General features: G+C 60.2%; 4 protein-coding genes across 5 annotated transcripts in view; all 4 read left to right on the top strand.

Annotated features, from left to right (window-relative positions):
- GNA11 (G protein subunit alpha 11) overlaps positions 1-3,757 on the top strand; it is an 18,914-nt gene extending 15,157 nt beyond the window's left edge. The window contains exons 5-7 of the mRNA XM_032883518.1: positions 1,897-2,026; positions 2,109-2,262; positions 3,361-3,757. Coding sequence (XP_032739409.1) covers positions 1,897-2,026; positions 2,109-2,262; positions 3,361-3,551 — 475 coding nt within the window. The 3' untranslated portion in view covers positions 3,552-3,757. The remainder of the gene's footprint in view (positions 1-1,896; positions 2,027-2,108; positions 2,263-3,360) is intronic.
- Positions 3,758-12,306: 8,549 nt separating this feature from the next.
- Positions 12,307-30,681, top strand: GNA15 (G protein subunit alpha 15). Its single transcript, XM_032883517.1, has 7 exons — positions 12,307-12,550; positions 18,747-18,931; positions 23,232-23,386; positions 23,982-24,110; positions 26,064-26,193; positions 27,258-27,411; positions 30,274-30,681. The coding sequence occupies exons 1-7, from the start codon at positions 12,406-12,408 to the stop codon at positions 30,498-30,500; spliced, it is 1,125 nt and encodes a 374-aa protein (XP_032739408.1). The 5' UTR covers positions 12,307-12,405; the 3' UTR covers positions 30,501-30,681.
- An 8,744-nt stretch (positions 30,682-39,425) lies between these two features.
- On the top strand, positions 39,426-41,053 carry S1PR4 (sphingosine-1-phosphate receptor 4). Its single transcript, XM_032883522.1, has 2 exons — positions 39,426-40,751; positions 40,962-41,053. Exon 1 carries the CDS (start codon positions 39,593-39,595, stop codon positions 40,748-40,750), a length of 1,158 nt encoding a protein of 385 aa, XP_032739413.1. The 5' UTR covers positions 39,426-39,592; the 3' UTR covers position 40,751; positions 40,962-41,053.
- Positions 41,054-45,140: 4,087 nt separating this feature from the next.
- NCLN (nicalin) lies at positions 45,141-60,703 on the top strand. 2 transcript variants are annotated; one of them, XM_032883519.1, is made up of 15 exons: positions 45,141-45,388; positions 49,631-49,821; positions 50,631-50,775; positions 51,547-51,641; positions 54,217-54,297; positions 56,177-56,280; positions 56,664-56,752; positions 56,836-56,975; positions 57,126-57,304; positions 58,644-58,731; positions 58,814-58,852; positions 58,932-59,095; positions 60,118-60,171; positions 60,258-60,336; positions 60,513-60,703. In XM_032883519.1, exons 1-15 carry the CDS (start codon positions 45,205-45,207, stop codon positions 60,570-60,572), a joined length of 1,692 nt encoding a protein of 563 aa, XP_032739410.1. In that variant the 5' UTR covers positions 45,141-45,204; the 3' UTR covers positions 60,573-60,703. The 2 variants fall into 2 exon arrangements, with proteins under 2 accessions (XP_032739410.1, XP_032739411.1); XM_032883520.1 differs by having other exon boundaries at positions 58,935-59,095.
- Positions 60,704-61,063: the final 360 nt, after the last annotated feature.

The raw sequence follows: 61,063 nt of genomic DNA on the forward strand, positions 1-61,063 counted from the left end.
CCCACTCTAACATGGTGTCATTTAACTGATGACATCTGCAGGGACTCGGCTCCCAAGTCAGTCCCGGCCCCGGGTTTTGGGGACACTGAGTTTGGAGGAAATGTTTCAGCCCGGTTCCCCGAGGCCCAGGCGGGGCAGGTCCTGTCTGCCCGCCGGGAGGGCCCCGCAGCACCCCATCATGGTGCCCCCGCTTCCCTGGTTAGGCTCCCACTGGGGAAGGAGTTGGTGCTCCTGGAGCAGGGGGTCACAGAGGGGTGGGCAGCTGTGGCAGCTGTTGTTGGCCATGGCCTTCTGCCCTGTGGCCTCGGAGCTCCTGCTCTGGGGAGCACTGAGGAACCTTTGGCCTGAGACACCCCCCCACGACAGGTGCCCCTTTGGCCCTCTGCACCCTCCCTCACTGGCTGGGCCTCTGCCAGAGCCCTGTGTGGGTCCCTGGAGCCTTGGAAGCCCTAAGCCCCTGCCCTATGCGGGTCTGATGCACGTTTTCCTGGTGAGGATTCAGGGTTTGGGTTTTCTTTCTTGTCTAATCGGGTCTTTGGTGGGGCTGCCACCTCTGAATTCGGAGCTGAGGCCTGTGGGGAATTTCTGTGGAATTTCTGCCGCACGCCCCCGGCCCCCATGTGGGCTCTCCCCCGGCCTCACCCCGACTGCGGCGCCGCCTCTGCCTGCTGGTCCTCTGCCCCGAGTGCCCGGCCCCCGCCCTTCCCCTCTGTGAGCTCAGGCTGTGCGTGTCACCGCCTCCCGGCGGGATTTCCCTGCTGCCCCTCCCCGGTCTGCACTTGGCTCTGTCGTGGGCCCACACCCTCTGCCACTGCCAGTCCCTTGCCGGCCCTTCCTTAGCTGGGCGCCCATGGGGTCCCCGGACCAGAGCGGGATTGGGTCATGGCCCAGCTGCCCTGGCCATGTGAGGAGATGAACCTGGTCCTGGACAGGGGACCTTAATTGGGGAGACATGTGGTCCAGACCCAGTGCCTGTCTGCCCCCGTGGCATTCCCCAGACCGGCCGCAGCTGCTGCGGTCCTTGTGGCCTCACACGGGGCCCTTGGCCCGTCACCACCCTCTCCTGTCACCACCCTGCTGTCCCTTCGGTGTCATCCTGGCTCATCCACCATCCACCTGTGCTTGGTGCAGTCTCCTCGGGACAAGCTCCGCCAGGCGGCCGCGCTTCTGTCGGCCGTGCCCCGGGCGACCCTCATGTCCACCAACCCACCACCCTTGGCATGGCCTCGCCTGGGGGGACCCCTGCCTCCTGTGGGCCACTCTGCTTGCCTGCTCTTGGGTTCTTTTAAAAAGTAGCGTCTTTCCTCATCGTAGAAAGCCGAGGACCTCCCCGGTAGCAGGCGGCAAGCCCCTGCCCCGAGTCTGTGCGGCTCCCGTGCTCCGGCTGCCCCCTCTGCCCGGGAGCCCAGCCTCTGGACTGTCCGGTGGCACGTGCTTTTCGAGCCAGCGGGAGCTGCGACCTGCTGTTGCCCCTGGCAGCAGGGAAGCGTGTCGCTCTGTGGGCCACCCCCTCAGTGGTGAGGCGGGTCCGGCGTGCGGGCATCCACGGTTTGTCGTTCTGCCGCGTTCCACGGACGGTGCTTTGCGGACGGTCGTGCACGTAGCCCAGGCGAGGGGTTGGGTCTCTAGATGGGGGACCTGAGGTCCAGGGTCGGCCTGTATCTGGTCCCCGTAAGCGTCGGGTTCCCGGGCTCCCCGTCCTGTGACTCTTCCGGCAGGCGCAGCTGCTGGGGGCGGCGCGTCCTCCTGGCTCTGGCACATGCGGGCACGGGGGCTCTCCTGGGGGCTCTGCTGGCTCTCACAGACTCGGGGGCCCTCCAGGCTCTAGCAGACGCTGGCCTCGTCGGTGGCAGGGGTTGGGGGGACAGCGGCGCTGAGCCCCCCCGTTTCCTGCAGGATGGTGGACGTGGGGGGACAGCGGTCTGAGCGGAGGAAGTGGATCCACTGCTTCGAGAATGTGACGTCCATCATGTTCCTCGTGGCCCTGAGTGAATACGACCAGGTGCTGGTGGAGTCGGACAATGAGGTGAGACCCCTGTCCCCGCCGTCCCCGCCATCCCCACCCTGCGGCCCAGGCGCCCGTCGTACTCACGCCTTCCCTCCCGCAGAACCGCATGGAGGAGAGTAAAGCCCTGTTTCGGACCATCATCACCTACCCCTGGTTCCAGAACTCCTCGGTCATCCTGTTCCTCAACAAGAAGGACCTGCTGGAGGACAAGATCCTGCACTCCCACCTGGTCGACTACTTCCCCGAGTTCGACGGTGAGCGGCGCGCCGCAGGGGCCGGGGTGGGGCCGGGCTCGCCGCCCCCTGTGCTCTGTGCTGCTGGTGGAGGGAGCGGGAGCCTCCAGTGCGTCCTGTTTGCTCTCTGGGCCTCGTGTCCTGGTGATTTGGGGATGCGGGCCCTGGCGGAGGCTGGTGGCATGGCCGGTGGGAGCCGGGGAGCCTCCGTGTTCTCCGCACCTCAGTGCCGCCCCCCACCCAGCCTTGGTGAGCAGAAGGTCTTTGTGTTCCCAGGGTGTAGTTTCGTGGACACAGCCGCAGGAGGGGTACACGGGGCCACTCTGCTCCCAGGTCTCTGCTTACCCGGAGCCTGAGTGGGGAGGAATGAGGCCCTGGGAATGAGGGGGTGACCCAGGACCCTCTTCCCCTCCGAGTTAGCCTGAGCTCTAACAGAAGCCAGAACAGCAGGGACCATCCCCAGCTCCCTCTCCAGCACCCTTGCTGTGTGGGCCTCGCCGCAGCTGCCTCCCCGCACGCAGGGCGGGGAAATGACACAGGGCTCTAGGGCAGTCCAGGCCTGGCCAGTCCAGAGCTTCAGGGACAGGCCCGTGGCCCGATGGCCATGTGCGCAAGGCCAGGGCGCAGGGGCACTTGGCTCTGTGTGTGCCCGTGTGTGGACACCTGTGCGTGTTTAGGTGTGGGTGTGGGGGGGCAGCAGTGGGGGGACAGGGGGCTGGGCAGGAAGCTCGCGGCAGTTTGGAGGTGGTAAGGGGTGTCTGTGGGCGGCTGCCGGCTGAGAGGCTGAGGGGCCCCGGGCGGAGGCTGGCCGGTGGTGGCAGAGCAGCTGCCTCGGGAGACAGCAGCTCCCCTCTGGGCCTGGCCATCAGCCCTGGGGCTCCCATGGGGGGGCAGGAGGCGATGTCCCTGCTTGGCCAGTGCCCTGTCCGTGCTTGGCGAGTGTCAGTCCACAGACCGTGGGTGTCAGTCCTCGCGCTGCAAGCATCTGTCCCTGTGTCTGTCCTTGTCCGGCGGGTGTCTCTGCACGCCCCCCAGCCAGTCTGCGCCCTGTGGGTGTCTGCGACTCCCCGGCGGGTACAGGCCGGCCTTGCTCACCCGCCCCTGCCTCCGCTTCCCCAGGGCCACAGCGGGACGCACAGGCCGCCCGGGAGTTCATCCTGAAGATGTTTGTGGACCTGAATCCCGACAGTGACAAGATCATTTACTCCCACTTCACCTGTGCCACCGACACGGAGAACATCCGCTTCGTGTTCGCGGCCGTCAAGGACACCATCCTGCAGCTCAACCTGAAGGAGTACAACCTGGTCTGAGCCGCCGTGGGGGCCGCCGGCTCCGCTCGCGGAAGAGTTGATTTTGTTTGCGTATTTTTAACAAAGGGTTTTTATTTCACAGTTATCAGGGGACCTACGTCTTTCTTTCTATACACCTCGTGCACCTTCTCACCTGTGTCAGCGGCGAGGCCGCCTTTTCCTGGCCTTGACTCGTGGCTCGCTTTTTTCTATTAAAAAAAAAAAAAGAAAAAAAGAAAAAGAAGGAAAAGAAAGAGACAAGACCAGCGGAGAAGAGACCCACGAGCGCCCTGCCCCCACTGCAGGCCGTGCCCCGGGCCGGCGCTCCTTCCCCCACCCCCCCCGCCCCCTGGCGCTCAGCGGGGACAGAGCCTCCCGCCAGCCCGCCCTCCCCTCGCTCCTGGCCCTCACCCCGAGGTCCCAGGGCTGTGACTTCTCTTTCTCTCGCTCCCTAAGTTATTGATGTCCTGGACTCCAAGAAGTGGGGGTGGGCGGCGCCCTCTGCTGCCCGCCCTGGGAAGTGCCTAACCTTTTTTTTTGGGTGAGGAAATGAAGGCAGTGTGTAGGCTCCGTGGTTAAGGAGACATCCTGGGGCCTGGGGGCCTCCCCTGGGGCCCCAAAGGCTGCTGTCCAGACACCGCCGAGGGGCCGTGGGCACCCCGCTGCGCCCAGGGAGCCGGACTGGGAGTCGGTTTCGATGTGTTCTGTTTTGAAACCAACTTGGAAGCAGTGGGGGCCGGGGGCTCTTTCAGAATATTCTCAGGTCAGTCCCCGAGCGGCAGAGAAGGGACTTGCCCACGGCGGTTCCCAGGCGCGGCCTCCGGCACAAGCCCTTGCTCCCACTTCTGCCCCCCGAGCCCCCCGCCCCCGGGAGGCGAGCACGCAGCACGACGCGCACTTTGCCCGGAGCCATGGAGGGCCGGTGGCTGCCGGTGCCACGGCCCCGCGTGGTTTCCAGGCCTGGCCACGGCCACGGCCACGCACTGAGCCAGAGCCACGGGCCGCCTTGCCTGGGCCCCCTCCTTCTGAGGGGCTCGGAGGGTGGGAACAAGCGGGCTGTGTTTGGGGGGGGCGGCGTTTTTATCCGACGCAGACTGAGCACTACAGTGTTTTTTGTGGGTTTTGTTTTGTTTTGATTTGCACAACGTAGCGGGAACGAGCTGCCAGTGATGCCTTGCCCCCCCCCCCATCTGGTCCGGGCCGCCCGCCCACAGGAGAAGCAGCTCGGACAGCAAGCCGGACACCAGGACACCAGGCCTGGCCTCGCTCCCTGCGCTCTCCTGACGCTGTCACAGGAAGGAGGGGGCTGGCGGTGACCGCGGGCAGTTTCAGCAGGGTGGGACGGCGACATTCCTAGTGATCAGCCCTCTCTGGGGACAGTCCTGCACGGGAAGGGGCGTGCCAAACTCCGCAGCGTGTGCCCTGGGTGCTGCTGGGGGGGCCTGCCCAGGGACTTCGGAGGCCTTGCAGGGTGGGCGTCTCGAGGTCTCAGCGCCTCTCAGGCCCAGATCACGAGGTGGATTGGGCCTCGAGGGCACAGGGTGTGACTGGGCCAAAGTATTCATTCTTCCCGGAGGGAGCAGTGTGCCAAGCACCCCAGAGCCAAAGCCTGGCTGGACCGCCACGCCACCCCCGCCTGGCGCTTCTGGAACCCCGAGGGCCCTGGGCTGGAGGACAGGGACACTGCTGTGTGCCATAGAGGGTCGGAGACCCACTCTGTGCCAGTGCCAGTGGGGCCTGGGTGGCCCGGGCCCCTCCCTCGCCCATTGTGTGGGATTTGTTTTTCTTGTTTTCCATCTGGGGAGCTCCATTCCCCCCCCCCACTGTGTCAGGTCCCCAGCAGAGGGGCCCTGGTCCCCCATCTCCCGCTCGCCCGAGAGACAGCCGGGTGCCAGCGCCCCCGAGCGACCGCCACTGGCCCCCTCTGGTTATACTTGTATATTATAGTCCTGATTTCAGACGGTTTCAACCTTAACCTATTTTAAAGAAGAATATTATATAAAAATACTGTTTTTAAACCTTTTGTCATTTGAAATGCATGTATTGTTGTGCGCGCTGGCGGACAGGCCCATTAGCTCAGTGCCAACCTCCCGGGGCCAAGGCTGCCATGTGGGGGCGGGGGGGGGGCGGGGCAGTAGGCTCTGCTCAGCGTGTCGGGGCCCTGACCCCTTAATCCAGAGAGAGCTGATGGAAATGGACTTTTCATATCTTTCTCCTGAAATGAATTCTGTTTTAAATTGGAATAAATTTTGTTCCTAAATGCTGTGGCCCCTCTGGCTTATTTCCCCTCACTGGCCATAGCAGGTGGGTGGTGAGCACTGCAGGGGCGCCCGAGCTCTGGAAGGTCTTGCCTGATCCCCGCGCAGCCGGCTGCTGTGTGAGCTCCCGGGCGCGGCGGCCACAGCGGCCCTGGGATGTGCCTCCTGCCCTGGGCTCTGGCTCGGGCTCCAGGCCCCCTGCTCTGAGGTTCTGTGACTTGGCCCCGACTTCAGGTTCATTCGTCTGGACGGCGGGGCTGGAGCATCTGGCCAGACGAGCCTCCTGACTGGGGGTCGGGGACAGAGGAGCCCGCGTCCTGGACATTCTGTATTTACTTCTGTAAACTGAGGAGGTTGGGTCCGTCTCGGCGGTCTTCTCTCGGGCCCTTTTCCTTCTCAAAAAATGGTGAGTATGCATGACACAGAATTCACCACCTCAGCCGTCTCTAAGTGCAGTGCCCAGCGGTGTGAAGCACTCCCACACCCACACCCTCCGTCTCCAGAACCTTCCATCTCCCCTCACGGAGACTCTGCCCCCACGAAGCCCAGACTCCCCACCCGTCTCTCAGTCCCGGCTCCCACCATCTCCTCTCTGTGCGAGTGGGACTCCTCCGGGGCCCTCCTGGGAGTGGGGTCCCGCGGGATGTGTCCTGTGTCCGGGTCCTCTCACTCAACAGTGTCCTCGGGTCCCTTCGTGTCGTGGCAGGTGCTTATCACCAGGGCTTAATCTATGAAGAAAAGTAGAGTAGGAGGGCAGGATGGGCAACAATAGTGACATGAGGACAGGGCATTCCAGGTAGAGGGCATAACCTGCAAAGGTCCTGGGGCAACATTGGGCTTACACAGCCAGGGGGCCTGTGTGTCTGGAGCAGAGTGAGCGAGGGGTAGAGAGGGAGGAGGGGAGGGCGGGTGGAGAGGGCAGGAGCAGGTCGTGCAGAGCCTAGGGGACCACAGCGGGAGGACTTGGGCCCCAGGAGGTGGGAGCCTTGGAGGGGTGTGGGCAGAGCAGGCGTGGGGGAACCTGACTCGGGAGCTCGTGGGCGCCCTCTGGTGGTCGCTGCGGGGAAGCCGGACCGGGGGCGAGGGCGGGAGCCGGGGATCCCGGGCGGAGAGTACCGCGCTGGTCCTGGAGGGCGCGGTGGGGGCTGACCCGGTGCAGGCAGAGGAGGGGGCAGGATCCGGGCAGTGGGCGGAGGGAAGGCGGAGGAGGCCCTGCCACGGCGTCCGCGCACCTGGACGTCATGCCCCCCGCGGCCGGCAGGCGCCGCTCGCCAGCCTCTGGCCTTCCCCGCCCACCTGCAGCCTGACCGCGTCTTTCCGGGCAGGGCCTCTCCTCCGCTCCAGCGGGGAAACCGAGGCACGGAGGGGCCAGTCGCCTGCCCTGACGGCGGGCCCGCGGTTGCGGGACTTGCGCACCAGCCGTGGCTGTCCCGCCCGGCGCAGGTAGGGGTCCAAGGGCCGCGCAGGGCCTTTGTCAAGCCATCAGGAGAATTTCAAGGCGGGAGGCCTGCAGAGCCGCGTTCCCACGCCCACGAAGCCTGCGCTGCCGGCCCGGGGACGGACACCTGGGCTGCTGGGAAGGATGCTTCCAGGAACACAGGTGTGCGAGAACCTGTCCTTGGGGTGTAAAACTAGCAGTGGGGCCCCTGGATGAAGACTTCTTGTCTCATCCAAAGAAATGATTCATCCACTAAAAACCTGGTATCCCAACGTTGCCTCTGGGCCACCGGGCGGGGCATGACCTCAGCTGTGGCCAAGGGCAGGGTCCAGGGACGGACAGCCATGGCCCTCAGGGGCCATACACCCAGCATCGGAGGAGTGAGAGGTACTTGGAAATGATGTAAATATCTCATTCCTCATTAAGCAGAAAAGACTCTTTTTTTTTTTTTAAGATTTTATTTATTTATTTGACACGGAATCAGAGATCACAAGCAGGCAGAGGCAGGCAGAGAGAGAAGGGGAAGCATGCTCCCTGCTGAGCAGAGAGCCGGATGCGGGGCTCGCTCCCAGGACCCTGAGATCATGTCCTGAGCTGAAGGCAGAGGCTTAACCCACTGAGCCACCCAGGCACCCCCAGAAAAGACATTTTTAAAAGATTATTTATTTGAGAGGGAGCACAAGGTGGGGGGAGGGGCAGAAGGAGAGGGAGAGAGAATCCCAAGCGGACTCCCTACTGAGTACAGAGTCCCATGTGGGCCTCCATTCCAGGACCCCGATATCATGACCTGAGCCGAAACCAAGAGTTGGCCACCCAACCGAGCCACCCACGTACCCCAAGCAGAAAGGACATTTTTAATACCAGAGAAGCAGCAAGGAGTATGTCGTCTATGAATAAAGGAGAGAGGGAGGGAGGAAGTACAGCCCACGAAAGCTCACCAGAGCCGGTGGGAGTGCAAATCGGTGCATGCACTTTGGCAAAAGATAGTATCTGGGAGGGGCGCCTGGGGGGCTCAGTTGGTTGAGCAGCTGCCTTTGGCTCGGGTCATGATCCCAGCGTTCTGGGATCGAGTCTCACATGGAGCTCCTTGCTCGGCAGGGAGCCTGCTTCTCCCTCTGCCTCTGCCTACCACTCTGCCTGCCTGTGCTTGCTCTCTATATATCTGACAAATAAATTTAAAAAAAATCTTAAAAAAAAAAAGATAGTATCTGGGAAATATCTCATAACCTAGCCCTGCCACACATAGATATTTACCCCCAGAAAGTCAGATGGAGGACGGTCATCAGATGGTGTGTGCCAAGTGCCCACTGCTGGTTACTCAGGGCAGCCCCGAGCTGGAATTTAACCAGGAGGAAGGGGAGGAGGAGGAGGAAAAGAAGAAGTAGTATAGAAAGAGGTGGCGGGGGAGGAGAAGAGGAGGAAGAGGAGGAGGGAGAGGAAGAGGGGAAGGAGGAGGGAGAGGGAGGGGGAGAGAAGAGGGAGAGGAGAGGGAAGGGAGGGTGGAGGAGGGACAACAGGCAGGGCAGGGAGGAGGGGGAGGGGGTGTGGGAGGAAGGAGAGGAGGGGAGCAGGAGGAGGGAGGAGAAGAGGAAGAACCTTGACCTACACAAAAATGAGCAGGTGGATCATAGATCCAAATGTCACATGTAGGGGCGCCTGGGTGGCTCAGTGGGTCAAGTGACTGCCTTCAGCCTTAGGTCATGATTCCCGGGTCCTGGGGTCATGTCCCGCACTGGGCTCCTGCACTGGGAACCTGCTTTTCCCTCTCTTCCCTGCTCATGCTCTCTCTCAAATAAATAAAATATTAAAAATTAATTAATTAATTTCATGTGTAAAATGGTAAAACTCCCAGAAGAAAAGAACAGAGACCATCTTAATGGCCTCGGGTTTGGGGAAGAGTTCTCAGAAAAAACACCAAAGGCATGACCCATAGAGTTTGAAAAATGGGTACATTGAGCAGCATCGAAATAGAAAATTTTGCTCCACTAAAGACACGGTTAAGGGGATGAAAAGCCCACCCGCAGACCGGAGGAAATATTTGCCGGCCGCATACCCAATTAAAGGACTCGTATCCAGACCATACGAAAACTCTCCAGACACAGTCACAAGACAACAACGCACAAAAGAAACAGTACATTACACGACTAGATCCTTCCCCGAGGAGGATACACGGATGGGGCCTACACACCGTTAGCTGGTCGGGTAGATGAACTCCCCAAGGAGACGCCATCGCGCATGTATTAGAAGCGCTAGAATGAAACGTGCGCGCCCCACCGCCTGTTGGAGAGGACGCCCAGCAACCAGGTGTGTCCTCCCTCCCAGCGGGCCGCGCGCAGTGGTGCGGCGGCTTTGGGAAGCCCTGAGCGGTGCGGTGCAGACCCTGGGCCCCCAAATCCCACCTCGAGGGATTTATCCTGGAGAAACAAGCACAGTGTTTGTCATAGCCGTCTTCATCACTCCGCACGGGAGACATTGCGCCGCCTTCTGAGCGTAAATCTCGCTGGGCGGTACCCCACGCCCCGCTTGCAGAAGCTGGGGGTCCTAGACTGTCGGAATCTCAAACGCTAAGGGAGAGAACCCAACCTGAAGAGCTACCTAAGTCTAGGCTTGCCTTGATACGACAGACTGAAAAATATTTTAAACATCACGGACACGAAGATCAGTGGTTTCGGGGGGCTGGGGCCCAGAGTCGGGGTCTGACGACCCAGGAGGGGGTACCCGGAGGGAGATTTTCAGGGGCTGGAACCACATGCTGGCCACTGTGCAGGTGATAATTTCCATGACTCTGACCTTAGTTGAAACTCCTAGGGCCGCACACCCAAGAAAGTGAATACAGTGCCACGTCGATTTTAGAAATGAAGGACAAGAGAAATCTTATTACCAAAAAGTCTTCCCTGGCCACAGAGCGCCATGGAAGTCGGAGCCGTGGGGGCCGTTGGGCAGAAGGAAGGAACATCTGGGCGCCCTCCTGGGGCTGACGACATCCTTCACCTTCTCCTGGGTGCTGATCACGTGGCTGTCGGTTTCACAACAGTTTATTAGATGGTACATTCATGTTTTATGCATTGCGAGTGTCTGTGTGTGTCTTAAAAACATGCACACAATTCCCGAATGAACCAGAACGTGACAGACACCCTGAACGGCGGCCTGCGTGGGGGAAAGGAAGCAGCTCGCCTGTGTTAAGGGACCGGAAGGGAGATTTCTTTTCAAGCTGGAGAGATTCACAGAGGCCGGGCCTCTGGCTGGCAGAGGGGCTGGGGGGGTTGGAGGAGTTGGGTCGTTTCCTCTGAAGCCCCTGGGAGCCACGGAGGATGGTAAGCCAAGGCCCCACAGCCTGGTCCTGTTGTGACATGTGGGGGACTGGTGTCCCTTTGGGAAACACTCAGTGGGGGGCCGGGGGGCCCTCCGTGTCCTGCGCCTGGCACTTGCCTCCATTCCTGCTCCCGTGTCCGTGACTCAGCCGGGCCTCCCAGTTTTGCCAAGCTGGTTCTTTCTGTTCCGCGGCCCTCCCAGCTCTGCCTGGCTCAGACTTATTTCTGCTTTTCTTCATCTGCCACAAGACTGGGAAATCAGTTGCTCAGGCCTCCTGCCTCAAGGAGCACCTCTCCTCACAGCCATCCGGTTGTGGGCGGGAGGGCGGGTGAGCAGGGCAGCGCCTAGCACCCCGGTGACCCATTGGGGGGCCCCTATCGAACTTCCCATCTGCCATTCGTTATGAATCAACAGCAAAGAAAACCGCATGATCTCGCCGGCCAGGCGTGGGGGAGGGCTGTCGGGAGGCTGCTGTGTGATCCTGGCACTTGGCTCACCCTCTCTGAGCCTTGCTACCGACATCTGAGAGGTGTCCAGAGGCTCCCGATATCTCCAGGGGCAGGGGTTTTCACGAACGTTCTAGAGCTTTCTAGAACTTCTCAAAGGGGATTCTGCACCCAAACAGGGCAAAGATTTCTGGGATTGGAGACAACCCAAGACCTCCCCTTTTGCTGTGAGTGTCTGTCCAGGAAGCAGCTGTGTACTCCCCCCTCCCCCTGTGTCACTGTCCTGCTTCTAGTGGCCCCGTGACCTTGTCGGGAGAATCCCTGAACTCTCCCCGCATGGCTTAGACTCCCAAGGTCTCCCGTGCCCAGGCTGCCTGTCCAGCTCCTTCTCCTAGTGCCTGAGGTCATTCGGTCAAGGTGACCCTCCTTGACCCCCTATTTAAAGCCCCCAGCCCCAGCACCCCAACATCCCCTACCCCGTGCCTGCTCTGCTTTATTTCTTGTTCAGAGCCTAGCACCATCCAACAGGCTAGAGTATGTCTGAGAACTGGGTTGGGTTTCGTCTGGGTCTCTATCTAGGATGTTAGGCGGGGAGGCCGCAGATTCTGTCCTTTTGTTCCCTGTCATGCATACAACGGTGCCTGGCACACAGTAGGTGCTCAATAAATGTCCACAGGAAGAAGGAAGGGCCCCTCCCCAGGGCTGCTTGGTCAGCGTCTAGAGCCTGGGGCCTCACCAGCTCCCAGGCCCGGTCGTCCTTCCGCCGCTGCCACGGGGGCTGCCCCAGCAGGTCACTTCCTGACCTCGCGCCCCAGTTCACTCATCCGCACACGGTGCCAGGAACAGGAACCCCCGCACATGGGAGCCCCCGGCCTTCACTGCTTTTCGAAAAAGATCGTTATTGGCGTTCTGATGATCTCTCCTAATTGGCTCGGAGGAGGGGAAGAAGGGGCGGGCCTGGGGCCAGCCTGGAGGCGGCGTCAGAGGCTCCGGGGAGGATGGAGTCCACGCCTTCTCCAGAATGAGGAAGGAGGACCCAGCGGGCGCTGCGGGAGGCAGACTGCGGTCCGGGCCTTTCCTCGCAGGCAGCCCGCCCTCCCTGGGGGCACCCACCCTCAACCAGTTTGGCAGGGCTGGGCAGGCAGGTCTGGAGATGGGCGGGGAGCCCTGAGCCTCCACACCTTCCCGGGCTCCTCCTCCTGTCCCCACCCGCCTGTGCCGGGCACTCAGGCCTTGCCGCTCCGGGCGCCCGGTGCCTGAGGCCGGGACGTCAGGGGTCCCTAGCGGTGCCCCCCAGAAGAGTGCGGTCCCCCCCCACCCCAGCAGGCCACTGCCAAGAGCCCTCTCCAGGGCCGGCCGGGCGGGGTGCCCTCCCCGGGGGGCCGGGGCCATGCGGCCTCGTGCCTGCTGAGACCCCCGCCATGGCCCGCTCGCTGACCTGGTGCTGCTGCCCGTGGTGCCTGACAGAGGAGGAGAAGGCGGCCGCCCGCATCGACCAGGAGATCAACAGGATCCTCCTGGAGCAGAAGAAACGGGACCGTGGGGAGCTGAAGCTGCTGCTGCTGGGTGAGCAGGGCGGGGACCGGGGCCGGGACCTGGACAGGGACGGGGACAGGGACACGGCGCGGACCAGACCCCCCACCAGGCCGGGAGAGTCTGGGTCCGATTCTGGGTGAGGAGACTGAGGCACAGAGACATCCGGGTCCGGCCACCTCGAGGGGCAGGTGCTGCAGTGGAGGTGGCCCCCGGGGCAGCAGGCCCAGCCCGCCCTACCGGCTCTGGCTACACTGGCCTCAGGGGGGGAGGGAGCCACGAGCTCCGCGCTGCAGCCCGCCCAGGCCCTCCCGACTGCGTCTACACAGGCCCTCCCACCCTCTCCCCGGCCACGGGCCTGCCCCACGGAGGGCTTGACTATCCACAGAGTGCCCTGGGCCCAGCATTGCCAGTGGGCTCTGACTGACGGACAGACTGATTGACTCATTCATTCGTTCATTCAAGAGACAGTGAGTGACTCTTGGGGCACAGCAGCCACGGGCAGGGGCAACGTCCCAGCTGCCGTGGACCTCATCTCTTGCCACAAGGGAGACCGATGTTAGCCCAGACAGCAACAAACAGATAAAATAATTTCCGGCAGCAAGAAGAGCGAGGAGGAGAAGAAAACAGGGTAGAAGGGAGGAGTGACGGGGCTGGTGGGTTGGAAGGGTGGCCCGGGAGAGCTCGAGGTCTTGTCCCGCTCACGTGTCCACTCCCCACAGGCCTAACCCTGCACGGGACATCTTGAGCTCTAGCAGGGATGGGAGGGGGGTGGGCTGGGCAGGTGTGGGGTGTCCCGGAGTCACGGGGGCTGGCCGGCCGGCCCTGGGCCAGGAGCCTGGCCATCTGTGCGGTGGCCTTGATCTTTCCTGGCTCAGTGGGCGGGGCCCCGAGGAGTAGAGACATGGGAACCCTGGGACCGCACCTGCATCAGGTCCCTTCTCAGTCTAGTCTTATACGTAGTTCTGGTAAAAGATAATTTAGTTTTCCAAGGCAGCTGGCCTGGGGATGGCCATCCAGGTCCAGCCTCCGGCCCCATGGCCTCTCGGACCCCAGCTCCTGCTTCTCCCTCCTGTAACCCTTGGGCGGCCACTTGGGTTCTTTGCTTTTTTTCATGGACTTGTTTTCCTTCAATGTTGGTAAAATCGCCCATGAGGCTGTCTGAGCCTGGAAGCTTTTAATTAGGAATTTAATTGCTTTAATAGCTGTCTCGGATTTCTTCAGCCCGGGTAGGCTGTTATAGTAATGGTAGGTATGGTACGTGATGTGTGATTGATTACCTTTTAATAATAATATGATTAGGGCTAGCTAGACTATTTCTTCTCGAGTGAGTTTTGGTTGTCGGTGCCTTTCAAAGCACTTGCCTGTTTCTTCGAAGCTGTCGAAGTTATGGGCGTTCAGTTGTCCACCAAACCCGTCATCATCCCTTCCAGGCCTCAAGCATTTGGGGCGGTGCCCTCTCTTTGGTGCCGTCTGTCTGCTTTTCCTCCGTCCATCAGGCTTGGGCTTATCAGCGTCGGGGAGCTTGTCTTGCACACCTGAAGTTCACATACCCGAACCTCAGGGCCTTTGCACATGCTGTTCTTCTAGGAGCAGAACACCTCTGCACGGCTGGTGCGCTCACTTCAGGCAGCATGGCCCATGTGTCGCCTCCTCGGGGAAGTCTTCCCGGACTCACCCGCTACAAAGGCCCCCCACCCTTCTCTTTCCTCCACTTGATCCATGTGATCTTTCTTCCCAGCACTCGCTCACTGACCCTCTCTTAGACTGGTTCACTGTTTTCCATGGTCTGTCTCACCAGGGACATAGCAAACAGCACGAAGGTGGGGACCGTGTCTCTCTCATTCATTCCCTGGTCCCCACCTTCTGGCCCAGGAGCACGGTGACCCCAACAGAGAGCGGACGCCCAGAGCAAACTTTATAAATGAATAAGGGAATGAGTGAGTCCTGTTTCAGGGCGATGTTCCCTGGACCTGTGCCAGAGCTGGGGAGGGGAGGTCCCCGGCCCCACATGGCTCAGACTGCTGCCCAGCCAGCCCCACTCAGGAAGCCCCTTCTGCTGGTGTCAGGTGGGGGGAGGGGAGGTTGTCGGCGTCCCATGCGCTGCTTGTGGCCCTGTGGTCTGTGATCCTGACCTCCCCACCATCCCCAGCCCTGAGGGTGGCCTCCACACCACCCTCCTTTCTTGAAAACAGGAATTGAATCCAAAAGTTATTTTTTCCTGGAGGTGGTTGATCTTTTTGAGGAAGCAGGCTGAGGGGCCAGGAGCCTGTCCCTGACAGGAAGCCATTGGCGTGTTGGGGAGTGGGGCATATCAGAGCGAAGCCATCAGAGGAGCTGGCTGTGTCTGCAGTGCCGGAGGTAGATAAGTTGGGGAAACTGAGGCTCAGAGAGGTGACGCGGAGAGCCCAAGGTCACACAGCCCGGATCAGAACCTAGAATTCTGGGTCCAAAGCCCATGCACTTGACCTCCCTGTGAACGTGCCCCCTGGAGAGAAAAGCCCCGATTCCTCAGTGACAGATGGGGAAACCGAGGCCCAGGGAGATGACAGGATTGGTCTGGGATCGGCAGCCAGCCTGAGCCTGAGCTGGACATGGACGCTGAGCCGCCGACCCTCCAGCCGCCCAGGCCTGGCTCCCCGAGCCCTCGAGGCCCTGTTTCCTGGAGCTGCCACCCCCTAGGGAAGGAGCCGCACGGGTGTCTCGTGATGCCCAGGGTTGGCACAGCTCTTCCCGGTGTCTGTGAGGTTCCACTTCCTCATCCATCCCCAGAAGGAAGCAGCCACTTCCCTTCTGGCCCGCCAGGTGGGCAGAGCTGTCCCTTCGAGCCCCCCTGCCCCACCGGGGGGCTTTCCCGAAGCCACCCGGGAGCCTGGGGCTGAGCAGTCCCAGCACCCTTCGTGGCTTCAGGACGGTCCTGGGCTGCAAAGAGGGGTTTCCACCCGCTGGAGTTTTCCGCCTGTGACCCATTCATGAGTCACAGGATCTGTGGTGCTGGTGGTGACCGGGATTTTTTTTTTCCTTTAACAAATCAGAGGAGAAGAGAGAAACATCAAGTAAGCTGTTGCTTTGTGAGGCCTGGGATTGCTCTCCGCACTCCCGGGGGAGACCGAGGCCCCCCAAGCCAGATGACATCACCTGATACTCGGATGACATCATCTGATACTCAGATGATGTCGTCTGATACTCGGATGACATCATCTGATACTCAGATGATGTCGTCTGATACTTGGGTGACGCCTCACCTGGCTGGCGGGCCGCATCCCATTTTGTTGGTTTAAGAGCTGTAAGGGCTTGAGTTTGCTGCTGGCTGTGTGGCCCTAGGAAAATCACCTCACCTCTCTGACCCTTGGGCGTCTTCTGCAGATGGTAAGCCAGTGAGGTCGTGAGAGGACTGACTGAGGACGGGCACAGGTGGCTTTGGCCCAGGGCCGGGCAGATGCCGAGCGTTGATCACGCTCGCCGTGATTATCGTGATGGGGAACTTCCCGGTGTCCCACTTAAAACCCAGGAGCTCTGGGCTCAGACGGAGTGAGGTTTGCATCCCAGCTCGGCCACTCATCTGCTGCATGGCCCACAGCAGGCCCATGAGCCCACCTGGGACTCAGTTTCCCCACACGAAGAGTGAGCCAAGAGCCGTCCTCCTGTCGAGGCTCTGGTGCGACGGCGCCTGCCGGGCTCAGGGCTGTGATACTCCCACGCTGCCCTGCAGGGACATTGGCTGAGCTGGACGCCTCCCTTCCTAGAACCCAAGACATCCCGTGATCTCAGACACGTGCGGCTCCGCACTGGGCAGTTTCAGCCCGTGGACCCGTGGCGTGGGCTGTTCAGGTGCTTGGGGGAAAACGGCTTATTTCGGAATAATTTTAGAGGTACAGAAAAATGGCAAAGGTAGTGCAGAGAGTTTCTGTTGACTCCTAAACGGCTTCTCCTCGCGCTCGCGTAGCGGAGAGGGCAGCACGCTTGTCACGGCCGAGAACGTCACTGGTTTTCCGATGGGGCCATTTTCCTGCTCCCCTGTCGCCTCCGGCACCTCACGCTGCGGGAGAGCTTCCCACCCCCTTCACTTTTCAATTTGAGACACTTTCAAACCTTGCGGAAAAGGGGCGCCCGATTCTTCTGCAAATGTTGGCCTTTTGCCGTATGGCCTCGGTCCTCCCTCTGTCTGTGCACACACTCTGCGTAACCAGATATGTGTGTATAGTCATCATTTAGATAATGCATTATTATGTCTACAAATTGTTTTATTATGTATTCGCGTATTTAATAATACATACTCATCTCTCCCCCGGAACTGCTTGCAAGTAAGTTGCAGGCCTGATGGCTTTTTACCCCTAAATACTTGAGGGGCTTGGGTCCCCCCGCCAAGCAGCGAAGACCAGGAGCAGGTGATGGTAGAAGCTGGCACCAGCCCAGCCCGCACACCTGACTCACAGCGCGGCTGCTCTCCCCTTTCCCTGCTGGTGTCCCTCAGGGCAAGAGAAAAGCTGGTCTTTCTCTTGGACCTCGAGTCCCGTGGACTTAACAGATACTAGTGTCTCCTGGCCTGCCCTTGTTGCCCTCAGATATGTGGGGGTACAGAGCTTCTGGGGGGCTGATGCGAGGCAACACCTCCCCCCCCCCACCTCCCTCTGCTCCCTCTGCCCTGTTTCCTCTTTCTGGGCTCCAACCAGATCACCTCTTCCTTTTCTGCTGCTTCCTGTTCCTCCTTCCAGTCTGCCATCCTGTCCCTGGAAGGACCCACCGCCAGTGTTCCCCAGGAGCTGGGCAGGGCAGGAAGGTGTTGGCGGGACCTCCTGGTACCACATGCCCTGCCTGGCTGTCACACTTACTGGACAAAAGAGGAAACAGAGGCACACCGGGAGGGAGGGTCCAGAGCTTGGAGAGCGGCGGGGTTGAGCCTTGGTCTCTGACTTTCCAGCCCAGGCTATTGGAGATCCTAGTGATATTGTCGCAAGCCCAGGGCTGGCTTCCTGGGTGTGGGACCAGGGTGGACCCACAGCGCCCTGGGCTCAGAAAGGCCTCATCTCACACTTGGCCTGTAAATCGTGTAGTTGGCCCTGCAAGGACCCCTGAATGTCCCCTTCTCTCCACCTGGGTCCAGCCTGCCCTTGCCTGCCACAGTCTATCCTTGCTACAGTAGCCGCTAGAGGATACCTGCGAGGACCTGGATCAGGTGTTCCACTCCCCACCACCCTCCAGGGCTCCCACTTCCCTGGGGTCAAAGTCCAAGTCCTCTCCTGGTCCCCAGGCCCTGCACCAACAGTCCCCTTCCCTCCCTGCCCTCCCCCTCTCCCTCTTTCTCCCTCCCCCATTCTGCCCCAGCCAAATGATCTCTTCTCTGTCCTCCAAAATACCAGGCCTGATTCTGCCCCAGGGCCTTTGCATGGGCTGTGCCCTCTGCATGTTGTGCCTTTCCTCCACATTTTGGCACAAGAGCAAGCTTCCCAGACTTCAGATCTCAATTCTACAAATTATCTCCCCTGAGAGGCCTTCTCTGACATTCAGCTAGAGTCAGCTAAACACTATTTATTCTATTCTATTTCCTTCATTAAAGTTTCTCCACCTGGAATTACAGCAAATAGTAATAATAGTGATTCTTACTATAGTCAAGGCTATGACTGCTGTTAACAGTGAACCCTAGCTGACGTAGCTCGTACTGTCTAGGCATCATGTAAGCCAGGGCTCCACGAATTTTTGTGTACAAGCAGACAGTAAATGTTCTCAGTCCCAGGGGCCGGATGGCCCATCTACCTGTATCGAGGACACAGCCATAGATCGTTAGTATGCACACGGGCACGACTGTGAGCCAATAAAACTTTATTTGTGGACACTGACCCACGAATTTCACATCCTTTCTGTATGTGACAAAATAGCCTTTTTCAAAAAAATTCCTTTCCATCATTTAAAAATTTAAAAACTACAACCGTAAAAAGCGTCCAAGGTTTCAAAGCCGGCCACACAGAAACAGACGGCCCGAAGGATAGTTTGCTGCCCCCTCCCCACACCCGGGAGCCCCTCACAGTGAACTCCTTTCCTGGGAGCTGGCGGGCAGGGTCTGTTGCAAACCCCATCTTACAGCGGGGAGAGCCCGAGGCCCGGAAGGTGAAGGCAATGGTCCCGGGTCTCAGAGCACGGCCCTGACCAAGCCAGGATTGGGGCCGTGAAGGCATGGGGGGGTGGGGCATGGCGGGAGCCCCAGGACTGAGCTGCCCATCTGCCTCCCCAGGGCCCGGCGAGAGCGGGAAGAGCACGTTCATCAAGCAGATGCGGATCATTCACGGGGCGGGCTACTCGGAGGACGACCGCAAGGGCTTCCGGCCCCTCGTCTACCAGAACATCTTCGTCTCCATGCGGGCCATGATCGAGGCCATGGACCGGCTGCAGATCCCTTTCAGCAGGCCTGAGAGCAGCGTGAGCATCCTGGGGCCTCCCCTCTTGGGTTTCAAGCTGGGGGGGGGGGCGCTCTGGACCTCAGAATGGGACCATGTCCCTGGAGACTCCCAAACCCAGGCTGTATCCACTAGGACCCCCAGGGCAGGAGTGCACCCTCAGACCCCAAAGTCCAGGACCGTGTCCCCTCAGACTCCTCAGGTCAGGACTGTGTCCCCTTGGACCCCCCAGGTCATGGCCATGTCCTCTCAGACTGCCAGAGGTCAGGGCCCTGTTCCCTCAGATGCCCCAGGTCAAGACCGTGTCCCCTCAGACCCCCCCAGGTCAGGACCTTATCCCCTCAGATGCCCCAGGTCATGACCATGTCCCCTCTGACCCCCCCAGGTCACGACCACATCCCCTCAGATCCCCAGGTCAGCACGTGGGGCATGGCCGAGTCCTTTGGGCCCCCAGATCATGTTAGGTTCACCCAGCGCTTTCCTGGGGGTCTTCCGTGCATCCCAGGCGACTTGGCAGCAGCTCCCCTCTCCTGCCTCCCCTGTGGACCTCCCAGCTCGGTCATCTCTCCCTGGACCCCGTGATGGCGAGGGCGGGAGTCCTGAACCAGCCCCTATTTCGCCAGGGGAATGTTTGACTGAGTCCTGCCCATCCTGCTGCGGGAGGGCCGCTGCGCACGCGCACGTCACATCCCTTTCTCATTAAATTTTATTCGGTAACGCCTCCCACAAGCTCTGCCCTTGTAACCGATCTCCAGGTGCAGCAGGCAGGGCTGGTGACAGCAGATCCCTGGGACATACTCACCTTGCCTGACTACAGCTCCGTGTCCCTTGGACGGAAGCTCCCAAATCCCCCCTCCGCGGCCCCATTCCGCTCTCTGCATCCATGGGGTTGCCTTTTCTAGACGCCTCGTGTGAGTGGGACCCTGCAGTGTTTGACCTTTTGTGACCAACTTATTTCCCTTACCGTGATGCCCCCATGTTCATTCGACCAGTTACCTATCGCAGAATCCCCTCCTTTTGTAAAGCCGTGTAATATTCCCACACGTGTGTGTGTGTGTGTGTGGGTGTGCGCGCACGCGCAAGTGCATGTGTGTGGGTGCGCGCACCATTTCCGTTATCCATTCACCTGCTGGTGGACACTTAGGTCATTTCTACACCTTGGCTGCTGGGAATGGTGCTACAGGAAACACGGGGGATGTTCATATCTTTCCAAGGTCCTGATTTCAATTCTTTTGGTTAAACACTCGGAAGTGGAATTGCGGGATCCCGGGGTAGTTCTATTTTAATTTTTCAGAGGAACCTCCGTGCTGTTTTCTGCAGCGGCTCCGCTAGTTTGCATTTCCCCCAATGGGGCACAAGGGCTCCAGCTTCTCCACATCCCAACCAGCACCTGTCCTTTGTTTGCTTTTTATAATAGCCATCCTGACAGGTGTGACATGACCTCACCTTTCTCGAACCAGAGAGCTTCTGATTTTGAATTTGAGCTGGTCCAAGGACCTTGGGAGACCAAATGGGGCTGGTAGCACCTTCCTCACAGGGCTGGTAAAAGAATGTGGTCTACTAAAAGTGATAAAAGCTCTCAAAATGTGCCTGGGATGTCATAGGGCACAGTAAGCACGAAACCCCTTCCAGCTGGGAGCCGTCGTCCCCATCTCCTAGATGCAAAACAGGAGGCTCAAGGAGGGGAGACACTTGGCTAAATTTTCACAGTCCACCAGTGGAAGACCAAAGATAAGCACCTGCTATCCACCCCACCACCTTTGGTTACACAGCTTTGCTTTACAGAATAACGTTTTTATTGATATATAACACACGTGCCAGAGAAGCCCGATGGCGAGCTCAGTGAATCATCACAAAGCAAAGACACGTGTGTAACCACTGCCTGGGACGAGAAGGAGAAGAGAGGCCCCTTCCCAACATTGCTACCCAATCGCCCTCCTAGGGCTAACCACTATCCCGTCTTCCATCAGCATCTCACCTATTTTTGAACTTCTCCTACATGGAATTAGATGGAAGGTTCTGTCATGTCTGGCTTCTGGCACTGCACAGCGCAGCGTGTCTGTAATTCTTCCATCGTTGGGGGTATACTTGTGTTTTTTTCCTTTCCACCATATACATTTTATGAAAACCTGTGCATTTCTGTTGGGTTTCTGCATAGAAGTCGATGTGGATCAGAAAGTGGATTAGATCAGGAGGAGACACCAAACTGTCTCCAAGCAGGAGTGTGTGAAGAGTTCTACTTGCCCCAAATCCTAGCCAACACCTGATGCTGTCCCCTCGTTGTAGCCATTCTGGTGCATTCTTGGTCACGTTTGATTGTGGTTCTGATTCGCATGTACCTGGTTAATAAGGAGGTTGCACACCTTTTCATATGTGTGTTGGACATTTGGATATTCCATTTTTGTGAAGCACCTGTTCAAAACTTTTGCCCATTTTTGTTTTTGTTTTTAGTTTTGCCGATTTTTTTCTTTCTTTCTTTCTTTTTTTTTTTAAGTATCAGTGTTTTTCTTATTGATTTGTAGCAGATTCTTTGTATGTTCTGGATATGAGCACTTTGTTATGTATTTTGCAAATATTTTCTGCCCATCCGTTCCTTGCATTTTCATGAATAGCTCTTAGTTTGAATGGAGCGTGTCAGTCTTCTGGTTAATAACGTGTTGTTGGTGGGGGAGGGAGGTTGGAACCAGATTGAGATGTTTTTCCACCCCAAGGTCATGATAAAACTCTCTATTGTTGTCTTTTAAAGGGAGCTTTGTTGTTTCATATCTAGATTTACATTCTACCTGGATTGATTTTTGAGTAGGGTGTGAGGCAGGGATTATGTTGCTTTTCTTTCACGCCCCCTTGCCCTGCTTCCCCCAGGACAGATATTCAATCATGCTAATGCCTCTTATGCTTTTCCCACTGTACCACAGTCTCATCTTTGTGATGAATCAGGTGTTCAAATGTGCCTGGACCCACTAATGCTCACTGTTCTGTTCCATTGGTCATTTTATCTACCTTTGAGTGACTATCACTTCATGTTAACAATTGTAGCTTCCTAATATCTAGGTTTCAAGCCTGCTAGTGTAAATCCTGCCACTTTGTTCTTCTTCAGAATTGTGTGGGCTACTCCAGGCCCTTTTGCATTTCTACATAAGGTTTAGAATTACCTTTTCAACTTTTACAAACACACACACACATGCACACACACACACCCCTTCACACCTTTCTGGGGTTTTAGTAGAATTGCATGGAATCTGTAGATTAATCTGGGAAGAACTGGAAGCTTAAAAAAATGCTGAGTCTTTCAATCCATGAACATGGCTCAGTCCTTCGATTATTTAGCTCTCTTAAATTTTTCATAGCCATGTTTTCTACATTTCAGTGCAGAGGGCTTTCACATCTGTTGTTAGATTTATTCCTCAGTATTTGATATCTTTCAGAACTACTGTAAATGAGATTTACATTTTAAAAAATGTCCACTGGTTCATGGTTAATATACAGCCACCTGTTTGATTTTTGTTTATTGATCTCAAATTCAGGGACCTTGCTAAGTTAACTTGTTCATTCTGACAGCTCATCTCTAGGCTGTTTGGGATTTTCTACCTATAGTCATGTTACCTGTGAATAACCATAGCATAACATATTCCTTCCCAAACCTGACACCTTTCCTTTCTTTTTCCTGTTGTATAGCACTGGCAAGGACCTCAATATGGTGTTAATTAGAGATCATGGAAATCTTAGTTACATTCCCAGTCTCAGAGGAACACACAGTTCACATGCACATGTCCAGATGCACAACCACACACATGCGGATTCACAGGCATCTACAAGCCCACATGCACACACACCCATGTGTGTGCGCACACCAGCACACACACCTGCACATGCACAGGCCAACACAGGAAGTCTGAGAGGCACGGATGCCCTCCTGCTGGAAAGAAAGGAGGAGAGATGGAGCAGAGGTTGCTGGGAGGAAGAAGGGGAAACACGAGGGGCTGCTGGGCAGGTGGCTCAGGCTGCGCATGCCTCTATCTCCCCGAGAGGCCTGGCCACAGGGCTTCATTGCACTACCTGGTCTGTGGTGGGAGCTCCCGTAGCGACTTGCCCCCTAGGTGTCCAAGAACCAGAACTGATGTCCCCACTGTGTTCTCTGCTGCCCCTCTGCCCTCTGTCTGGGGACACACAGGTGCAGAGTAGAGCAGAGGGGTGGAGCAGGACTGCAGTGTGGGGGTGCTGTGTGGGGGGGCTCCCTAGCAGAGAGAGGCAGTGACTTGCAGGGATGTGTGTGGTCCTGCCCTGCCAGGCTGCCCTGAAGTTCCCTGTGCTTCCCTCCCCAGCACTATGCCAGTGTGGTCATGAGCCAGGACCCCTACAAGGTGACCACTTTCGAGAAGCACTACGCCGTGGCCATACAGTGGCTGTGGAGGGACGCCGGCGTCCGGGCCTGCTATGAGCGCCGCCGAGAGTTCCACCTGCTTGATTCAGCTGTGTAGTGAGTGTGGGGGCCTGCAGGCGGCAGGTGTGGGGTGCAGGGCACAGCTGAGATGCAGCCAGGGATGAGCTCCTCCCGGGGATCCCTCTTGGGCAGTCAGGGTCCAGGCTGGTGGGCTCCGGCTGTGGGACATGCTGTGGGGTGGGCTGGCTATGGACGGTCTTCCTCCAGAGTGATGTTGTTCATGGGGGCACTGAACAGCCGTGTTATCATTCCTGGGGTGACACTGCTCATCATCACACAGTGACACTGTCCTGAGTACGATGTTGGGCATCTAGGGTGATTTGACAGTTGAGACTTTTCTTGGGACAGATTCACTGGGTGACAGCCCCCCGAAGGTGACTTCCCCTCCCCCCGCCAAGTGAGACTGTTCTTGAGTTCATACTGTCCTTGAGGTCATGCTGCTTTTCAGCTTGAGGGTAAAACTGCTTCTTCCTGATGCTCCCCCAGCTCAGGGTGATGCTCTGGGCCACCTGCGGAGCCAGAGATCCTGGCCCCTCCCTGAGCAGGGGCCTCACTGGGCTTTGGGTGGGTGGGGGGTCTGAGAAACAAACTAAGGCTGGAAGACTGGGCCTCAGGGCTCCTCCCTCCACAGCTACCTGTCCCACCTGGAGCGCATCACTGAGGAGGGCTACATCCCCACGGCCCAGGACGTGCTCCGAAGCCGCATGCCTACCACTGGCATCAATGAGTACTGCTTCTCCGTGCAGAAGACCAACCTGCGGTGAGCTCACTGCCCAGAGTTGGGAAAAGTTTCCTATGGGAGGGCAAAGGAACTGGGGCCCTGAAGGATGAGGAGGAGTTTCCCGGTCCCAGTACTCAAGGGGCTTCCAGGCTGAAAGGGGCAGAGCCATATCTAGCCACCCTCAGCCCCTTTACAGCCAGATCTGAGGCTGGAAGATCCCAGAGTGGGGCAACCAGAGCTCTCAGAGGGCAGGTTTTCCTAAGGATAGGACATTGGTATTAGGGCATTGGAGGATGAGTAGGAGTTCATTAGGATAAATCTTGAAGGGCTGCTGGCTAGGGGGAGCAGAGACTTTGTGGTCAGTGATATTCCAGAGGGATTGATTCAGGGCTGGGGAAGCTCAGAGGGTGATCCTCCTGGGGGGTGAGAATGGAGGTCAGGAGACTCAGGAGGGGGCAGGAACCATGATCCAAGCAGGAAGGGTTGGTAAGGGCAAGAGCAGTGGGCATGGGGATGGAAATGAAGGGATGGTGCAAAAATCATTTTGCATGTGGAAGGGGCAGGACTAGGTGAGTGTCTGTGTGTGTAGATGTGCCAAGGTGGGTGAATGGGGAATGAATGGATGGATGAGTGGATGCATGCGGGGGTGGGTGGGTGGGTGGATGGATGGGTGGGGATTAGATTGACGAATGGATGGGTGGGTGGACGGATGGTGGGTGGTTGGATGGGTGGGTGGGCAGACGGATGGGCAAATGGGTGGGTGGATGGGTGAGTATGTGGGTGGATGGATGGATGGATGAGTGTGTGGGTGACGGATAGATAGATGGGTGGGGATTAGATTGACGAATGGATGGGTGGGTGGATGGATGGTGGGTGGTTGGATGGGTGGGTGGGCAGACGGATGGACAAATGGGTGGGTGGATGGGTGAGTATGTGGGTGGATGGGTGGACAGGTGGAAGGATGGATGGATGGGTGCGTGGGTGATGGATGATAGATGGTGGGTGGTTGGATAGATGGACGGATGGGTGGGTGGGTGGGTGAGCATGTGGGTGGATGAATTGGTCAAAGTTTAGGAATGAAAATAGAGGTTGGGGAAGCTCACAGGAGAGCCTGCGCTGAGGAGCTAATTTTCAGGGGGGAAGCCTTGAGTGTGTTCTTAGGCCAAGGACAGAGCTAACCCGTGGAGTGAGGGCTCAGAGGAAGCTGAGACTCTGAGACGGGAGGCTGGCAATGGCATCCCTCCCACCTATCTCAATCCCCAGAGCCCTGCTCTCAGCCATTGCACCCCCCCCCATTCTGCTCTGAGGTTTCAGGGAGTCTGAAGAGGCCCAAGAGGGTTTGGTCTCAGGGATCACAAGCCACAGGCACCAGCCCGGTTTTCCATACAAAGGGGCAAGTCCCTTCTTGCTCTGGGGCTTCTGGCATTTCCTGTTGGCTGCCTGGGTAACAGTCCCATCCCCAGGAAAATGACGCAAGCCTTGTTATCAGTGACCCACATTTCTTAGAGGAGAGAAGAGGAAGACGGGAGGGCTCAGGCTTTTGTTGCAGTGTGTGAAGGTGGAGTCTGGGCCCTTGGCCCCACACAGACAGGATGGTGTTGGCTGTGACAGAACAATGCACACATCACAGATGGGGAAACTGAGTCCCGGACTGTTCTGCAGTTGGTTCCAGGTCACCTGCCAGAACCAGGGCAGACCCCAGATGTGTCTGACCTGCTGTCTTCTGCCACGGGGTGGAAATCAGGCATCCCAGCACAGAAGCTCAGCAAAGCCTCCCCTCCCATGCCTCAGTTTCTCCATGTGTAAAGGACCCGAGTAACACCTGACCCATGGGGCTGAAATGCACTCACGCAGCAGAGGCATTGTCCCAGAGCCTGGCCCTGATTCCTGCTGCTATTAAATATGGATCTTGACATGCCCCAGATGTGCCTGGGGTCCAGGGTGCCATGGCAGTGGGTCCTGATGAGGTCTGATGGGGGTGATCCTTGGCAGGATCGTGGACGTCGGGGGCCAGAAGTCGGAACGCAAGAAGTGGATCCACTGCTTCGAGAACGTGATCGCCCTCATCTACCTGGCCTCACTGAGCGAATACGACCAGTGTCTGGAGGAGAACAACCAGGAGGTGAGGGCCACCGCGGGTGCAGGGTGTGCCGCCTCTTGCTGGCCCCAGGATGTGGAGCTGAGCAAAACACCCCGCCGCCACTCTTCCGTGGTCAGAACGTTGAGTCTAAGACACAGATCCACAAACACCCCGGACTCTCTCTCTCTCTCTCTTTCTCATTCCGAGACATGGCCCCAGGAAGCACAATGCAGCTGGCCTGGGAAAATGGGTCATGCCCCAGGGAGAGCGTCCTGCTTTTATTCAGAAAGGCTGGGCATTGCTCCTTTGTGAACCCTTCTCCTAATTGGGACCTGGCTCGCTTCAGACCTTTGTGCTTTTAGGGGTTAAAGTTTCACATGCCCAGTCTGGGGAATCCAAGGGCCGATGCTAAAATTTTGACTGTCAGACCAAATGCAACAGAATGAATTTGAGGTCATTCTGCCACAGATCTTGGTCGAATGCAGCACACACCACCCCCACCCCTGCCATGTCCTGGTTTGCTGGGGCTGCCGTGACAAAGTGCGACAGCCTGAGGGCTGGAGCCACGGAGAGACATCTCCTCTCCCAGGGCTGGAGGCCACAAACCCCAGATGGGCATGTCAGCTGATTCTTCTGAGCCCATGAGGGAGACTCTGTCCCTAGCTCTCCCTATTTCTGGGGGTCGCTGGCTGTCCTTGGTGTCCCTTGGCCTGGAGACACGACGCCCCATCTCTGCCCCTGTGGTCACATGGTCTTAGCCCCATGTATCTCTGTCCAAATGCCACTCTTTATAAGGACCTCTGCCATGGGAGGTGACAATCTACTATGACTTGTTCTCAACTAATTACATCTTAGAAAACCCCTATTTCCAAATAAGGTCCTATTCTGAAGTTCTAGAGGGAAATGAACTTGGTGGGGGACACTAGTCAAGCCAGTAGAGGCACACAAAAGCATGGGCATAGCCCCTCTGACCCAGGCAGGAGCTGGGGAGCCCCAAGTTCTTGGACGTTAGGCTGACAGCCCCACCTCCACATGGGGGGGGGAGTGCTCCTATGCGGGCCAAGCTGGCCACTGGAGTAATGACTTACCTGTTCCCCCCAACCCAGAACCGAATGAAGGAGAGCCTGGCCCTGTTTGGCACCATACTGGAATTGCCCTGGTTCAAAAGCACATCTGTCATCCTCTTCCTCAACAAAACTGACATCCTCGAGGAGAAGATCCCCACCTCCCACCTGGCCACCTACTTCCCCAGTTTCCAGGGTGAGTGGTTCTAGAACTTTCTATACCCTTCATCTCCCGACAGCAGTTCCCAAGACAAATGCTGGTCCAGACTCTACCTCAGCTAGAGTCAGTGGAGTTTCATATGTGATGGGACAGACCTGAGGTCCAGACCCAAGTCCTGAGTCTCAGTGTCCCCCCTCTGCAGGATGGGGAGAAAGTGACAGCTGCCATCATTCTTGATGCGGTGCCTTCAAACAGGGGCCTCTAAGGAGGCAGGTGTCATAGATCTCTTGTGTGTGGGTCTGCCCTAGAGTTCATTGTCATAAGCCACACCTGGAAGGCGGCAACAACTATTTCCAGAATCAGCCTAGATCTTGGAGACTTTTTTTTTTTTTTAATCTTTCGTAGTCATCTTATCTCTATCTAAGATAGCAGATGCAAAAAGAAACCAGTGCCTGACCTTTGGACAAGTCCTTCCAAGGCACAGGGCTCAGTTTTCATTGATACGGCAACCGTCTTACACGCGGTACCCGTAGCAATGGTCGTGTTTTGGCGAGGGCGCGTGAATCAGGACTATAACCCTACCCTGGGCAGGAACAGGTTATATTCTAAAGAGAGCAGAAGTGGGGTTTGGGTGCATCCCAAGAAGGGGTGAATGGGCTCGGACTCTCCTTGGAGGGCCACTGTGAAGGGACTTGTGGAAGTACCCCAGCTGAGCGACAAACCGCCTGCTAAATTAGGGGCTTAACATAGCCCTTTGACTTCACTCACGTTTTTGTGCTGCAGGAACTTGGGAAGGGTTGAGGTGGGTGAGTTCATCCTTGATGCGTGTGGCATCAGCTGAGGTGGCCACGAGCAAGATACCCCTCCGACTTCCAACACTGTGTGTCTGATCCCTCTGTGCCCTCTTCCTCCCTGCCTCCCCCTCCTTCCCTCTCCTGCTCTCTTTCTCCCCCTTCTCTCCCTCTACATGCCTCCCTGGCCCCATCTGGTGTCTCCTAATCCAGGTCCTTTCATGAACCTTGGGCTTCCTCACAGCATGACTGTTTTGGAGTGACCAGACTCCAGCCCCAGGGGGTTGGCAGGGGGGAGTCTCAGAAGTCCCAGATGGTAAGAGATGCCTCACTCTATTGGTCAACCAAGTCACTGGGGCCAGATCATACTCAAAAGGAGCCAAGGAGACTCCCTTCTCGAGGGCCAGATGGCACCCACGTACAGGGAGGGGAGTGGTGGCCGCCATCCTGGAGACAAGCTGGCTTCATTTTCTGGGGCCAAAAACCAGGTGGCAGGAAACCACCGAAGTGTATCCCCCTCAGGTAATGAGGCCGGAAGTGTGAAATCAAGACGTCAGCAGGACTGGTTCCTTCTGGAGGCTCTGAGGGGACATCTGAGCTAGGCATCTCCCCTAGTTTCTGGTGTTGCCTGCAATCCTTGGGGTTCCTTGACTTATAGACACTATAGACACAGCATTCCGATTGGCCTCAGCTGTCACACGGCCCTGTGTGTGTGTATGTATGTGTGTGTTTCCTCTTCTTATATGGACTCCAGTCATGGGCTACCAGGCCCACTCCAATCCAGTATGACGCCATTGCAGGCTAACTTAATGACATCTGAAGACCGTATTTCCAAATAAGGTCATGCTCTGAGGTTCTGGGTAGACAGGGATTTGGGGGAACGCTAGTCACCCCAGTACACAAGCAACCATGGCAGATGCCACTATAAGCTTGGTGACATCACCATGGGTGTGACCCTTGGCTTTCTCAGGTCTCAGAGCCCACGGGAGCCCCTCTCAGCCAATCAGACCCAGAAGATTTGGGGGCCTGGGAGATATATGTCAGCTTATTCCAGCATGGCGGACATGGCCAGGAGAGTTTGGGGATGGGGAGAAAGAGGAGAGTTTTGAAGGATTATTTCTTTCACATCAAAGGAAACCTTCATGACTCACCTTTTTCTCCCAGCCATAGGCTAGAGAACTCTTTGCCAACTTCTGGCGCTCAGTCCTTCCCTCTTCTGTACTAAATAACATCTGTAATTATAACAACAGCTCACGCATCAAACCCCATTGGAAGCACCTAGTGCAGCAGCATTCCTTCTTCTCACCACGTAGAGGTGGGGAAACCGAGGCACAAGGAGGTGCAAACACTTGCCAAAAGCCACACAGCCAGGGAGTGGCAGAGGCAGGTTTCGAACCCAGGCAGTCTGGATCAGGAGCCAGCAGACTTACCCCCTGGGGATCCTAACTTTCTGGAAGAATGCCAACAACTTTCTCATTATTGAGTACAGAGCCCTCTACATGACTGCGTTGAATCCTCACAACTCTGGGCGGCTGGGGACGGTTGGGATCCCCATTTTACAAGTGAGGGAACTGAGGCTCACAGCAGTTGCGGGGACGACCGAATAAGGCAACCCAACTAGGAAGTAGCAGAGCCAGGCCGTGGGCTCTGGCTTGAGACAGAGACGCAGACACAGACACAGAAAGGCTGAGCATGTCAGCGGCCTCCCCAGGGTGGCTATCCCTCCCCTTCTCCTGGCCTCGGTTTACCCACCTGCCCCTCTCAGAGAGACCTTTGTCCGCAGCTCCAGGTTCCCAGCCCCTCAGTTGCAAACCCAGGCACGTGAGCTGCTTTCTTTAAGACGGTTCTGCCTAAAGTCCCAGAGCCCAGGCTTATTGGTTCATCCCAGGTCATGTGTCACACCTGAATCCATTCTTGAGGCTCCCATTGGCTGGACCTGATGGTCATGTGACCCTGTAGAAAGACCAAAGATGGCGCCCGCCTGCGCCGTGCTGCGTGTCCTTGCAGGCCCTGCCGCCCTGATGTGGTCCACGTCCGCGGCCCAGGAGGGAGAGTCCTGCCCGCCCTGCGGACCGCGAGCCCTGACTGGCCACCCCTCTCCCCGCAGGCCCGAAGCAGGACGCGGAGGCAGCCAAGAGGTTCATCCTGGACATGTACACTGGCATGTACGCGGGCTGCGTGGACGGCGCCGACGGGAGCAGGAGGGGGCCGCGCTCCCGGCGCCTCTTCAGCCACTACACGTGCGCCACGGACACGCAGAACATCCGCAAGGTCTTCAAGGACGTGCGGGACTCGGTCCTGGCCCGCTACCTGGACGAGATCAACCTGCTGTGACCCAGGCGCCGCTGCCCCCGGGCTCGCCCCGCGCGTGGCGGGCGCGACCTGCAGGCGGCCCGGGGCTCGCGGAGCCCGGATGTCCCCGTCGCGCAGCCCCAGGTGCGGGTGGCGAGTGGGTCGCGGGCCGAAGGCCGGTCGCCGCCTGCTTCTTTCCCGGCCCTCCACAGGCCCTCCCTTGCCTCCCTTTACCTCCCCGGAGAGGGAGCACACGGGCCGCTTGGGACGGCAGGGTGGAGGCAGAGTGAGGGGGCCCTGCCCTGGGTAGGGTCTCCCCGGGGCGGAGGCCGGGGACCCCACGGAGGCGACGCGCCAGCCCGGTGATGGGGGCGGGGAGGGGGGCGGCTTCGGTCCCAGGGACGGACTCTGGCGCCCCCTGGCGGACGGGAGGCGGCGCCTGCCAGCCTGAGTCCGGAGAGCGCGGGGACTTCCCTGTCCCGGCGGGAAGAGCGACCCCGAAAACGCTGTCCCTTCCAGAGTCTGTGCCTCCAAGCGTGTCTCGCCCTGTTTACAGACCAGGGAGGCCTAGGCCCACGCGCTCCCCCCACTTCTCAGGCTGGGGGCCCGGCGCTGAGTCTCACGACCTTTCTATATTTATTCCCCCCCCCACCACTGCAGGGCCCCTGCGAGACATTAAAAACAGGACAGGCTGGACACCTGTGATTTCTTGGGGGAGTCCTGGGTCTCACTGCGCCGCCCCTTCTCAGGGCGCCTGTCCCAGGTGGGGTAGCCACGTGGAGAAGGCGGGGACAAGTTGCCAGGGTCCATTCACCCGTGCAGGGCACGTCCTTGGTGCGGGACCCATGCGCTTGGAGCGTGGAGGTGGCGTCGCATCTCTCCCCGGCCTGGGGCGGTAGGGCGGGTGCGATGGGGGCTGGCAGTCGAGCCCAGCTGTGTTGCTGCTCACCCCAAATTCCAGGAGCCACCATCCACCTCTGATGAAGGTGGAGATGCGGACGGAGATGGTCCCACTTACCGCAGACCACGGTGCCCCACAGTCCTCAGGGCCATGGCACAAGCCAGCCCACCTCTGTTGTCAGACGGGGAAACCCACACAGAGAGATGCAGTCGTTTGGCTGAGGCTCCCGCCTGTGGTTTGGCGACGCCAAGATACTGATTCTTTCCACGCTTTTTTTTTTTTTTAACTTTCACTTATTTATTTTTTTAAAAGACCAATTGGGTATTTATTTGACAGACAGAGATCACAAATAGGCAGAGAGGCAGGCGGGGGTGGGGGGGGAAGCAGGCTCCCTGCTGAGCAGAGAGCCTGACTCGGGGCTTGATGTGGGGCTCAATCCCAGGACCCTGAGACCATGACTCAGTGGCTTAACCCACTGAGCCACCCAGGCACCTCTTTATTTACTTTTAAAAAGATACACTATTTTTCAGAATAGTCCTATTTACAGAAAAAACGTGAAACTAGAACAGAGTCACCCCGTGAAATGACGCATTTCCCTATTACAAACATCCGACCTTCACGCGCACCTTTTCTTGATCATCCACGACCCGACATTGACGCGCCATGAACTGAAGTCCCCCCGATATTCAGATTTCCTCAGTTTCCCCCTCGTGTCCTTTTCCTGTCCCAGGACCCCTGCCAGGACACCACGCAACCTGAGGCCATCACGCCTCCTGAGGCACCTCTGGGCTGTGACAGTTTCTCAGACTTGCCTCATTTGTGAGTTTTAGAGAAATTCCTGGCTTTTTCCCAGAGATTCATGAATCGGGGAGCATCCAGTCTAGCGGGTAGACCAAAGCTCCCGATTTCCTCTGTTTTTGCTGATCCTGGGCATTCTGAAGCACGCTGGTCTGGGATTGCATTTGTTCCCCCAGCTTCTAGAACAAAGTAAACTAGGTGACTTACACAGCAGACATTTACGCTGTCAGCTCTGGAGAGCAGAAGTCAAAAGTGTGGCTGGGAGGGCCCCTCCCTGCTCCCGGGGAGCTCCAGGCACCCCTCGGCTTGTGGACTTGTCCCTCCATCACAGCCTCCATCTTCACACGGACCCTTCTCTTGTGTGCGTCTGTATCTGTGTCCACATTCTCATCCCTTATAGGGTCACCAGTCATACTGAATGGGCGCCCACCCCAATGACCTCATCTTAACTTGATGACATCTGCAAAGACCCTGTTTTCACAGAAGATCACATCCCCACATCCCAGGGGTTAGGACTTGACCATATCTCCTGGACAGTCCCTTGGTGAAGGTTTGCCTGGCATTTTCCTCACAATTGGGCTCAGGTTACGGGTTTTAGGACCACAGAAGCAGAAGGCCATTTCTGCCGCATCGTCAGCCTGCCACCTCTGCGGACCTCGTCACCTGGCCGAGGAATCACCCAACTCTTTTGAAAACCTTTTTTTTTTAAATCATGGAAAGTATCAAACCTACAAAAGCAGGGAGGAGAGTCAGTGCTGCACGTGGACGTTTGTGGGCTCAACACATGTTGGTAGAAAAGACCAATGAAATCCAGACTGGGCTCATTACGTATTCATGATTGCTGTATTAAGAAATTAAAAACATTTGCACAGACCCCTAAAGGGGAAGTAGGCCCCAAAGCCAGGACGGAGACCCAGCCCTCCTAGGCCAGTACTGACCCCTCCCTGGGTCCACGATGACAGGGTCCCTCGTCACTGATGGGCACAAGTCACAGACGTTTGTTCACAAACCAAGCCCGCACGTGGCATTAGCTGCTGTAACTCTCTTCCTCAGGAAGCAGCCCCCAACCTTTTCTTCTTGGTCGTTTATCTGTTGAAGAACCCAGGTCATTTGTCCCGTAGAACTTCCCAGCCTCCGGACAGGGCAAGGGGCATCCGCGGTGTCGACAGATGTGTTCCTCGTTCCCCATAACCCCTGCGAACTCACCTGTCTGGAAATGGGATTCCCAGGGGGGCCTGTGAGCCTCCACACTGAACCTCTGCTTGGTTCTCTCCGCGCTGGTCCCTGCATCTCTGCGCCTCTCCAGGAGACACACAATGGAACATCCAGCTCATTCTCTCTGTCTTCTGTGTTTAAATTGATCCCTGGGTTTAAGGGGCATCAGTCTGATTCATCGATCACGAATTTGCCCACGAGCCTTTCTCCCGATGGTCTTAGCAGCCATTGGGGAATGTTCCTCAGAAACATCATTTGGGACCACAAAAATGGTGATATCCTAATGCTTTCATTTTCTCTGCATCTTTTGCCTGGAACAATTCTATTAAAAAAAAAAAACACTTGATTGAAAGCAGGGTCTTGAAGAGCTACTTGCACACCCACGTTGCACACCAAGAGGTTGGAGCAACTCGAGTGTCTACCTGGGGAGGAAGGATAAACACTGCGCGGTCCATCCCCACGCGGGAACACGATCCAGCCTCAGGAAGGAAGGGACCCTGACTCCTGCCATGATGCGGAGATACTCCAAGGACACGGGGCTCAGCGAGAGCAGCCAGACCCAGAAGGACCCGTCCCGCAGGACCCCACTCCCAGGAGGGCCCCAGAGGAGTCCCGTCCACACAGACAGAGAGGAGAGCGTGGGAGCTGGGGCTGGGGCAGGGGTGGGGAGTCCGTGCTTCATGGGGACAGAGTTTCCGTGTGGGGGGATGGAATGTTCTGGAGACGGAGGGTGGGAGTGTGAGAGTGCTTCACGCCGCAGAGCCGTGCGCTCAGAGACGGTTACGAAGGTGACTGTCATGCTCTATGACAGCGTTACTCTTGTGCCCTCATGGCTCTGCCTCCTGCCAGGGAGCCCCCAGCAGGTGGGCCCCTCAGTCCTTCTGACATGCCCCCGCCAGACTTAAGAGTTCATGTTCTAGCCCAGAGGCATGCTTTGGGCTCACCCTGCCCTGGCCCCGGACCCCGCCATTTCTCCAAGGAGCCCTGCTTCTTTTGAATGGGAGGCGATATTTAGGGACCACAATCTGATCACAAAGCTAGGAAGGAAGTTGCAAAATGATTACAATGAACTTCCGTATGCCCCTCATCTAGGTCGCGGACGGACAAACCCCCTGCGCCAAGCCTGTTTTTTGCAAATACAGTGTTATGGGCACAGCGCCAATTTGTTTACATACTGTCCCCTGCAGCTTCCGCTATGACAGCAGAGTTGAGTAATTGTGACAGAGACAGTCTGGCCCGCAAAGTGCAAAATATTTACTATTTATCCCTTTGCGGAAAGAAAATCTAGATCCCAGAGCTGGATCCACCGGGGTAAACCTTTTGCTTTGTCTCTGCCTATAAGCATGATCTAAAAGCACATAATATATTCTATAGAAAACCTTCTCCTCCTTGTTCTCTATTTTTCTAAGTAATTTGAGAGTGTGTTGGAGACATCACCAACTTTCACTCGAAAACACCGCGCATTTCCACGAACAAACACCTTCTGTTATGTAAGCAAAGGACGATGGTCAAGTTCAGGCAATCTCGCGTGTATATATAAGATACAGCCCAAGTGAAAATCCCATCAGTCGTCCTGACACCGTGTTTCCCGGCACCTTTCCCCCCCACGCTCGAGTCCCTACTAGGTTCACTCCTGCACTTAACTCCAGGCCCCGTAGCAGCTGGGGGGTTGGGGGCGAGAGGGTCTCCTTCCATCCCAGACTTGATATGCAGCCATGCTCCTTTGTCTTTCTTGACTTTTCTTGACCTTGACCTTTGGAAGGGTGCAGGCCACTTATTCTGCGGGATGTGCCTCAGGGTGGGTCTGGGGGCTGATTTCCTCGGTCAGATGGGGGATACATACTTCCAGTGGGAACATCCCAGCAGCAACCCCGCCCCCCCCCCCCAGGATGCCCATTTATCACACTCCTAGTGATGTAAACACCATCTTCACTGGGCTTCCCCAAAAAGAGTTTCCTCTTTGTAACTCAAAAGTGATCTGTAGGGGGCGCCTGAGTGGTTCAGTGGGTTAAGGGACTGACTCTTGATCTCAGGGTCGTGGGTTCAAGCCCTGTGTTGGGTTCCACATTGGGCACAAAACCTACTTAAAAAAAATTTTAAATACTGGGGCACCTGGGTGGCTCAGTCGTTAAGCATCTGCCTTCAGCTCTGGTCATGATCTCAGGGTCCTGGTTTCGAGCCCCGCATTGGGCTCCCTGCTCGGCGGGAAACCTGCTTCTCCCTCTCCCACTTCCCCTGCTTGTGTTCCCTCTCTCGCTGTGTCTCTCTCTGTCAAATAAATAAATAAAATCTTTTTTAAAAATTAAAAATAGGGGTGCGTGGGTGGCTCAGTGGGTTAAAGCCTCTGCCTTCGGCTCAGGTCATGATCTCAGGGTCCTGGGATGGAGCCCCGCATCGGGCTCTCTGCTCAGCGGGGAGCCTGCCTCCCCCTCTCTCTCTGCCTGCCTCTCGGCCAGCTTGTGATTTCTGTCAAATAAATAAAATCTTTTAAAAATGAAAAATTAAAATTAAAAATTAAAAAAAAAAAAGGAACCCATCAGAAGACACTTTGAGATTATCCAAAGATCATGCTCCCCAACCAACTTCTACCCGATAACTTAACCCCCAGCACTGACTGTTGCCTGGGCCGGTCACTCTGTCCCCGCCACAAAATGGTGACAGTTGGGTTATTGGGGGTTGCCTCAGAGTGCGATTGCTGGGCCATACAGAAAGAATATTCTTTTTTTGCCCCCTAATTTGTTTTATTGTGGTAAAATGCACTTTACATAAAATGCACCATTTTAAGCATTTTCAGTCAGCGGCATTAAACACGTCCATAATGTCATACACCATCCCCCCCCACCCCCCTCCAGGGCTGTTTTCATCTTGTAAACCTGACCTCTGTCCCCATCAAACACCGATGGTGCCCCCCTGCCCCCCTGCGGCGCACAACCGCCACTTTCCGTCTCTCCAACGTTAAGGTCACTCAGTATTGATGCCCACACGGCTCCAGGCTTGTCCCCGCCAGGCTGGCTCCTGTGTCTCTGACCAGTCCCTGTCCTTCTCAGGGCACTTCCTGACTCTCTGGAACACCAAGATGTTCCAGGCCCATCAGGCCCCCTGCCTGCCCCGGTCCTGGAATCATCCATTTCTCCCAGGAGCCCCAAAGGTGGTGTTTAGAACCTGAGATCTGGGTGCGGGAGAGCTACGCCTGTTGTTCCTGGCTTGTCTCAGCAGACACAGTGACGCAACAGATTTTTGTTTCAATCATGGGCCCACGCTGATACCTTCCATGGGGTCGAGTGATGTGCGCTCCTATTCTGTATTTACATCATGTTTCCTGCCCAGCGTGGACCCGGATCTTTTTTTTTTTTTTAAGATTTTATTTATTTATTTGACAGAGATCACAAGTAGGCAGAGAGGCAGGCGGGGGGCGGGGAGCAGGCTCCCTGCTGAGCAGAGAACCCGATGTGGGGCTCCATCCCAGGACCCTGAGATGATGACCTGAGCCGAAGGCAGAGGATTTAACCCACTGAGCCACCCAGGCGCCGCCAATGGACCCGGTTCTTAGTAAGATCCCTACACTTGCTACTTTGCTCGTCCCATAATACACACGAGAGTTTCAGAATCACTACACCTCTACCCCTCCTGAAAACAAACCGACAACACAAAATTCATATTTCTTTTTCTGTAGTTCCTTTTGTCTTTAGAACAAGTGCATGTCCAAAGTCGCATGGGCTCGTTCTCCTCTATCTCTGTGTGGTTGTGGTTTTCATCTGAAACACAGTTCGGTTCCTCTGTTTTCGGTTTATGACCCATTCTCGAGCTTTCTTCCCCGCACCTTGTGGATTTAATTTTATTGTAGGATATAGAGAGCAAAAACAGAGTTTGAAAATCACGCGAGCAGGAAAGTCCAGAGGCTGTCATCCCCTCTTTCCACTCCATCTGCCACCCCCAGAGGGAACCGATCTCATTGCTTCCTGGTTTATCTTTCCTGTGTTTCTTTCGAGAAAACAAGCAGCTGTGTATATATTTCATTCCCCCTTCTTTGTTTCGCAGAAGGCAGCTTATCCCATATACCTCTTTGTATTTTTCCCCACTTAACAATACGACGTGGAGGGGGATCCGATCCACTCTTTTTCGTGGCTGTGTGGTACTCCACGCTGTAGCTCGCGTGGCTGGTCAGCGTCCCCCCTGCGTGCGGGCGCTCGGGCTGCTTCTGCTATTTTGCATTTACAAACAACGACGACTAACCTTTTGGAGGCGTACTTGTGCATGGTCAGAGCTGTCCCGGGGCAGGCTTCTAGAGGGGGGCTTTCTCTTCTGTAGCGTGGGGTAATCAGTGAGATTCAATAAGGTGAAATGCACACAGGCCTTCTGCCGGGTAGCAGGTAACTCGTGGCGTCATTGCCTCGATGGCTTGGCCTTGCTAGTCACACTCTGTTCTCTCATTACATTTACTTTAGTCCTGAATTTGCTCTGAGCCTAGAGTCAGGGATGCAGCTGGAGTGGGGGTTGGGGTTCAGTTAGAACCGGGGCTCAGCCTGGGCTTAGGGCTCAGTCCAGGGCCAGGTCTCAGTCAGGGTCAGGAGTCAGAGTTGTGGCTGGTCTATAGTCACACACTCAGCCAAGGTCAAGGTTCAGCCAGGAATCAGGGCTCAGTCTAGGATCAGAGCTCAGCCTGGGCTCAGGGTTCAGCCTGTAATCAGGGCTCATTCTGAGATCAGGGCTCAATTAGTGATCAGGGTTCAGTCCAGGGTCAGGGCTCAGTCCAGGCTCAGGGCTCAGCCTGGGCTCAGGAGTCAGTCTGGGCTCAGGGCTCAGTCCAGGATCAGGATTCAGCCTGGACTCAGGGCTCAGTCAGTGATCAGAGCTCAGTCTGGGATCAGGGCTCAGTCTGGGATCAGGTACCATTTCAGAGTCCAGGCTCAGCCTCAGAACACACTGTGTCCCTCTGTGAATGCGCCGACTTGGGTGGTTCCTTGTGAAGTTGAGACCAAAGCACAGTTCTCAGCCCTACAGGGTGGTACCGGAGAGAGACGGGGCTGCTTGTCCCCGCCGCAGCCTCACAGCCCCACTGCCTGGGTAGCCCTTGTCCCCACAGCCTCGTCTTCAGGTCCCTGCTTCTGCCTGGTCACCTGCAGTAACAAGAAGCGACGCCTTCCGCCAGGCAGACCCTGTGTCAGTGGTCCCCTGTAACTGTACTGTTCCCGGGGCTGCCCAGTGAGCAAAGGGAGGGGTGCTGCTTGGCGGCCACAGGCAGCTGGGCTGCCCTCAGCCCCAGTCCCCTGACTGCCCTGCCCCTGATGGGGATACTGGAGCCCCTCATGGGACCCCTGTGCCTCCCCCACCCAGACTCCTGAGCATGGTCTCTACTCTCACCCCTCCCCCACCTGGTACCCCTCCCCCCCAAAACTCCAGTCCTCAGCATCTCCAGATAGGCATGGGGGGAGTGAGTTCCCACTTTTTCTATGAGCCCCTCCCCCTCCAGAGGTGAGGGGTTGTCTTGAGCCGGGGCGGGGGGACTATCTTGGGGGGGGGTGTCCACAGCAGCTCTGCTCCTTAGCAGAACCAGCTCGGAGGCAGGGCAGGCCACCCCAGTAAGGAGGGTCCCAGCCGAGACCTATGTGGGTCCCTGTGCAGGTGTTTACCTCCCGCTGGAGACCGCTGGTACCAAGTATCCAGGCCTCAGCCTCCTCTTCTGCGCACAGACACGCAGCTGGTCCGTCCTGGGAATGAAACGGGAGGCACCTATGCCTCCAATGAGGTATCTGGGGGTGCTCGCGTGCGTGCCGTCACTTAACACACTTATTAAGCACCTACTGTGTGCCAGGCAGGCTTGGAGTGGTCCAGGAGAGCAGCTGGGGCCTGGAGAGGGTGGTTTGTGGGGGCAAGGGAGTTGCCCAGCCCAAGGAAGGGTGGCGAGCGCCCCGGGGAGGGGCGACCCATTTCCCATCCCCACTGGTGCCCCCACCCCTCCCTGGGCTTTCCAGGACCACAAGGAGGCAGAGACACGGTCCCTTGGCAGGAGCCGGGTGGAGCCCGGGTGGGAGCCGCCGACCGTTAGGATGCCCCTCCCTGTCCGCGGCCTCACCCCCAGCCTGGGGGGTACCTTGAACATAACAGGAAATTCGAAACAACAGGAAACCAAGGCCAGGCAGGCAGCGGTCGGTGGCGGGTGGCTCCACCCTGCCCCGGGCCCCAGCCACCCCGGGGCCTCAGTCTGCCCCAGGGGACCGCCATGAACAGCACGGGGTCCCCGCCAGGGGCCCCCGAGTCCTGCCAGCAGCTGGCGGCCAGCGGGCAGAGCCGGCTCATCGTCCTGCACTACAACCACTCCGGCCGGCTGGCCGGGCGGGGGGGCTCCGAGGAGGCGAGCCTGGGGGTCCTGCGGGGGGTCTTCGTGGCCGTGAGCTGCCTGGTGGTGCTGGAGAACCTCGTGGTGCTGGTGGCCATCGCGACGCACATGCGCTCGCGGCGCTGGGTCTACTACTGCCTGGTCAACATCACGCTCAGCGACCTGCTCGCCGGCGTCGCCTACCTGGCCAACGTGCTGCTGTCGGGCGCGCGCACCTTCCACCTGCGCCCGGCGCACTGGTTCCTGCGCGAGGGGCTGCTCTTCACGGCGCTGGCCGCGTCCACCTTCAGCCTCCTGTTCACGGCCGCCGAGCGCTTCGCCACCATGGTGCGGCCGGTGGCGGAGCGCGGCGCCAGCAAGCGCGGCCGCGTGTACGGCCTCATCGGGCTGTGCTGGCTGCTGGCCGGCCTGCTGGGGCTGCTGCCGCTGCTGGGCTGGAACTGCGTGTGCGCCTTCGCGCGCTGCTCCAGCCTCCTGCCGCTCTACTCCAAGGCCTACATCCTCTTCTGCGTGGGCGTCTTCGCCTGCATCCTGGCGGCCGTCACCGCGCTCTACGGGGCCATCTTCCGCGTGGTGCGCGCCAACGGCCAGAAGGCGCCGCGCTCGCCGGCCCGCCGCAAGGCCCGCCGGCTGCTCAAGACTGTGCTCATGATCCTGGTGGCCTTCGTGCTGTGCTGGGGCCCGCTCTTCGGCCTGCTGCTGGCCGACGTGTTCAGCTCCACCGACTGGGCGCAGCAGTACCTGCGCGGCATGGACTGGATCCTGGCGCTGGCCGTGCTCAACTCGGCCGTGAACCCCGTCATCTACTCCTTCCGCAGCAGGGAGGTGTGCCAGGCCGTGCTGGCCTTCCTCTGCTGCGGCTGCCTCCGGCTGGGCCTGCAGGGGCCCCGGGACTGCCTGGCCCAGGTCGGCGAGGCCCACTCCGCAGCCTCCACCACGGACAGCTCGCTCAGGCCCCGCGACAGCTTTCGGGGCTCGCGGTCGCTCAGCTTCCGGATGCGAGAGCCCCTGACCAGCATCTCCAGCGTGCGGAGCGTCTGAGGGGGAGCATCGGGGGCTCCCCGGGGGAGGCAGGAAAAAGGGCCCCCAGCTGGCAGTGGGTCCCGAGGTCCCACGGTCCCCCTCACAGCGCCTGGGCCCACGGAGGCCTCCCTGGAGGTCTCCCTGGAGGAGGCGGCTGCTCGCGGAAAGGGGAGGGGCCTGGAGTGGGGGTGAGTGGGTTTGCGATGAACGCCCCCTCCCCCCACCCCAGCTCCCTTGTGATTCTGGGGAGTCTCAGTCCCTGCCCAGCCTCGGGGGCGGTGGGGCTGGACAGCCTGGCAACATGGAAGTTCAAAAACGGTTTGTCCCAGCCTCCCTCTTATTCACCCGTGGGCTTCAGGGGCGACAGTGTGGGGCCGTGGCTTGGCTGGACACGTGCAAGCACGGGGACCCGTGGCCGGGGGGCTGTGAGTCTGTGGGGACTGGGGGTGTGGTTGTGCGGGGCAGCAGCAGGGTGTGGGTGAATGTGTGTGCAAGAGAGACAGAGAGAGAGAAAGCGAGAAGGAGGGAGGGAGGTGGGCACAGAGTGGGGTGTGTCTGTGTGTGCACAGGTGTGTGAGAGCTGCTGGGGGCTGCCAGGTGGGTCCCCGCCCCCTCGATCACTTCCACTTCCCCTTTCCCTCCCCCTTTGCTCATCTGGGGCCCCTGCGGCCTCTTCCCCATCTCTGGCCTCTGCCCTATCAGGGGCCCCATCTGGGGGCTGACAGAGTCGCAGCCGCCTGGCCCTCCTGGCCTCAGGGGATCTTGCCCACTCCTCTCCTGTTCCCTTTAGCACTAACTGCCTCAATCTCCCCTCCTGTGAAATGGGCCGATCGGGATCGATGGACCCCCATAGCCCGAGGCTGTGGGCACACACTCAGCGCTCGCCGTGGCACATGGTGTCCTGCATGTCCGACCAACTTCTGACGATGGTAGATGCTGTCCCCCTTGGGAGCCCCGGAGGCCGTGGTGTGCTTGACAAGTGGCCAGTGCGACTGTTGAGGTGAACTTTGAGTTTTGGTCACGCTTAAATGGCCCGTGGCACTCGTGGTGACCATACTGGATGGCACAGGGATATGCCCTGCATGCACGGCCACCTCTCCTGGTGGAGAGCTTGCTCTCTCTCCCTCCTTCCAGGCAAGCCAGTGCCTGTAAGTCTTGCCCGGGCTTGGGGGGCAGCACCTGCCCGCCACTTAGGAACAGGACCATTCTTCTCTGAGCCTGGGCTTCTCTGTGTGACGAGGGGCGCGGCGGCCCGGAGCTGTTCGCCGTGCTGGCCGGTCCCGCAGCCACTAGCCACGATGCAGGAAAATGAAATACAAAACACTCACCTTCTTGGTGCATTGGTCTGCTGGAGGTGCCACATCTCAGAGCCATAGAACAGGTGGCTGGACAGAAAAGGGTCCTCTCGCGGTCCTGGAGGCTGGAAGTCTGAAACCGAGGTGCCTGCGCGGCTGGTGCACCTGAAGTTCCTAGGTAGAGCCTGTCCCCCCTGCTCTCCTGGATTCTGCGGGTGTCCTCGGAGGCTCGTGGCCCCGGGAAGTGCCGTCCCGATTGCTGCCTTCATGCCTTCATGTGGCGCCCTCCCTGGGTGTCTGTGCCCGAATGCCACCGTTCTAGAAGGATGCCAGGCGTACCCTAAGGAACTCCTTTTTAGCTTGATCACCTCATAAAGACCCTGTCTCCAAACCCCGTCCCATGTGGAGGATTTCAACATGTGAACTCTGAGGGGACATAGTCCGGCCCATAATGTTTAGTGACCTGGGGCTTGCGACCACTGTCTCGGCTAGTGTAGACGCAGGACATGTCCATCATCCGAGAGGTCTGGATAAAGCTCCAAGCACGTGTCCAGGTGCACAATAAATTGGGATATTTTTATGTTTTCCTGATTCCTGTCATCATGTTATCCATGACAGCGCCAGGCAGGGCAGGGACTCGGCGGAATCGGGGGTCAGTAGAGCCTGGGCCACCCTGAAGTGTGCATGGGCCCGGCTGCCTCCTCTGCTCTCACAGGCTCTCTTCTGAGTGAGCTGAACTATTCGCTGGGCCTGCCCAGCTGGGGGCCTTTGCACTTGCTTTGTTGTCCCCACCATAGTGCCCTGCCTGGCATGTCCCTACCCTCAGTCCTAACTTGCCTGTCCCCCGCCCTTTCTTCAGGTCTGGGCTTTAGCATCACCTCCTCCAGGAAGTCTTCCCTGATCTTCTCCTCCCGAGGTTTCTTCTCGGCTCGCACAGCTGCCTGCACAAACCGCACTGATGGCAGCCATGCTCACTTCTGGCCACGCCTCCATCTCTTCCCCTGGACTAAATGCCCCACGAGGATGGACACCGTGGCAGTTTCTGGGTCATGACTGCGGCCAGAGCTCTGGGAGAACTGGACCCAACAGCATGCCTCCCTACAAGCCTTAGAAACCTCTTCCTCTCCTTCTTCCACTCCCCAGGCCCCCTCCCTGACAGCAGCACAACTGTCCCCAGAATCCTGACTCCTCCTGGTGGGACAGCTCCCATCGCTTCGGTATTAACTCGTTTCCTCCTCTGTAATCCACTAGGAGGAAGATACCGCCATTAACTCCATTTTACAGACGGAGAGACTGAGAGCCAGGGAGATTAGGTAACTGACCCAAGGTCACACAGCTAGGAAGGGGCAGTGCTGGGATTCAGCACTGGCTGCGGCAGGCTGGCGACTTCTTCATCCCTGCCTGTTAGGGATTCGTTGAATCTCTCCGCTCTCCAGACAGAAGAACTTGGACTCCGGGGAGGAGGAAGCACGAGCAGCTCTAGGGCCCGCACCCTGTTAGCTGAGCCAGGTCAGGCCCCTTTCTCGGGCTATCTCTGGGTGAGCGTGTGCAGACCTTGTGCGCTCATAGCCCGACCTGGAAGAACCTGTGTGCGGGCAGAAGGAACAGGTGTGAAGAGAACACAGGCCAGAATGAATTCTGGTCCTCCCCCCCCCCCCCCCCCCCCTCCCCGGCCCTGCCAGGCCACCCCTGACTCCCGGGGCCCAGGAGCTCCCTGGGAGAGACAGGACTCGGAGGGGTGGGCTCACTTCTCCTTCATCTCCCTCATTCATTCACTTAACCACCGTCTGTCAGGCTCTCCTCCATGCAGCGGTTGTGCCTGTCCACAGCTTGCTACCTGCTCCCATAAAGGTCGCACTCTGCTGGGAGTGACAAGCAGCCAGAGGTCATTTCAGTAAGGGGTTAGCCCTGCAGAGGGAGGGGAGGAGGGTGTGGTATTGTCATCCTATGGACCAGCTGGGGAAACTGAGCTCTGAGAGGTGAAGCAATCTGCCCAAGGTCACACAGCCGGGGAGGGGGGAGGCACAGGGACCTGAATCCAAAATGCTGCGAGTCAGCGCCACCCCGCACCTGGGGCAGAAGGGAGGCGGCCGTATTGGAGGCTGGACGTCAGCTCACCGGGGCTTTCGCGTCTTTCCATCGGGAGGAGGGGGTGTGCGTTACTGATGCTCCTTCAGACCCCTGCGCAGAACACAGTGGGTTCCTAGGGTTGCCAGATTCGAAAACAGAGGTTTGGGACCCCCGGTTAAATTTGCATTTCTGATGAGCAACGAAGTTTATTTTTTACTATACGTATGCCCCAAATACGAGTAAGCCTTAGGTATACACGGGTATAAGGAAGCCTATCACCAACCCCTTCCCCAACGCCACGCGCCAGACTACAAGTCCCATAACCCACCGCGCCATCCCTTTGGGAAACGTCTATCATGATTTCTTTATTCTTTCATTCATTCTTCTAAAAACGCTACAACCCATTCACTGCGTGCCAGGCCTCGCACTGGGTTCTGGGGATACACGAACGCAGGAAGCAGACAAAAGTCTTTGCCCTCGTGGAGTTCAGCATCTACGTTCCTTGGGAGTTTTAAGAGATTGCTGACTTCGGCCAGGAAGACTACAGCTCCCATGAACCCTTGCGCCGCGTCACAGGACTACAATTCCCAGGAGATTACGCGCCCCAGGCTGGCCCCTCTCGGCTCTCATTCCAACTTCCTTCCGGGTCGCAAGGTTACGTCCTGCCTCCACCTCTCGCGCACCAACACCCCCCCCCCACCACAAAAAGACAGCTTTTGAGAAAGTTCCACTCCAAATAGTTGCCTTAAAGTCTCCGTATTTTTCTGACTCGCGTGTTACGTGAAACTTCATCCTCAGGTTTAGCCATACGGTCCTTCACAGCGTCCTCCACGGGGAAGTAACCCAGCGGGCCTACAACTCCCAGGAGGCTCCGCGCGCGCCCGGAGGACTACGACTCCCGGGAGGCAGCGCGGCGGACGGGGCTGCCCGTGGCGGTGCCCGCAGGACCCCGGAGCAGGCGCGGTCTGCCCGGCGCGGCGCCCGCAGGACCCCGGCGGCTACCCATGCTGAGGTGAGTCCGCGGGAGCCGCCGCCGCCGCCGCCGCCGCCGCCGCCGCCGCCGTCCCGTGCCCGCCGCCGCCCCGCGCGGCCCCGCCGCCGGCCAGGATGCTGGAAGAAGCGGGCGAGGTGCTGGAGAACATGCTGAAGGCGTCGTGCCTGCCGCTCGGCTTCATCGTCTTCCTGCCCGCCGTGTTGCTGCTCGTGGCGCCGCCGCTGCCCGCCGCCGACGCGGCGCACGAGTTCACCGTCTACCGCATGCAGCAGTACGACCTGCAGGGGCAGCCCTACGGTGCGTGCGGCCGGCCCCCGCGGGCCCCGGGACGCGCCGCGCCCGCCGGCCCGGCTGCAGCCCCGCCGAGCCCCGCCGAGCCCCGCCGAGCCCCGCCGAGTCACCTGCGTGCTTGCGCCCTGCGACGCGCCCGGCTCTCGGTGCCCCCGGCGCTGGCCCCCGCAGCCCCCGCCCCGGACAGGGCAGCGCGCCCCGGATCCCGTCGCTCCGACCCTCAGGCCACGCGCCCGCTCTGCTCCTGGACCCGGGCCTCGTCCCCTCTGTCTGATGCCCAGCAGGGTCAGAGGCGCACTGCCCAGGCCCCCTTCCCGCGCGCCACCGGCGTCCGTTCTCGCCGGGTCGTGCCCCCGAGCCCAGAGCTCCCCCTCGGCGACCCCGGCTGGAGGCAAGCCTCCTCTCTTAGTTCCTGCCAGGCGGAGGCAGCCGGTGGGCAGGTCCCGCCAGCCCTGACCGTCCTCGGCCCCCAGGGGCACCCCGGGGCATTCTCTTCAGTGCCAGTGTTCCGCGGCGGGGGGCTCAGAGCTCTGATCACTCACCGGGCCTGGCTCCCGCCGAGGCCCACCTTTCCAGGCTCCCAGCCCTCTGGGCCCAGCTCATGAGCCAGGCACCCATAGCCCCTTTCAGTCCCCGTGCCTGTGGGCTCCTGGGGGTCCTCGGACCCTGCGTGTTGTCCTTTCCCTCGGTGCACACCCACCCCCTGGTCTCAGCCTCCGTCCAGGTCCCTGTGTGCTCACTCTCCCCGGGAGTCCTGGATCATCTCTGGCCCTGGCTCTCCTCTCGCTCAGCCCCCCCCACCCCCGGGCCTGGATCCAGCACAGATCCTTGCTATCCCCTCCAGTCCCTTCTGCTGTCGAGGTCCTGATCCCAGCCCCTGCGCCTGGATTCTGAGCGCCCGTAGCCGTATCTGGTGTTGGTGGACCTGCCGGCCTCCGGCTTTTCTTCCAGCTTGCTGCCTCAGGTCCCTGCGAGAAGGGAGCCCCCTCCCCGGTCCTGGGTCTCCGCTCCGAGGCCATCTGCTCTTGGACTGGGCCCTCCTGTTAGAACATCTCAGGCTCAGCCTGAGCTTTGTGGACCCCCAACCAAGTCCTTGGGGAGCCTCTTCAGGCCCCCCTGGAGGCAGGTCCAGACCTCCCTTCACATACCTCCTCGCCCCAAAGGCCGTTGCCGTTTAGAGCAGTGGTTGTCAACCCCGTGGTCGGTCATTGGGTGACGACTTCGTGGTTGTCACAAGTCGGGGGGTGGGTCCTGGCATTGAGTGGGTGGGAGCCGGGGATGCCACTCATCACCGCACAGCGCCCGGGACACCCCCCACAGTGACCCACCCGGCCCTGCATGCCCACAGCGCCACGGGGCCGACCATGGGTGAGTGATGCTCTTGGAGCCCCCGATGTCGTGGGCCCGTTTTTACGGGTGTTTCCCGTTCTCTTGGGTGAGGGTCTTTACCAGCGCCGTCTGGTGGAACTTTCTGGGGTGGTGGATGTGTGCTAATGCGGAGCTGGCTGCCCCAGGGGGCCCCTGGGCACTTGAGCTGTGGCTCGGGCAAGGCGGGATGGGGGGAGTTTTGAGTGCTGGATGGTTGTAATGAGCTGAAGTCGCCCGGTGTGGCTGGTGGCTGATCTAGACCTCTGTTGGTTTCCCAGAGGACTCTCCCTCCCCAAGGCCCAGGTCCGAGGACTTGAGATAACCATTTCTCCGGATCCGAGTTGGCTTCTGTACTGCTTTCTCTTCCTTGTCCTCCCTTCCCTGGGTCCGTTGTCCCCAACCCTGGGATGCCTTCCCATTCTTTTCTGTGACTTGACATCTTCGCCTGCGCGCCCCCGTCCCTAGCTCCGAGCGAGAAGCCCAGGTGCAGCCTGTCTCGCGCGTGGCATCTGTGAAGACCTTGGGCTCTGGGGGTGAGCACAGGGCCTGGGGGCGGAGGCCCACCTGCCCCAGCCAAGGGCTGTCGATGGTCCGGCTCTCCGTGTGCAGCTCACACCTCCCGGCCCCCGCCAGGCACAGCAGGCACATTCACCTGGGGAGAAGCCAAGGAGGTGCCGTTGCCCACGGGGGAGGTGGGTGGTTGGAGGCGGGGCCCCTAGTGGGGCTCAGGGCAGCCCGGGCCTCTCCCGGACGGTGTTGTCCCCGAGAGCAGCTCTGCTGGATCATTGCGATTGCAGTCTCCCCTCTCGGTGCCGGCAGCCTTCCCGCCTCCTGATGTAACCCCTGCTCTGGGTCTCTCTTCTTTCCTAACTTCCTGTTCACTCCTCTTGAGAAACGCAGGCTGACTGGCTGCTGGGAAGGAAAGGCGTGTGCTCTGTGCCACGGGGTGAGCGGGGCCGAGGGTAATCGGCCGGGTGCAAGGCCGTGGGGCATGACCTCAGAGCTCCCACCTCCCGCCCAGCAGACTCTGGTCCTCCCAGGTGACCTGGCTGCACAGAGTGGCAGCTCCTCGCCGTCTCACCGGATTCCCTGGGCTAACACAGGGCCCCCCAGCACCCGCGTCCGCCTCGTCCCCCCGTTGTTGTGAATAAAGCTTTGCTAGCACATGGTTTGCAGAATAAAGCTTTACAGGCCACTGGTTGGCCTGCGTCTCAGGCCGCTGAGACCAAGCCCGTGTGCCCAGCAAGGTGGGAGGGTTGACCTTCTGGCCCTTGGTGGAGCAGCTCGCCACCCCTGCTCAGTTCTGGTCCTGTGCAGAGAAGTGGTGACTTCTGTCCGGGTGCCTGGTGCCCTCCCCTGTGGCGTCTGCCAAGCCTGCCTCTTCCTGTCTGGACGGGGTGCAGGCTGCAGCTTTCCATCAGCACGAGAGGGTCTCGGCCCTGAGGGGGCCCCCGTCTAGCCAGCTCTGCCCTCCCCCTTGCCCTTCCCTGGCTTCCCCCCTCTGGACAGCAGAGGCCGCGTTCCGGCCCTGCAGGGGCACCCGGCGGAGGACACGCACAGTAGGCTCTACAGGTGGCCCTCCCTGTCCACACCCCCGGCTGACTGGGAGCGCCTCTGGGAGGCTGAGCTGCGGGACAGGTGCGCCCGGGGAGCGGCCTTCCCGGCATTCCAGGAGCTTCAAGGACGGCCTGAAGGTCTGCTGCAGATCCCTGCTCAGCCTTCCTGGAGCTCTCACTGCTGTGGCCTCAGTCAGAGAAAAGGCCCCTCAAGGGCTGGGAGGGGTAGAGGCGGGGACCACCCCCTCCAGCCCTGGGGCCCGTGGCCCACCCCTGCTCCCCCTCCTCCTGAGATGGCCTTCCCCTGCCCAGCCTCACACCACGGAAGCTGGCCTTCTCACGCCTGCCTGGCACCTTCCTGGAAAGCAGAGGCGGGGACCTGAGGGGGCCCCTGGTGGCCTAGCGTAGGTCCTCATCTGTGTGGACGGGCGATGCCTCCCCGTACAGCCTTGACCTCCAGGACCACCAGCCTGAGCTCCTCTCAGGGAGCGGGACCGCTTCTCTGCGTCTTTTGAGTGCTCGCTGTCCGCATCCCAAACTGCAGACCCTGTGGCAGGGGGCGGGGGGCCGTGTCCGCCCCATGGGCCTTATGGTTCGCTTGTTTCGCACATCCCGGGTCGGCCTGCAGCTTTTGAGGCATTTGGAGTCGTGGCTTATCTTTGCTGTTTGGGTGATCGGACGTCAAAGTGGGATTTCTGGCAGCGTCCCAGCTGAGCGCCAGGACCCTGGGAGCTGGCCGCACCCCCTTTCCCATCAGCGAATGGGGACAGATGGCCCTGAGGGTCAGCCATGTGCCAGCGCGGGTGGGAAGTGGTAGACGGCGCGGCTCCTCGGTCCCGCGTCTAATGTCCACGCTTGGGTGCCCTGTGTAAGGGGGAGATCCCCGCTGGCCTTCAGAAAGTCTGCACCGCCCTGGTTCTGAGTCCCCACTTCTCTTCGGGTGGGGGCGGGGTCCGGTTCCCCGGGACTCCTGCTGGAGCTCTCCCTGATTTTCTGGAGCTTTCTTCAGCCCTGGGAAGAGAGGTGGGACGGGCCCTTGGATGCGGAGCAGGGGCTCCCGCCCGCGGTGATACTGTCCCAGGGGACCCTGGGTGATGTCTGGGGTCATCTGTGGTTGTCGTGCCGGGGAGAGCTCCGGCGGCACCGAGCACGTGGGGAATGCTGCCTGGACCCCCACAGGGTCCGGGGAGGGAGTCGCGACTCACCGGGGTTGGAGCGGACACCGCACCGCTAGGCAGTGAGGGGCTGGCCGTGGCGGACGTGGTGGTCTCCAGCTGGGGGTCCCGGCGCCCCACTGAGGGAGGCCCTCCCTGCCCTCCCGCAGGCACGCGGAACGCAGTGCTCAACACGGAGGCCCGCACCATCGACGCGGACGTGCTGAGCCGCCGCTGCGTGCTCATGCGGCTGCTGGACTTCTCCTACGGGCGGTACCAGAAGGCCCTGCGGCAGTCGGCCGGCGCCGTGGTCATCATCCTGCCACGGGCCATGGCCGCCGTGCCGCAGGACGTCATCCGGGTGAGTGTCCGCCCTGCCTGTGGCCGGAGGAAGAGCGCTGGGCCGGGCTGGGGGTTGGCGGGAGGCCCCAGGCGCGGCCCTTCACCTCCTCTGCCCTCTGCCCTTCAGGAGGCGGGACGGTGCTGGCTCGCCTCCTGTCATCGCCCCCTCCTGCCCAGACGGATCCTGTCCCTGAGGGTCACCGGGCCGTGTCTGGGCACATCTGTGCTCACAGGGATTGGGGAGCTCCTGGCATCCAGTGGATGGGGCTGGGGGCGCTGCTCTGTTCCCCCAGTACCCAGGACGCCCCACAGAGTGACCTGCCTGATGGCCACAGTGCCTGGGGCAGAGAGTGTCCTGACAGGACTCGGGAGACAGCTCGGATGAAGACGCTTTGGCAGACGAGCAGGTGTCGGGTGGTGGAGGGGACTTCACGCTGACTGCCGTCCTGTTTGGTGCCGGGCACCTTGTGCCCACCCGTGGTGGGGGTCGCTGCCATCAGACCAGGGTGCCAGCGTCTGTCATCCGCCCACAGCGAAGGGTGTGACGGGCGGTGGGGCTGGGAGCAGCCCACAGGGACACCAGATCTGACCTCCCGACCTGCTTGCTCCCTGATGGGTCCCGCCCGGGGGCCCCGTGGGCATTGCCGCCTCACCCGTCCCTCCGTCCTTGTCCTCTTTGTACCCTCGGCCCCCCTTCCGTCCTGTTTTCCAGCACAATCCTGGCCCTGTTGGCCAACTGCAGAGGAGGCGTGCCCGCACCCTGGGACAGGCCCCTGGGCAGCCTCTCCCCCAGCCTAAGAGCCCCCTAAACGGGTGTCTCTTCCACAGCAATTCATGGAGACCGAGCCGGAGATGCTGGCCATGGAGACCGTGGTCCCCGTCTACTTCGCTGTGGAGGACGAGGCCTTGCTGTCCATCTATGAGCAGACGCAGGCCGCGTCCGCCGCCCAGGGCTCGGCCTCCGCTGCCGAAGGTAGGCCTGGGCTGCAGGAGTGGGCGGGCTGTGGCCATGCCAGGCGGCTTCTGGGGCCCCGTCTCCCAGTGGGCACGTGGCGCAGTACCCAGCCGTGTGGGTCAGCGGGCCAGCTCCGGCCTGCCGCGCCCCCGTCTCGGGGTTGCAGCCAAGGCTGTGCAGTTTCTGGCCCCCTCTCCCCCACAGCCGCTGATTCTGTGCGAACAGCAGCTTGAGAAACGCTCCTTTGGAGGGAGGGCTGTCCCGGCCGGCCTCTGGCTTGTCGAACCTGTGGGCATCCGGTGGGTTTTATCTGTTCTACCTGCTGAGGACAGGGCGTCCCCATCATGCTGGAGCCCTTCGGGTGGGGCAGCCGTGTCCTTGGGGAGAGGAGGACACAGGTTTCTTCTGCTCTGGGGACCGGGGACGTCCATGAGCTTGGCGCAGGGGCGGGTGGCTATGGGGAATGAGCTAGCAGAAGTAGTCGAAGAAACGCCCCGAGAAAAGACCCGCCTGATGCTCCATTCGCCCCCGTGCAAGTGGCAGGCGGCACTCGGAGTCTCCCCTGCCGGCCGGCCTGGGGCTGCGCGGTGGGCTCAACAGCTCTCGCTCCGGATGCCGGGCCCTTCCCCGGGTGCGGTCTCAAGTTGTGCTTCAGGTCACGGGGTCGCTTCTGCATACAGTGGGGCTTAGACCGGACCCCTACTGTCTGAGGCGTGGGGGCCGTGGGGAGGCCAGCTCAGGCCCGGGAACCCCCAGCACACGGGCTGACCTCCCCCCACCTGTCCTCAGTGCTGCTCCACACCGCCACGGCCAACGGCTTCCAGATGGTCACTAGTGGGGTGCAGAGCAAGGCCGTGAGTGACTGGCTCATCACCAGTGTGGAGGTGAGTGCCGGCCCTGCCTGCCACGTGGAGACCCGGGGAGGGGGGCACCGGGCTCCCCGAGTTGACTCCCACGCCTCCCCCTGGGGGGAACTTCTGATCGGGAAATCGGGTCCAGTCTCCCACCAGCTCCCGCTGCACATCAAGCCTCCTTGTCCTGCCTCAGGGCCTTTGCACCGGTGGTCCCTGCCTTGCAGAGCGGTCTCCCTCGCACGGGGGCTGCCCCTTCTCGTCATGTTACAGTGTCCCCAGTGTTGCATTCCTAGAAGCCCTCAGAACTTTCTGGGGCCGCACACCCCTGTTGTTCAGAGCTTTGCCGATGTGGGAGGGAGCCGAGCTCTGGGTGGGGAAGTAGCCGGTTCAAGCCGCCAAACGTGAAGGAGTCGAGCCTGTCCTCACGCCCGGTGGTGGTGTAAGCAAGTGTTGAGGGCAGAGGCGCCCCCGACTCTGCCGCTCTCTCTCCCTCATGCACCTGGGGTGGGGGGCGGACGGCAGGCCGGCGGTGGGGTGTGCCCTGGGCAGGGGAGGGCGAGGAGTGGAGAACCGTGAGGTGGGCAGCGTCTGCTCCGAGGTGTCATTGCATCGTCGTGTCTGCACACCGGTGAGGGGGTCTCCCCGGCCATGAAGGCACAGGGCTAGGGGGCGAGGGGTGAGTGCTCGGTGGCGGCCCGCCAGCCTGCTCGTGCCCGTGTGCCCGAGTCTGGAGTGGGGGCAGCCTCCCCTGTGGGAGCACGGCAGGCAAGGCCTTTGCACACGCCTGGGGCCGGAGCCCTGCGCTGACGCGCTGGACCTACTGTGGCTTCACTTTCTCCTGAGTGATGGTCCCACTCGACCCGTCGGGAAGCCGCGTGTCCTCAGTTTCTTTCCCGTCAGCCCGAGTGCCAGAGGCGCTGAGACCGCACATCACGGCTTCTGTCGTGTCCTTGGAGCCTAACCAGGGTTCTGGAGCACGGGAGACCCTCAGCGAGCACGCGTCAGGGAACGCGCAGGACCCCGGGCCCAGTGGCTTACGCCGGATGGTGCCCGGCTGCCTGCCCCCACCTGGTGTCGGCGTGCACGCGCAGGTGGGGCTCGGGCAGACCCGGGCTCGCAGCCACCGCCTCCCTGTCCAGGACTAAGTGAGTCCGCCTCTCCGTGAGCGCCTTCTGAGCCCCGCTGTGTGCAGGCGGTGGCAGCGGGCAAGGTGCCCTCTTTCCGTGAAGGCCTCACTGGCAGGTGGGGAGGTCTGAGGGCAGCAAATGGGCACTTAGACACAGTGGAGAAGGGCTCTGGCAGGACAGTAGGTGCCATCGCCTAGCGGCCCCGTCCCCTAGTGGCCCCGTCCCGCGTGTACAGGGGCCCTCGGGGACATCCAGGCTGCAGGCCTATGGCAGCGAGGACCGTGCCCGGCCCAGGAGGCCCCGGGCTGCCCTGCACAGACCGGGTGCAGGAGGAGGGCGGGCGGGTCGGTGCAGCTGGACGGGCCCACCCAGGATGTGGGGAGGCCGCCGCAGCATCTACGCAGTCAGTGAAACTCGGAGGAATCCTTCTCTCCCCCTGTGTGAGGGATTGTGGTGGTTTGGGCAGAGAAGGCCCCAGTGACCAGAGGCCTCGTAGTCAGGCTCCGGAAGGTCGGGCCGAGCCGCAGCTGGCCTGGTCGGCTGGAGTCAGTAGCAGCTGGAGCCGGCCTGGCTCCAGGGGGCCTCCTTGCCACGAGAGGGTCTGTGTCAGCTGCCAGCCTGGCTGCCTTGGCGTTTACTTTTGGAAACCCCTGCACCGCCTTGAGCCCTTTGCCCCTTTGCCATCCCTGCTGTTTGCGCGCAGGTGGGGGTGCTCGGCTGGCCCCCTGCTCCTCTGCGCCCCGTCGGGCCACCCAGCCAGCCCTAGCCTCGGCCCATCTGTTGGGAAAGGGGCCCCGAGCCCCTAGAGGCAGCGGCGTGGCCCCGGTCTGGCGCGTCCACAGTCTCGCGCTAGGACCCGCAGCCAGCATGTGCCCCCGGGTCTCCGGCTGCGGGGAGAGATGCCAGCGACACCTTCCCTCCGACACGGCCAAGGCCTTCGCAGAGCTCGCCCTCTGATGGGAGACTCAGGAAACGGCCTCAGCCGTGCACCAGCACAGACCCCTGGGCTGCGCTGTGGGACCCCCTCTCTGCACCCCGCGAGTAGCTCTCAGGGGAGGCGTGGAGGCCGAGGCATTGCTGACGGAAGGTCATTCTCGCTTGTCCCGCACGTGACTTTAGCGAGGGCCAATCCCTATGTGAAGAGACTCCAGCCGGGCTGTGGGCGCCGGGACCTGGGCTGTGGCCACGTCCCGTACTGGCAGCTTGCCTCACCCGCAGAGCTCTCCCGCCAGCACCCCCGGTGGCCTGGGGCTCCGTCCTGAAGGACGGGCTGGACTCTGGGTGGGGCAGCAGGCTATGGCCCTCTTGACCATTTCTGCAAATAGTTTTATGGACACGTGGGCACAGCCGTTGGTTCACGTATCGTCCGTGACAGCTCGCAGCGTCGGAAGTACTGCCCTACCTGTGAGTGTGGCCGGGGCTGTTTCTGGCCGTTGGGGCCCCAGCCAGCAGCCCCTTCACAGACTGTGTCTCCGCAGGGGCGGCTGACTGGGCTAGGCGGAGAAGACCTTCCGACCATCGTCATTGTGGCCCACTACGATGCCTTCGGAGTGGCCCCTGTACGTATGCGCGCGCCCCCCTCCCCGTGCTGCTCTGGCCGAACCTCGGAGGGCCCCGGGGCCGGGCATCGTCCTGAAGCAGAAACAGGCTAATCTGAGGCAGCTCCCGTGGCCGGAGTCCCACGGCCGATAGGTGGCCGGGCCACGGATCGAGACCAGGTGTCCCTGTCCGTCCCCAGGCCCAGGTGCGGGGATGTACCGAGAGGACCCCATAGCCCAGCAGATAGTCGTCCCCATGGCCGTGGTTTATACAGACAGGACAGGAGGCAAAATGAGCTCAGGGTGGGGCCGTGGGGGGCGGGGGTGGGGACACCAGGCGGGATCTCCCAGAGCTCTCTCTCGGGGTGTCCCACAGGACATGCTTAGTTCCCGCCAAACGAGACAGGACTGTGCGTGTGTGGTTATGGTCTCCAGGGGCTGGCAGAGACCCAGCGCTGGGTTCTCTGCAGGGTTGGTCTCGCGGGCCCGTCTGCCCAACTTGGGGAGGGGAGCAGGCGCTCAGCCCAAACCTCGCATGTGCACAGACGGTCCAGGGACCCGAGCCTCCCAGCAGCAAGGCTGGCCAGAGCCCACAGTCCGGTTGCAGACGCCACGGAGGGCCAGCCTCGCAAACCCGCCTCCCCCGGGCCATGCTCTCAGAGCCCCCACCACGGCGAGGTCAGGGCTCACACCAGAGCGTGAACAGTGTCTGCTCTTCCTCAGGCAGGTCTTGCTTTGGAAGAAAAACCACCTGAGCAAAGAGGTTGCCAATAGTGGCCTGAGGTCCTGACCAGGGGACCCACAGTGCGGCTGTCCCAAGCGCTGCCCCGCCTGTGAGGCCAGGGCCTCAGCGGTCCGCCCAGAAGGCTCAGCCCGGTCTTCCTCTCCCTCCCACCCGACCAGCAGCCCTTTGAGATGATTTGTCCCAATCTCCTCCCCCTACCACAGAGTGTCTTTACTTATTTCGGAGATGGAATTCACGTAACGATTTTTTTTTTTTTTTTTAGATTTTATTTATTTGACAGAGATCACAGGTAGGCAGAGAGGCAGGCAGAGAGAGAGAGGGAAGCAGGCTCCCCGCTGAGCAGAGAGCCCGATGCGGGGCTTGATCCCAGGACCCTGGGATCATGGCCTGAGCCAAAGGCAGAGGCTTAACCCACTGAGCCACCCAGATGCCCTGTAACATTTAAATTGTTCTTTTAAACCGCGTAGTTTAGTGGGACGCTCACAGAGTTGTGCAACCATGGTCACTGACTTCCCGAAGGTTTCATCTCCCCTGAACGAAGCCCTGTCCCCATCAGAAGCCACACCGCATCCGCGGTCCCCTTCCTGTCCATGGAGGAGCCTAGTTGGGGCGTGTCACACGCGTGGATTCACACCCCGTGTGGCCTCCTATCTGGTTCCCCCCGTGCGCATCGTGTCATCTTCTGCCCCTGAATTTCAGTATTGTCGATGTATGATATGTCTGCGTGTGGACCGTGACCTTAGGAGGGTTCCAAGGTCCCCTTACCACGTGGTTGGGCACGTTGCTTCCGATCATAGGAGCTAGATGGGTCGGGGTCTGCCCCAGTGGAGGGAACCCGCTCCGACCCCCCTCGCGATAGTATGGGCATGCCGCGCTCCTGGGGCAGGTTCTGACTCCAGACGGATGCGGCCCCCCTGGGCTCCAGGGCCCCGGGGCAGAGTGCTGGGGAGCGAGCAGGAGAGCTGGAAGGGCCCGGGCCCCGGGGGCTCAGCCCTGCAGACATGGGGTGCCGTCCTCCTGGGGGTGGGAGCGGAGCCGGGAGCTGTCCGGTGGCAAGGCGGGGCTGTCCGGGGCCTGCTCTGGCTGCTGCTATGGGGACCACGAGGTGCCGGGCAGGACCTGGGGCTCACCGCTGGCCTTGTCTCCCTCCCGCAGTGGCTGTCGCACGGTGCGGACTCGAACGGGAGCGGCATCTCCGTGCTGCTGGAGCTCGCCCGACTCTTCTCCAGGCTCTACACCTATAAGCGCACGCACGCGGCGTACGGCCGGCGGGAGGGGCTGCCGGGAGGGCGGGTTGCTGCGTGTGGGGGTCGTGTACCTGGGAGTAACAGGGTCTGTGCTGAGGCCCCCTCCCCCATGGGCCTGGAGCTGAGCCCTAACCAGATCCTGTCCCCCAGGCCCACAGGGTCCTGTCTGGGGGTGTCTGTGTTCGCCACCCTGGGGGCACTCCTGGCTCCTGGCTTCGAGGGAGTGGGGTGCAGGGGTGTGGCCCCAGCCCCCAGAGAGTCAGCCATGCTGGGATGGGGAGACCCTGCTCTGGGGGCTGGTCGGGATTCAGTACCTGGGGGGGACCACCTGCTCGCTGGGGTCGTGGTCCTGGTCCCTCTCCTTCACCGCCGACCCCCTGCTGCCCTCATGCCAGGTACAACCTTCTCTTCTTTGCTTCTGGAGGGGGCAAGTTCAACTACCAGGGCACGAAGCGGTGGCTGGAGGACAACCTGGACCACACGGGTGAGCGGCCCCCGGGGGAGCTGGGGAGATGGGGTGCCGGGGTCCTTGCTCCCCGCCTGTCCCAACCATCTGTTGCCCCGCAGACTCCAGTCTGCTCCAGGACAACGTGGCCTTTGTGCTGTGCCTGGACACCGTGGGCCGCGGGGACAGGCTGCACCTGCACGTGTCCAAGCCGCCGCGGGAGGGGACGCTGCAGCACGCCTTCCTGCGCGAGCTGGAGGCGGTAGGTGCCTTCCTGCCGCAGCTTGGCCCGGGGCCTCGGTGGGATCCAGGGCTTGGACCCTCCCGGCTATCAGGGCCCCGGGAGCATCCGTGAGCCGAGCCGGGGTGGGACCGCGGGGCCGGGCGCCAGGCTGACCGCCCCCACACGCAGGTGGCTGCCCACCAGTTCCCGGAGGTCCGGTTCTCCATGGTGCACAAGAAGATCAACCTGGCGGAGGACATCCTGGCCTGGGAGCACGAGCGCTTCGCCATCCGCCGGCTGCCCGCCTTCACCCTGTCCCACCTGGAGAGCCACCGCGACGGCCAGCGCAGCAGCATCATGGACGTGAGGTGAGCGTGGCCCCAGGACCTCCCCGCTGTCTGCCACCAGGGGTGATCTCTGCGGGGCCGCGGCGTGGACAGACACCTGGAAGGAACAGACCTGGAATGTGGGGTGTCGGGAGGGCGGGGGGCCTGAGCCCGGTGACGGGGGAGCTGGGGTCGGGTTCCTGAGCCCCCCCTTATTAGGGACGGGGGGCACGTGGGAGTGGTTTGGGGTCTTCTGGCCCCCACATGTGATATCCAGACCCCACCTGTGACCCTCAGACGCCGAGCATTGTGGTCTGCCCTGTGACTCAGAGGCTGTGGTTCCTGCCCCTGGGCCTTCACACGGCCATGCGGAGGCCTGGAGAGTGGTGCCCCATCTCCTCACACCTCCTCGGAGCCCTCCCCACCTCTCCTGCCTTGCGTTAGCTCTCGTCAAGAGGCTGGGCTTCTCTGGCTTCTGCCAGTGGAGGATTTCATTTCCCGTCCGGGTCTCCTAGTGGTGTGTCAGCGCTCCGCAGGGCCAGGGTTTATGGTGGCCGTGGGGCTGGGTCTGGGCCGGTCTGGCCACGTGCACTTGGGCCTGGCCCAGCTGCTGGCCGTGTGTCTGCTGGGGGGTGAGCAGCTGGGCCTGCAGGAGACGCTGCCTGGCTTCGGGCGAGGCCCAGAGAGAGAGCAGGTGTGGGCAGGGCTGTGGACGGTTCCTGGGGCATCAGGGAGGCTTCCTGGAGGAGGGGATGCTGAGGCTGAGGGGCATGGGCCCGGAGAAGGGCGTTCCAGGGTGGAGGGAGTGGGAGCCGAGGAGAGTGCTCCCCCGGCTCCCCCCAGCAGCCCAGCACCCCCACCTGCTCCCGTCAGCAACCAGCGGCCAGCTCTGTTCTGCACCCAAGCCCCTTTTCCGGGTCTGCGTGTCGCCAGCTATACTGGATGTCCCTGGCCTGTGGTCCCCCAGTCTTTGCTCCCGCGGTCACAGATGGTCTCCCCCTTTCGCATGAGGACACCCACCGTCCCACGCGGAGCTGTGCTCTGGCGCTCGCCATGTCCGCAGACGCCCGGCTTCCAAATCAGGCGCCGTTCCTGGGTTCTGGGTGGGGGTGAGCATGGGTGATGCCGTTCGCCCCCCGCGGCATCACCTCAGCCCTGCCTGCGACAACGGTGGACGGGGGTCCCCCAGCCACCCCCACATCTGCGGCGAGGAAACAGGCCCAGGGCCGCGGTCCTTCCGGCAGATGCGGGCTGGGTACCCCCCCGAGCAGGCCGCGGCCCGTCTCCTGTTGTCATTGGAGACACAGCTATGCTCTTCCGGTGAGCTTGGCGGGCGCGGGTTCCAGATGCCCACGCCTGTTTTTCCCACGCCTGTGTTAAGGTCCCGGGTCGACTCTAAGACGCTGACCCGCAACACCAGGCTCATCGCAGAGGCCCTGACCCGCGTCATCTACAACCTGACGGAGAAGGTGAGGCGCCCCCCGCACCCCCCGGTTCTGGCGCCCCCCAGCCCACGGGTCGGACTCAGGGCCACCCCTCCTCTCTCCACAGGGGACCCCCCCAGACATGCCGGTCTTCACGGAGCAGATGGTAACGGCAGGGGCCGGGTGGTGTGGGGCGGCAGGGGCGGCGGGGGGGTGGTTCCCGTGACCTCGGCCCCCCCCCGCAGCAGATCCAGCAGGAGCAGCTGGACTCGGTGATGGACTGGCTCACCAACCAGCCGCGGGCCGCGCAGCTGGTGGACAAGGACGGCACGTTCCTCAGCACGCTCGAGCACTACCTGAGCCGCTACCTGAAGGAGGTCAAGCCACACCACATCAAGGCCGACAAGCGGTGAGTCCGCCGCTGCCCCCGCCAGCGCCCCGTGGCTGCGCGGCCAGCCCCCCGGGGGGCGAGGTCGAGCCGGTGGAAACAGGACGAAGAGTAAAACGGAAAGTACGGGGATCCGATTAAACGGGAGTTCCACAGAAATGAGTATGTTCTTAGTGTAAGTATATCTCGTGTAGCATTTGGGATATACTTACGCCAGGAGCCAGTTCTTCTTCATCTGAAATCCACACGTAACCAACGTCCTGCGTTTCATCGGGTAGCTCTAAACCACCCGCTCTCTGGTCCTTCTGTGCCCGGGTCCCCCATCTGGCCTATGCCCCTCCCACCACGGGCCGAGCTAGCGCCGCAGGGCCTCGTGGTAGGGCGGGAACCTGCAGGTGTGCACAGGTGGGAGATAGCCCACACTGCTTGGGGCCCCTCGCTGGCCCTCTGCCTTCTCCCTACTCATGGTGTGCCTGGGAGTCAGGGCTCTCGGACGGAAGAAGACACTGAGGTTCAGAGTGGACCCCCAGCTGTGGAGCCAGGGTCTCTGATGCCCAGACGCTGACCATCTCCCCTTGGTAGTAACGTTCTGTGGACCACTAGACACTCACACAGTGACTCTAGTCCTTTTTTTTTTTTTTTTTAAAGATTTTATTTGTTTCGAGAGGAGAGTGTACGCACACACGGTGGGGGAGGGGCAAGGTAGAGGGAGAGAGAATCTCAAGCAGACGCCACACTGAGCATGGAGCCCGACGCAGGGCTCCATCTCACAACCCTGAGATCATGACCTGAGCAAAAACCAAGAGTCGGACACCCAACTGACTGAGCCACCCCGGCGACCCCTATTTCGTTTTTAACGAGTACAATTTGACACCCGAATAAAGCAACAGGGAGTAGAAGCCAGTCTTTGCCCCAGGAGGGTCCGCGTGGCCTCGTGCGTGCGCACACACGGGCACGCGCGTGGCCTCCTGCTCCTGGGCTGGTGGGACTTCTGGGGGCTGCGGGAGGCCGCGGGGCACCAGGTGAGTGCGCTGTCTCCGCAGGGACCCCGAGTTCGTCTTCTATGACCAGCTGAAGCAGGTGATGAACGCCTATAGGTGAGTGGTGCCCCCGGTCACGGCCCAAGGCACATGGTCCAGCGGCAGACCCTCCCCTGACTCTCGGGTGCCCCGCTTCCCCCCAGGGTCAAGCCCGCCATCTTCGACCTGCTCCTGGCCGTCTGCATTGGCGCCTACCTCGGGATGGCCTACACGGCGGTCCAGGTGAGCACTGCTGAGTAGAGGCTCATGTGGGAGGCTGGGCCCCTACAGTGGGTGGACCAGGCCGGGCGAGTCCTCGGCCCTAACCCTGCCTAGAAGCAGACGACCCCCGGTGGCACTCGGGCCTTCCTCGTGGTGGCGGGGCCTCGGCCTCACGGGAGCCTCCCCGCTGCCCCCAGCACTTCGACCTCCTGTACAAAACAGTCCAGAGACTGCTCGTGAAGGCCAAGACGCAGTGACGTGGCCCCTCGCCGGTGCCGAGTCCCTGCCTGCCGCCCCTCCCCTCTCCTGGCCGGCAGGAGGGCAGGGCTGCACCCCGGGCTCCGCGGCCGAAGCCCTGAATTACAGAGCTTTTCTGTGTTGCTCTTGAGGACCTGGGGGTTCTTTCTCTTTTTTGTCCTTGAACTCCCTCGGAGGAGCTTTTGTTGGAGGGCCCAGGGCCGGGCCTTGGACTTGGGGACAAGTATGTGGATGAGCTCCCGGCCCCGCTGCCCCTGATCAGGCCTCGCTGGCCGCGGGATGGCCGAGGAGATGCCCCCGCACGTCCTCCATGTCCCTCCTCTTGGCCGTGATGCTGAGCGGGAACCGCAGGCTGCGGGGCAGGGGGCCGCCTTCACTGGCCCTGGCCTGCCCGCCACCCCGCCCTGATCCCACTCTGGTGACGTGGGTGCTTGTCCTGTCTGAAGAAGGACCCCCAGGTTCTGGCCCCTCCCTCAGAAGCCTCGCATTT

Source organism: Lontra canadensis, unplaced genomic scaffold, assembly GCF_010015895.1.
Source record: "Lontra canadensis isolate GAN:19392208 unplaced genomic scaffold, GSC_riverotter_1.0 scaffold88, whole genome shotgun sequence".
In the NCBI taxonomy this organism is placed as follows: domain Eukaryota; kingdom Metazoa; phylum Chordata; class Mammalia; order Carnivora; family Mustelidae; genus Lontra; species Lontra canadensis.

Bases quoted from the DNA above. Each gene is read 5' to 3' on its own strand.
- S1PR4 (XM_032883522.1), top strand. From the start codon at position 39,593: ATGAACAGCACGGGGTCCCCGCCAGGGGCCCCCGAGTCCTGCCAGCAG.
- GNA15 (XM_032883517.1), top strand. From the start codon at position 12,406: ATGGCCCGCTCGCTGACCTGGTGCTGCTGCCCGTGGTGCCTGACAGAG. The intron at 18,932-23,231 runs GTGAGCATCCTG...TTCCCTCCCCAG, and splicing joins TCAGCAGGCCTGAGAGCAGC to CACTATGCCAGTGTGGTCAT. The intron at 24,111-26,063 runs GTGAGCTCACTG...GATCCTTGGCAG, and splicing joins GTGCAGAAGACCAACCTGCG to GATCGTGGACGTCGGGGGCC.
- NCLN (XM_032883519.1), top strand. From the start codon at position 45,205: ATGCTGGAAGAAGCGGGCGAGGTGCTGGAGAACATGCTGAAGGCGTCG. The intron at 56,281-56,663 runs GTACGGCCGGCG...CCCTCATGCCAG, and splicing joins TATAAGCGCACGCACGCGGC to GTACAACCTTCTCTTCTTTG. The intron at 60,172-60,257 runs GTGAGTGGTGCC...GCTTCCCCCCAG, and splicing joins CAGGTGATGAACGCCTATAG to GGTCAAGCCCGCCATCTTCG.